Source organism: Artemia sp. Qi Xiang Cuo, chromosome 16 (assembly GCF_049724085.1).
Source record: "Artemia sp. Qi Xiang Cuo chromosome 16, ASM4972408v1, whole genome shotgun sequence".
Taxonomy (NCBI): domain Eukaryota; kingdom Metazoa; phylum Arthropoda; class Branchiopoda; order Anostraca; family Artemiidae; genus Artemia; species Artemia sp. Qi Xiang Cuo.
The window spans coordinates 28,291,407-28,363,495 of record NC_142809.1 but is presented as its reverse complement, the minus strand read 5'-3'; the positions used below and the strand labels follow the sequence as shown (position 1 = coordinate 28,363,495).

General features: G+C 35.4%; 1 protein-coding gene across 1 annotated transcript; it reads left to right on the top strand.

The window, feature by feature from the left end:
• Positions 1-11,894: 11,894 nt before the first annotated feature.
• Tctp (translationally controlled tumor protein) lies at positions 11,895-68,408 on the top strand. Its single transcript, XM_089102639.1, has 5 exons — positions 11,895-12,024; positions 45,973-46,043; positions 52,409-52,596; positions 58,303-58,418; positions 68,234-68,408. Exons 1-5 carry the CDS (start codon positions 11,997-11,999, stop codon positions 68,347-68,349), a joined length of 519 nt encoding a protein of 172 aa, XP_088958765.1. The 5' UTR covers positions 11,895-11,996; the 3' UTR covers positions 68,350-68,408.
• Positions 68,409-72,089: the final 3,681 nt, after the last annotated feature.

Genomic DNA, 72,089 nt, shown 5'->3' with positions numbered 1-72,089 from the left:
ATTAGATCAAGTACCGACTAATCAATACAACATTTACTGCGTTATATTTTCAGAAAGAAAAGCGATCATGAAATTCATTGATAGTAAATTATATGTTAATATGTAATATCATCAGAATTTGTGCTTTTTGGCACAGTTCTAATTTAAACAGGTAAAATAAAATGGTTACAAATATTGCGTAAAGTCTGTAAAGTTTAACACATAAATAGAGAACCTTCTTACTTTCCAAGATACATTCTCCGAAATTTTTTAAATATAAACCGTCTTTTTCCTATAGCTATATACGCAATATGCTACTCATATGCCATTTAACTAAAAATCACGTCATTAACTAAAAGTGAATGAGAAGGTTGCAAATATTGACACTTATCGTTCCTCAAACAACAACGACAGCAACCTTATAAGAAAATTAAAATATATTTTCTTGTGAATTATTATCGCTTCTAATCTGCAGTTGTACCAAACCAATCCTGCTCAACTCATCCTCAGGGCTGTACTGTGGTGTTTCTCCTCCCCTTAGTATGGTGCAGACGGTTTGATATCATTCTATTTTCCCTTCGTTTTTTTTTGTTTTTTTGTTTAAAGCTTTTTCCAATAGGCAAAGTCCTCCAAAAAAAAAGTCCCACCAGATCCCAAATCAAATTCCAGTGAAAGTGCCATAGTGAAAGATACCTATCTTGGCTGGTCAAGCACACTATCTCAAAGTTCAAATGATAGCTCCAATTTGGAGAATAGGACAATGATAAGTGTAGGGGCTAATGTAACCATAAATGATGATAATGGGTTTCAAGAGGTCCTCTCTAGAAGCTCTAAAAAAAAGGAAAAAAATCTCCCCAATCAAAAGCATTTCCCCTCTCCCTGCCCAAGATCCAAGGTTCCAATTAGATGCAATAATTGGGGTATTCAGAAGGGATTTTAGGTTAATTATTGTATCTGCTGATTTCTGATCCCTCCAAAAACTTAGGAATTTACCTTCAAATTACTCCTACTACCCCCTTTGAAATAAAAATGATCACTGCAATAAGAGTTGCAATTTTTAAATTGCTAAAATCAATGTTCTCTCTTAATATTAGCCGTGATGGATCTCTGCTAATAGCTGTAGAAAATCAGAAATCAGCAGATACAATAATTAACCTAAAATCCCTTCTGAATACCCCAATTATTGCATCTAATTGGAACCCAAAACAATCACCAACAAAAATAGTTGTTTATAATGTTCCCCCAGAGATATCCACTCAGGAGTTAAAAGAAGGCCTCTCAGATAGGGCTGGAAACCCAATCCCAGTTGAGGATGTTACCCAACTTGGCAAACCTAACTCTAATGGCCTAAAAACTAGTAGATCCTTCTTATTCACACTGAAGGAAAAAATTAATATCCCAGAAAAATTATTCCTATTCGGGCAAATCAAACCACACAAGGAATACGAACCTAAGCCTATCCAGCGTCAGAAGTGTCTCAAACTGGGACACACGACAAACAAATGCAATGAAATTTTCAGAGAGTGTAGTAATTGTAAAGCTTTCCATCCTAAAGAGCTGACAACTTGCAACAACACTCAGCCTACATGCATCAATTGCAAAGGCCCACATGAATCTACAAATAAATGATTATGCCCTGCATACAAGAAAAGAGCTCTAACACTCCAAATATCAACAGAGAAGGCCATCCCATACCCCTTTGCAGCAATGGAAGCAAATGCTGCCCAACAATACCAAATAAAGCCTGTAAAGAAACCAACCAAAACCCCCAAGTCAATCGCCCCCACTGCATCAAGCACCCCATATAAAACACCATCTTCTAAGCCCCCTAGCTCAAATCCCTATCAGAAGGAATTACCAAGCCAACAAACCTCCTTGTCCGGTGAGATGAGGTCAGCCTGTCCCCCCCTCCCAAGAAGAAACAAACCAGAAACACTACCAGGAATCAATCCCCTAACCGACAAACAGGATGCACAACCAAAAATGCAATCCCCAAATACATGCCTATTCATTCTAAACTGTAATGCAGTTCAGGCCATGAACATACATCAACTATAGAAAACCAAAATCATTGCAGAATTGGCAAAAATCTACATCCCAGACGATATGCTCATTCAAGCAAAAAAAGATCTTGCTTTACTTTTAACAAAGCTGAACATTGATACACAGTCATATGAAGAATAAATCAACAACATAACATATATCAATACTCCAATGGAATGTAAGATCACTCACAGAAAATAAGCTAAATGAACTAATATCTCTTATGAACAATAATTCCATTAATATTGCTTGCCTCCAGGAAACTCATTTAACCCAAAATCAACAAATTAAGTCTCTGGGACATACTATCCTCAGAAAGGATAGATTTTCAGAGAGAAAAGGAGGTGGGGTAGCTTTATTAGTTAAAAATAATATAAAATTTTGTGGCATCAATTTTCCAGATTTTGCAAATGATGTTGATGCTATTGGTATCAGTGTTTGGCTGAACAATTTAAAAACCTACATAATAAGCTTTTATAACCCTAATGGCCAACCTACAGATGCCAAGGATTTCTTTAATTATATAAATAATTCTAATATGTTAAAAAATATCATTATTTGTGGAGATTTCAATGCCCACAGCCTTTTGTGGGGGAATAAACCAGCAAATAAAGCTGGTAAATTCATTAAGCATATGACTTCAAATAATAATGAATTAGCTGTTGCTACCCCTCCAAACCTGAATACATATTTCAACCCCAAAAGTGGCAGATTCTCCACAATTGACCTACAAATTGTGTCATTAAATTTTTTGAACAAAATTTACATAAATAAAATTGATATTCTATGTACTGACCACTTTGCTATAGTTTGCTCCCTAAATGAGCCTGCTGAAACTTTATCTCATACCTCCAAACATATCAACACTAGAGCAAATTGGTCTATGTTCCAAAATAAGCTAAATGATGAAATTACAAGTTTCACCCAAAGTTCATGCATTTCTAACAGAACAGTTGACACGCATGCTGAAGCCTTGACATCTTTACTAATAAATACAGCTAATCATGCTATCCCCAGGACAACATCTAAGAAAGATTCCCTAAACAAATTCCTAAAGCATGGTGGACAAATGAGTGCCTAAATAAATGGAGGATAAAAAAGCCAGCTAGGACAGAATTCATAAAAAAAAACATCACCTACTACATATTTAAAAAAATTACAAGCAGAATCTAATCTAAAAAGGACTATAATAGATGCTAAATATAATTACTGGAATAATTTTGCAAATAAGCTCTCCAGAGAAACACATGAGCCAATTATACATAAAGTCATAAGCCAAAGCTGTGGGAAAAAGACTTCCCCCAACCCACTCCTGTATGAGCTTATACATAATAAAACCCATTATGACAATGATAATGAAAAAGCTAACCTATTTGCAACCCTTTTTGTTAATAAGCTAACATCAAATAGTCAAAGCAAACTATCCACAATTCCTATGAACCCAAGTTACCAACCACACCCAGGATCCTAGTGCATAACTAATCCATTTTCAATCCAGGAATTGAATAATGCAATACATCATATTAGGACCAAAACTAGCTGCAGCTATGACAATATACACCCTACATGGATAAAGAATCTCACACCTTAATGCAAACAAGAACTGCTAAATTGTTATAATCACGCTTGGGCATCTTCTAGGTTCCCCAATAGGCCTATATGGAAATGTTCGTCCCTCCTACCAATCCTAAAGAAAAATAAACCAAAAGATAACCCTGAGTCTTATAGGCCCATAATGATTACACCTGTGATGGGGAAAATAATGGAGAAAATAATCTATCACAGACTCCTCTGGTTTGTTGAAAAAATAATATGATCCCTCACACTCAAACTGGATTCAGGAAACACCACTCCTCAGCAGATGCTTTCATATTGCTAACAAATGCAATAAATGAATCATTCTCAAAAAATAATTTCCTAGTTGCAGCTTTCCTAGATTTTGAAGGGGCATATGACAATGTGAACCACCAAATCCTTTTAAACAAACTTGCAAACCTTGGAGTACCCCCTTAGCTAGTATCTTTTATTAAATCCTTCATAGAAGTGCGAAGTTTCATTGTTTGTGTTGGTTCAGCCTCTTCACCCCAAAAGACAATAACCAAAGGCCTACCTCAGGGAGCAGTCCTCAGTTGCCTCCTATTTGCCCTATATCTCTGGGACATGAACGTACCCCACACGAATCTACAATATGCTGATGATCTGGTGCTATGGTCATCTGGCAACACCTTTCAGATAGCACAGTCAAATCTGCAAAAGTCACTTTTCCAGTTTGAAAAATTCTCTCAACATTCAGATTTACCCATTGCACCCACCAAGTCAAAAATAATCCAATTTCACCGGAAGCGAAACCATGTTAATGCAAAACTGACTCTAAATAAAACAACTATTCCAGAAGATAATCATATTAATTACCTATGTCTCATGCTTGACCAATAACTTAATTTACACCTTCACATTTCAAACACAATAAAAAAATGCTACAGAAAAACAAATATACTAAAAAGAATTCTTCCCACACCCTGGGGCTGTAATAAGAAAACCTTACTCCAGTTTTATAAATCACATATAAGACCCCATATTGACTATGGGTTCATCGGCTATGGTGCATGTGCAAAGACCCAGATGCAAAAAATTGAAACAACACAAAATGATATAATATGTGTCATATTTGGTCTTAGGAAACCTACAAGCACCATGTTTCTGCTTATGGACAGTGGATTAACAACAATAAGGGAGAGACGTAGATTTCTCTTGACAAAACATCTTACAAAAATTGAATCAAATAGCTCACACACATTACATAATTGGTTAAGAAATCCAGCCATGTATAGAGGCATTGCAGATGAGTATGCCAATATTCAGAAGAAGTTCCCCATACCAGCAAAGTCTATTGCACCCCCTGTGCCCCCGGGCCCCCCCCCCACATGGAATTGGTCAAGTCCCATAATAAATGATGAATTCTCAAAGTGGAATAAAGATTTAACCCTCATTGCTTTTGTCCAGAAAATATTTGCAAAACTTGAAAGAATCACCTCTAAACATAACGTCCAAATATTTATTGATGTATCAAAATTGAATGAGAAGGTAGTTAGCGGTGCTTTCCATCCCCACCTGAACATTACAACGGGTAACATTCTATACAATAATTTATCCACAATGTCTGCTGATGTAAATGCTATAATCATGGCATTAGAAAACCTTAAAGAAAATCAACCTTTTATTGCAAATTCAAAAAATATTATCATATATTCCGACTCTCTATCAAGCCTTGAGATGCTGGCCTCAGCTCCTCAATATAAGTTGGACATTGACACTTATCATTGTTTCAGTATTATTGATAATCTTGCTTCAAGTGGCATGAAAACTTACTTTCAGTACATTCCTAGCCACTCTGGCATAAGTGGTAATCATCAGGTTGATGAAATAGGAAAAAATGCTATAAATATGGACCAGCCAAATGGGAGACCAATCCCAATTAGAGATATTTACCGATGGAGGCTATCAGATATTAATTTTAATAAGATTAATCCTATCCTTTCCCCCTTTCCCAATAAGTATCTTCCTAAAATTTATCATAGAATTCGCTCTTGAACAAATGGACTAAATTTCCTTGCATTCTCATATAAGCTTTCTAATTCAAGTGGTTCAATTCCCCTGTCTCCTCTTTGCAGGCATTGTAATATGAATAATGAAACAATTGACCATTACCTATTTGAATGTAATATGCTGACGTCTGCACAACATACCTTGCTTTGTAAACTGTTAAAATACTTCAAACGCCACAAAATCTCACAATCAGCCAAGAGCCTAGCCAACTATGCCTCCACACAGAGCACAGAAATCGATATCTATCATCGTATATTTGAACTCATTGAGTCAAAAGATCTACTGAAAGGCATCTGAGAATATCTAATAAATAAGAGACAACCAAGACAGTAGCTCTGTAGCCCACAGAGTGAAGCAAAAAGAAGAGGGCTAAATAGTATCAACTGAATAGCCCGCCTGCTGTGACTTAGAAGAAGAAACGAAATAAACCAAAGCTCTATTAAACAAGTCAGACACAATTGAGTACAGGAGTCTGATTTCTGACGCGTGTTTGGATTTATTCCCAGATACCTTTCATTGAATGAAAAAAATGTGGGAAGAAAGCCAAATGTTATGTTATACAATTTTCTCTTGGTTTGGGATTGTTTTTCAGAACTTCTTTTAGTTTTATAATTTTTACTTTGATTATTGAATATTTTATTTTCTCTAATCTGTATCGCAAAATTTTTAAAAAATTTCAGCGCCTTGACCAGTTGTGCCACGTAGACATGCCTAGATCTATAAACTAATAGGGTGTTAATATATAAGTTATTATAGGTTTGGCAAATAGTTTAATGAAATCATCAACTAATAAATGGAGAAACTTTTAAGCGGAATGAAAATAGAAAACAATTACAACCGAACTATTAAGAAAGAAAAATTGGATCTCGAAATTGAATGCTCAATAAAAGAAATGAAATGTATAAAAACTAAATATGGAAATAAGCTTGTTATTATTATTGTTTTTAAGAATGAAATGGCTGACCTATTTGCACCTAAACCTTTTGATTCTAAATCATCTGATCTTGAAAAAAAAAATTAAAAAAATAGATAAAGGTATGATTTTAAGGGTTATTGACAGAAAAAACAAAGATTATATAAATTATTTAGATATTAATATTGAACTATCCACTAAATATTAAATAATATTAAATCATAACATTTTCTCAGTAGTATAGGAAAAATATTAAATAGAAGTAAAATATGCTTTAATTTCTTATGTCACAAGACCAGTTTTGATGGTAAAAGTTATGATGGAAAATCCTTGAAAATGTAGATTTGTCATTTGAAAATCGTGTAAATTGGTTTCAAACAGGGACGCCAATTAGGGGGGCAGGGGGGGACTCCCCCCCCCCCCTAGAATTTGAAAATTACCTTCTTATCTATATTTCACAGCTATTTTCTATTTTAGCTATGTGCTATATTAAACCAGCAACTAGTCCAATAAATACGACAAACAAACTGGTGCCCAAATTCTATCATTAGGAGACAATCTTATTTTGAAATGTCAAATGTCTAAGAGCGCGTCTCCATTCACACGTCTACACTATTTTATACCTGAGTAGGGTTCATTCAAAACTAAGCTTCATCTGGTCAGTATTTCTTTATTGTTCTTGTGAAGAATTCGTTGTAAACTATGAGTATTGTATATTGCCTTTTTTTAGCAACTGGGAAAGGAAATTTGTTTTAGGGTTTCAATTAGGTTTTGGTCAGCAGATTCTTGACGATGTTGAATATTTTATGGGATGACTAGTCCCAGTGGAGTGTATGGGACTGTCGTGAACAGGAAATGTAAGTGATTGGTTTATGGGCTTTCTAAGCGGGGTAGTTTCACTATGGAGTATAGGAGTGATTTTCTGAGTGATTTTCTACGTGTTTCTTCAGTTCTTCTCTTGCCGTGTCTGAGTGAAGTCCTTTTTCTACTACTCGTTTAACTGCATGTATCTTAAACTACTGTACAAAAACTTTGTACAGTAAAACACATAGTTTATAGTGAAAGAGACTCTTCCGCCTCCTCCACGAGAACCCATAACTCTGAATGATTCGGCTACGCTTACCAAAACACTTATCAAAGTAAACCCTATATCAGCAGAAAGCAAGGTTTACATCGTAATCAAACTATGAGTAAAAAGCGACAACAAACTTTGGATTTTTTTGGGTGAAAATGCGGAAGAAAAATGAAGAAACTTTAGTGTAAGAAACTGGCAATAGTGTCAGCGCCCAAAGTGTTGGGTTAGTTGAGATAAATTCCCCCACCTGTAACAGAATTTCGGAAACCAGCGGAACAATAAATGGCTCAGGTCAACATGAAAGTTCGTTCTGCATCGCTGAACCCCTTGCAGGATCCAGTAGCAGTCAAGAAACTCACAGATATCTCTAGGACGCGTCACGACAAACAAGCTCAACCTATTCTTGAGAGATATCCGGCTTCCACTTCTAACGGAAGGAAATTTAGTGCACATAACTATAAGCCTTATGAATGGATTGAATACTCAAAAAACTTGAATTTCGTGGTTTGTTTTGCTTGCCGCCATTTTTCTATGGGGAATTTAAGGGCTGGAGAAACTGCTGGAAAAAGGGCTTTTATCGAGTCAGGATTTTGCAAGTGGAAAGACAGTTCTGCTCTATTAAAGCAACATGATGGTTCTGAAAGACATAGGCATTGTATGTCAGCATGGGCAGAATTTAAGATATTGAGTACTGATACTTTGAAATCTATAGTGAATGCCTTAATTCCATCCAAATCTCAAGAGGTTCAGGAAAATAGAGATCATGTGAAGTACATTTTTCGCGCTATTTGCTTTCTTGGCCGTCAGGGTCTTGCTTTGAGGGGTCAAGACGAATCAGAAACATCTGCAAACTTGGGTAATTTGGTTGAATTGATGGAGGAAATGTCTAAAGGCAACGAAAAGCTGAAGGCCCAGTTACAGCGCCGATATGGTCACTATTGCAGTCATCAGTACCAAAAATGACGCAGTTACACTGATAGGAAATGCTTTGCGCCAAGATATTATTTCAGAAGTAAAATCAGCTAATTACTTTGCTATTCTTGTTGACGAGACAAAAGATGTTTCTAGAAAAGAACAATTAGCAATCCTACTCAGGTACACATCAAATGGAAAAGCAGTGGAGCGACCAATCGGCTGCTATCACATGAACAAATTAGACGCCGAGAGCTTACCCACCTCGACTTTTGAAACTATAGAAAAGCTTGGTGTAGATTCGATGCTGTATATTGCCCAATGTTATGACGGCGTATTCATTATGAGCGGGGAATTTAACGCATTTCAAGCAAATTTTAGGGAGAAGGTGCCTCATGTAGTTTATTTACACTGTCACGCCCACAGATTAAACTTGGTTTTGACTGACTGCCAAAAAACATCAGTGAACCTTCTGAATTTTTCTCGGTGGTGCAAAGACTTTACGCATTTATATCATGCAGCAATACTCGTCATGAGCTATCTGTGGAATCCCAGCGTATTAGCGGGCAAAAAGTGTTGGAGCTTGAGAGGACCGTCCAGACTTGCTGATCTTACGCACTACGTTCTGTTTCCAAGGTGAAGGCTAGATTTGAATGTATTGTTGTTCTGCTAGCCGCATTCTCTGATAGTTACAACGGTGAGGCAGAGTGTTAAGCAAAAGGACTTCTGGACAAAATTAACTCTTCTTCTTTTGTCTCAACTTCGCACATAATGGAAAAAGTATCAGCCATTGTAAATTGTTTATCAGAGCAACTTCAATCCGGAAGTTTGTTGATTTATAAGGCACTTGCACTGATTTCTGGAACATATGAGACACTCCAAAAGCTGAGAAATGACAACGAATGGAACAACTTAAGCAAAAACATATCTGAATTCTTGGCTTTAAATGATATCCAGGAATCAAAATCTCCACAATCTAAAACCAGTGCTCGAAGCAAGAGAAGTCAAGCCATTTCCATTCGTCTCAAAGACTTTCTTTCAAACTCAACAACCGGTAAACGCAACACCAGTCAGCCAGTTGAATCAGACTGCGGTAAATTTTTGTACTTTGAGGTAATAGACCGTTTCACGAGTGAGATGGACCAACATTTCATGCAAAATATGCCTCTGCTCGACACTTTATCTGCCTTTGACCCCTCAAGTTCCGATTTTCTCGAATTTTCAAAAGTGGAAAGAGTTATATGTCATTATCAAGAGATTCTCGGTGTCGATGACCATGCCACAGAATCCCAGCTTTCTTTTGTAAAGCTGCATCTGTCAAAAGTGATATTCCAAAAATGGATCTTCTTAGAGCTATCGAAATCTTATCCGACCTCCCAGTTGCCTATTCTGCAGTGCTAAAACTGATGAAGCTAGTTGCTACTTTGCCTGTGACCACTGCCAGTAATAAACGGGTCTTCTCGGCATTAGGGCGTGTGAAAGACTATCTGCGATTGACGATGAGAAACGACAGACTCAGTGATCTTATGATAATGGCCGTTAAAAAGAGGAGGTAAAAAAACAGGATTGGGATAGATTAGTCGACGATTTTGCCAAGCATCGACCTCGCCGCTACCCCCTGTTTTAAGTACATTTGCTCAATGTTGTTCTTTTTTTTGTATCTTAATTAAAAAAAATTAAAAAAAATCCTTGCCCCCCCCCTCTACATTTTCGTGAATAGGCACCACTGGTTTGAAAAGGGGGTAAATTGATGGGGTGATCTAGGTGAGGCAGATTCTGTATATTACTATATTACTGTCGACAGTATGCAGCTCCGTTTTTATTACTGACGGGGACTTTAATCAAACAAATAAGCAGTGGATGGCAACTCAACAAAATTTTCACGGACATTTCCAGCCATTACCCACCACCACATTCGCTACATCCATTATATAACTTTTGCCATTTTGTAATTCTCTAGGAGGCTAAAGCGACTTTCAGGGTTGGCCGCCAAATAATTCCCCCCCCCCCCTAACTGGTGCACCGGCTAAAGCCAACTTCTTGAAAGCCAAGAAAACTAAAGTAACGACCCAGCCATTGATTAAGAAAAGGATCTGTTTCTTCGGAAGCTGGATCGAAGCTTTGGATTTTGATTAGATCTCCTCAACACTGGAACTTAATTTCAAGATTAAGGGTCTGAGATCTGTTCTTCTACAAATATATTACGAACACTTCCTGTCCAAAACCATTGTAGTTAGTGAAAGTGATATGCCTTGGATAAACCAAGAAATCAAAGTGCTAATAAAGACCCAATGTCAAGTCCACTCGAGCGGAGAAGTTGCATCAGCAAAAAAGTTGTGCAATAATATTGTGATAGTAAGCAGAGCCACTAAGAAAGAAAATATTCGTGATAAAGTGATGTTCATGATGCAAATGTTCGTGATTGACTGATATGAAATGATTGTCTGGAAAACTCATTAATACTGACTTGAAGATACAAAAAGACGGCGGGTCCTTAGTGTCCCGTCAACTGAAGTAAATTCATTGTTCGCAGCAGTATATTCTACTTACCCATTATTCACTGAAGAAGATATTGGATAACTCTTTTTCCTAATCTGGGTTGAGAAGTTTCGCAAACTATAGAGATTCTATCTGTGCTTTCTTTTTCTCTTGCTGGTTCTCTTTCCTGTTGTACACGTTTGACTTCACTTGACTCTTCACTTTCATTGGAGTCAAACAATCAGACCTTAATAAGCGTCTAGTCGCGTATTCCTGCTTTGACCATAAATTATTTCATGTTCACCTGTTTGGATATTCTTGTTCTAGCCTCAACTACTTAATAGTTAACTAGGTGGAAATGTTTCTTATGATATTAGCTATCAATTTTTTGGGGAAGTAGAATTAGCTTAATATTTAATGTCGTTAAATATTATTTTTACATTCAATTGAATGAGAACTTCTTGAGAATTCCCACTGGACACCTTGCCAACTAGTTATATGCTTTCACAGTTGGATGGGAGACATCCTATAAGAACCATTGTTCTCTCTACTAAGGAGGATAAAAATTTTGCTGTTGATTTCTTGATGTATTAAGAAATATATCTTTATCCCGATTCCAGATCGAATATAAGAGGGCTTTTGACAAGCTGCACATATATTTTAATATATATAATATGGATTTTAATAACGTTGTAAAAAGTGTTTCTTTTGGTTCCAAAAAATTACGAAAACACAAATTCCAAATGCGACAAAACTCTAGACATACCAATTATCTCTGAAAATCCCATATTGCTTTTCAAAAAAAAAGTCCCACAAAGTGCCCAAGAACCCCACAAAATAGAATAAATCCTTTATGTTGGAAACAGTGTAATTTTAAAATGCAATAGGTAGCGTTTGAGTATTACATCACTTTCATCACATTTTTTGTTTTGAGTTTCACTAAAAGGAAAGTGAACTGTACAATTTGGCTAATTTTCCACTTTAATCACCATGAAAATTTACAAGGATCTTATTACTGGTGTGTAATATGGTTCGTTTTGTTATTTATTGTATAGGTTGTATGATTCACTTTAAAATATCGAGACTAGACATGACCCAGTAGTGTACCATTAATGGCATTTCTACTACTAGTAACTAACTAGCTCCAAGCCACCTGAGGCCAACAAAGGCACGCGTGCTCCTCCTTCATCCCAATCCATCCAGAGTCTCCCTCTTAACACCTTCCTGGGAAGTTTCCATTTCCCTCAAAGCTTTCCTTAAGAACCCAACCAGGAACAATCTTCTTATCTTATGGCCCTAGATGGTTGGTTGATAAGAACGATTGGTAAATATCTACCAAATCTTAATATTGAGTTAGGAATAAAGTGAATACACCATTTGATGCCTTTTTTATGCTGATTACAAATATAATAAGCATTTCTATCAGAAATGAATTTCAGCCCCCCCGCCTAATACCTAACCCAGGTAAATATCTACCAAATCATATTATTGAGTTAGGACTAAAGTGAATACAACATTTGATGCCTTTTTTATGCTGATTACAAATTTAATAAGCATTTCTATCAGAAATGAATTTCAGCCCCCTCCCCTATATATGCCAATTCAGTGTTGGGTTAGGTTAGGTATATAAAGGGGGGGGGGCTGAAATTCATTCCCAATAGAAATGCTTATTATATCTGTAATCAGCATAAAAAAAGGCATCAAATGGTGTATTCACTTTATTCCTAACTCAAAAATATGATTTGGTAGATATTTACCCCTAACGTAGGGTAAGACACCCAGTAGTCAGCCACCTGCCTATTCTCAGACAGAATCTTTGATAGGAATGAATCATTGTCCTATTCCTGGCCAAAAGTCTCTAATTCCGGCCACCTGCGATGCATTAATCACTAAAAACTTTTTGACATTAAAACTACTCTAATTACAGTATTATACCACCTAGAAACTTAATTTTTGTACCAATAAATTTCTGAAGAATTTTTGAACAAGTAGGTTGTTAATTCAAATAGTTTTGCTTGTACAGTGCTTCCTATTTTTAAATTTACTTAGAAGTATCTAAGAAGAAATCTTCTTATAGATGGACATATAGGAATCACTCATGTATATAGTTATTATGCAATATTGCTTTGTTCAGTTCATTGATTTCCTGTTATCGGCTTTTGTCAACTATCATGAGACAGGTTTTCATCTGCTTGTTGCTAAGCCTATAGGCAGAACTTGCTAATTCATTATTTGGCAAACAAAACATTAAATTGTAAAAAGTTTATTACTATAAGAAATTTATTATTTAAATTTGATTTTCAGAGAAGATAATAATTCAGATTGGAATTATTGAAAAAAGTGATTATCCTTGTTATTCAATGTGGGCAGGTGTGGATCAAGTATTTTTTTGGGGGGGGGGGGGCAAAAGAGGTGGATTATATAAAAAAAATTACAGGGCGCAATGTGGGTTGATCTGATAAACTTGCATCAGGATTAAGTTTAATTAACGCAAACTTGAGTTAATTAAGTAAATTGTGCTCTTTAATGCTCTTTTTTATGCTCTTTATGAATATAATAACCATTTTTGTTGGAAATGAATTTTAGCCCCCACCCCTATATATACCAATTCAGGGTATATATTTGCACGTTAGGGGGGTGGGGTAATTTTTTTTTCTGATGTAAATGAGAGGTAAGTTTAAACTTTCCCCCCACCCCCCTAATGTGCCAATATATACCCTGAATTGGTATATATAGGGGCGGGGCTAAAATTCATTTCCAACAAAAATGGGTAAATATTTACCAAATCATATTATTGAGTTAGGAATAAAGTGAATACACCATTTGATGCCTTTTTTTATGCTGATTACAAATATAATAATCATTTCTATTGGAAATTAATTTCAGCCCCCCCCCCTATATATGCCAATTCAGGATATATATTTCTACATACGGGGGGGGGGGCAATTTTGTTTCTGATGTAAATCAGAGGTAAGTTTAAACGTAAGTTTAAGATAAATATTCAGATTGGAATTATTGAGAAAAGAGATTTTCCTTGTTATTCAATGAGGACAGGTGCGGATCAAGGATTTTGTTTTTTTGGGAGGGGGGCAAAATAGGTGGATCCAATAAAAAATTTAGGGGGCACAAAATAGGTTGATCTGATAAATTTGTGTCAGGAGTAAGTTTAATTAATGCAAACTTGAGTAAATTAAGTAAATCACACTTAATACAGAATCATTTCTGTTTGTTTTAAGTTTTAATGTTGCTCCTTACTTTCAGTTAAATTTTTTGACATTATTTCTGCCCATTTTTGAATTAAAAGAGATCTTTACTTTTCTTTAAAAACTTATTGTGTGTAAAGTTTTTTTTTAAATTAATACAAATATATGACACCGTCATTCAGCCAGGAGTGGGCAACCACCCCCTCGCCCCCCCGCCCCTTATGGGTGCCCATGTAACAAGATAATATTTAACAAGTACGAAAAATAATTTATTGTTATGTTATATTACAAAACAGAGATCAGGACCGCTGGATGGGCCCTAAGGGTCTAGTGCCGTCATACTTACATATACTTACTTATTTTCATTTTGGACTTGTTCTCATTATCGCTTCCACTTTTCCTCTAAAGGTGCAAACTTGGCTCTTCACTTTCATTTTGACATCTTCTGATGCTCAATTTTGCATGCTTGTTAACCAGACAATCATTTACTCTTCCCTTTCATTTTTAACACATTCTGATTCCGTTCACTTAATTATAAATTCATACTTCAAGGAATTGTCTGGGCAAGTGTAAACAGTTCTTATCATCTTTGTTTGAAGTTCTCAAACGATAAATGACGGCTGGTTAAACAAGCTATTTTAGTCAGATAACAACCAGAAACAATTTTTATAGCCTAATTTCATCATGAATGGACTAGGAATAAATTAAGGGGAAAAGGAGAGGTTTGCCTATAATAGGCAAATAGGGGGGGGGGATTACTGATACACCTGTATCAGTAATCTCTATGTTATTGTAAGTTACCAATTGTTTAAGGTTTTAAAAGTTTAAGGTTTAAAAGTTTAAGGTTTTTTCAAACAGTTTGCGGTAACAAGCTGTAAGTAAGGAGCGATCCAGCTCAATAGTAACCAAAACTCTAAAAACTGGAATTTTGATACCCATAGATACATCAATAGAAACAGATTTTTATGCTGAATTCAAATATATAACTTCATCAAGTTTAGTCCTACCCATCAAAAGTTACATGCCTGAGAAAATTTGCCTTATATTCAAAAAAGGGGGAAACACCCCCAAAAAGTCATAGAACTTAAATGAAAATCACACCGTCGGATTCAGCGTATCAGAAAAACCTGTTGCGGAAGTTTCAAGCTCCTAACTACAAAAATGTGAAATTTTGTATTTTTGATCAGAAGAAAGATCACAGATGTGTGTTTAATTTTTTTTTTTTTTTTTTTCAGGGGTGATTGTACCGATCCAATAGTCCTAGAATATTGTAAGAGGGCTCATTTGAACGGAAATTAAAAGTTTTAGTGATCTCAAAAATAGGAAGTCAACTTTACCACCTCCCATGCTAATTTATTCCCCAAAGTAGCTAAATCTAAATTTTGAGATAGGCGTTTTGTTCAGCAGATTCAAAAATCAAATATATATTTATTTGAGGATGACTTAATCCCCCACAGTTCTCGAGGGAAGGGCTGGAAGTTATGAGCTTTGCCCATTGTTTACATATAGTATTGGTATTGGTATATAGACGTTTCAGGAGGGATTCTTTTCTGATGGGGGGGGGTGGGAGGAAAGGGTTACGGGGGAGGATTCTTCCATAGAGGATGTTTCATTGGGGGAAGGGACATTTCTATGAAGGGAGTGCTGGATTTCCCAGCATTATTTAAAAAATGATCAGAAATTAAATAAAAAAAATTGTTTTTTCAACTTAAAGTAAGGAGCAACATTAAAACTTAAAACAAACAGAAATTATTACATATATGAGGGGGTTTGCCCTCTAGTCAATACCTGGCCCTTTTTCACTAGAGTCTTTTTTTTTAGTAGTTTCAAAAGTGCTATCTATTCTAATTAACCGGCTTTTGTGATTCAAACAAAACTTGAATTGTATCGTAAAGAGCAAGGTGTCGACTAGGGGGCAAACTCCCTAATATACGTAATAAAACATACGAATATAGAAGTTTGTTACGCAAGTTAATTCGTAAGTTACGTCAGAACAAAATTATCAAGAAAGCCATTTAGCAAAAAAAAAGTAAAATTAATATGCAAATTTCGTTTTAATTATTCACGTACGGTGATCCAAAATCTAAGCTGCATCAATTCAAAAACGTTCAGAAATTAAATAAAAAAAATATTAACTGAAAGTAAGGAGCGACATTAAAACTTAAAACGAACAGAAATGATTATGTATATGAAAGGGGCTGTCTCCTCCTCAATGCCTTGCTCTTTACGCTAAAGTTTGAATCTGTTTCACAACTTTATTTTTTAAAACAATAAAAAACTTAGGTTAAATACATAACCTAACCTTGGTACCTCCCCCCCCCCTGAATCCCCCAAAAACGCTCGTTTAAATTTTGTAAATCCATGAGAAACCACAGCTTTGCAATGTTTTATATACAGTGGTCTCTTGCAAATAGCCTATTTGACAGGTTTTTCGTTACTGGTTTCCTTGTACAATAGCAAATTTTTTTCCTTGGACAAGGCTGTACCCAGGGGGGGGGGGTTTGAACACCCCCCCCCACCCAAAAACGAAATGTTTGTCTGACTTGTAAAAATGTAGGTAAACAAATTTTGGTGTTTACGCATCATGCAGGTATACTATACAGGGCTTCCACTCTCGAAAATTTAAATTTGGGGACAAGTCTTAAAAATTGGGGGAGTTTTCGGGGACAAGTCTTCAAGATTCAGGGATTTTTCGGGAAAATACAAAATGGAATTTCGTTGCGAAAATTTGGGAGCCAAAATTGGTTTTAGCTTTGTTTTCAGGCTCAAGTAGGGCTTGTATCTGTGTAGTATATCAAGCCTTTTACAAAATAGGTTTTAGATCCAGAGCCACAGCCCGGGATTGGAACCCATAGCTGAAAACACTTATTGCTGATATTGCGGCAAAAACTTAAAATTATTTTCAAAAAAAAAAAAAATAGTGAACACATGTGAACTGTAAATACCAGTAGCAATTTTTTATTAAGTCATTAGTCTCAGAAATTCATTATAATATTTAAAAACAAAAACAAATATTGTTTGTGGTTTCTAGATAAGTAAATTAAATAGACAAATTCAACCTATAAGTATGGGGTAATATTAAAACCTAAAATAAATAAGAACTAAACTAAACAAGTAAATTTAAACTTAAATTAAAAAGGGATTTTTGAAAAAAATTGATAAATTACTGTTTTTTAATGCTGCTTCTAAGGACTTAGTTGTTTACCCCCCCCCCCCCCATAAAAAAATCCTCCCACAGAAAAAAATGGAAAATCCCCCCCCCCCACCCACACAAAAATTTACCCCACAGAAAATGTTCCTCTGCTGAAAATACTCCCCATGGAATACCCCTCCCCCTTGTATATGCAAAATACCCCTCCCCCCTCATATATGCAATAGTTTCTTTTCGTTTAAATTTTTAATGTCACTCTTTACTTTCATCTTGAAAAATAACTTGTTTTTATTTAATCGTTATCAAGCTCAAGGCCTGCAATGAACAAAAATAGATAAGCTGGAAATAAGAACTAATCAGTCTGTACTGAAATGACGTATCTTGTTCATCTTTTGGCATAGCTTGTTCAGTGTATTTCTTAATGAAATAATTCAAATTGAAATATTGAACTAGTGAAAAACACAAATGAAATATTCACAAAAAAAAAAAAAATCTGGAAAACATCAAATAAAACAACCTTATCTCTTTTCTTCCTTATACATGATGATGCATCTTTGCGATTTTTTGTTTTATAAGAATTCTGAAGATATAAAAGGACCAGAAAAATTTATACGTGTATATTCTATGTGCAGTGCCGTCAATTGGGGAGCAGGGGTATTTGCTTCTTTAAGTGTTTTTGCCCCCCTCCTATGTTTGGAAAAACATCCTTTTTGATACTTTCATTTAGAAATGGTTTTTTCTTGAGATTTTCATCAAGAAAACTAAAAAAAAAAACTTTTGTGCCCATATATTTTAAAAATATTTTTCCCCCAAGCATTCCCCCTTCTAATATTTTTTGCCGCCACTCTCCCCGCGCAGCCTTTGAAAAACTCTTAATTTGGCATTTTCAATGAGAATAGTATTTTCTTGGTATTTTTATTAAAAGTTTTCGTGACTTTGACCTACATTTTTGTGAGTTGATACCACTACTTTCTTTTGGAAAGGCGCGAAATAACTATACACCTTTCAACATCTTCATCAAAACACGGCTACGAACTAGAGCTACATACACAATTACTGTTTGTTTGATAATTAGTAAACTTCTTGAAAGGGTTCTCTTCCTGCAGCGACAATCAGTTTGGGTTCAGAAGTGGCATTGGAGTTCAAAATGGACATGCTGTTTTCCCTGATTAATTTAAAAAAAAAACGAAGTTTTTCCAAGGGAAGTAATGAGCAAAGTTGAAACTTAAACAAACAAAAATTAGTACTTCATAGATTATCTAACATATATCAATAAAACTAGTACAAATAAGCCAACTAATTATGTTTCCCTATACTTTTAGGATTATACAAAACTAGCAGTTTACTGAAAACACAAAACAATATAAGAGTTTTGGTACAGTAAAAGCAAACCAATTAAGGACACGTTTTACAGAATACAAATATTATCAATCCCTTTTAGGATCAATCCCTTTTAAGATAAAGTAACAATCCAGATTAGGATTTTGCTTTATTTTTTTTCATTAAATTTGGTATTACTTCTGCACAATGGCTCAGTTCAATGACTGGCTCTCGTTTTGGTTCTGAAAGTCGTATATCATAATTAGTCTGTAGACAAGTTGAAGTAAAGCAATCTTAATAGTATTAGCAATATTAACTAGCCTTAGAATTTGTATCGTAGATTTGAAATTCACTGTTGTATAGAGAGATATAATTAGATTTCCAGAGTTCATATTATGTCTTATTTGATCTTCATTTCAAATAATACTAAGCATATTTCTTACATTTTAAGATTATTTATTACACAGTCCTGGTATTATAGCTGGCGAGACCAGAATGATGATTGATAAATCAAACCAATATTTCTGTATGCTGTTCAATTACTTTGCGGTTATTAAAAAAATATTTAGTTTACGCTTACGTTTTTAAGATAATTTTAATTGTATACTGAAAGTTACTGATGCCACAACTGGTGTAAGACTATGAAATGCCTTATCGATTCGTTTAGTGTTGTTAGGCTACATGCTCACTTTTGATTCTTAAATCAATAATCCTGTTTTTTATACTTGACTTTTGTGTTTTCAGTAAAGTGCTAGTTTTGTATAATCCTAAAAGCATAGAGAAACATAATTAGTTGGTTTATTTGTACTAGTTTTATTGATATATGTTAGATAGGCTGTGAAGTAATAATTTTTGTTTGTTTTAAGTTTCAACTTTGCTATTTACTTCCTTCAGAAAAACTTTGTTTTTTTAAATTAATTTTTTAAGAATACACTTTACTTGACCTTCAAGTAGCACATCAAGAATATGATATGCTACTTTAGACTTTGCTAGGGGGCATGAGCCCCCCTCACCACTCCCTGTATCCGCCACCATTAGCTGTTATCCGTTAGCTTATGGGTTTTGCAAAAGGGAGTGACAAATCTAGAGGGCAAGTCCCCCACCCAAATTATATAGGACAAATGTAAAATAAAATAGGATGAATGTATAATAATTTAGAAACAAACTTGGGCTATATATTTGCACATTAGGGGGGGGGAATCAGACCATATATTAAATACGTAACCAACCCTAACCTAAGTACCTTTCCCCCCCCTTAAACCCCAAAAATCAATCGTGTAAATATTGACACTCATTGAGAAACCACGGCGTTGCAGTCATTTATCTATAGCGATCTCTTGCAAATAGCCTATTTGACAGGTTTCGTGACTGGTTTCCTTGTACAATAGCAAATATGTTGCCTTGGCCAAGGCAGTACCCAGGGGGGGGGGGGGGGTTAGGGGTTTTACCCCCCCTGGGGGGGTTTAATAATAAAAGTATTATTAAAGATCAAATCTTTAATAATACTTTCAAAGATGGCCATTTGTTGTCAAATCAATCAACTGTAGTGAATTGAGGCATGCGTCAGATCATTTACCCCTCTTCTCTCTGGGTTGGGTTGACAATGTATCCCAATCTTTGAATATTTCTTCTTCTATTTAACAGCAGGCGGGCTTTTCAGGTGAAACTATTTAGCCCTTTTCCTTTTGCTTCACTCTGTGGGCTACTTCTTCTTCTATTTAACAGCAAGCAGGCTTTTCAGTAAAAGTATTTAGCCCTTTTCCTTTTGCTTCACTCTGTGGGCTACAGAGCTACTGGCTTGATTGCCTCATATTTATTAGATATATTCAGATATCTTTCAGCAGATCTTTCGACTCTAGGAGGCTACAGTAAGGTACTGGCTTCATATGTCCTTCTTCTTCTTCTATTTAACAGCAGGCGGGCTTTTCAGTAAAACTATTTAGCCCTTTTCCTTTTGCTTCACTCTGTGGGCTACAGAGCTACTGGCTTGATTGCCTCATATTTATTAGATATATTCAGATATCTTTCAGCAGATCTTTCGACTCTAGGAGTTCAAATATAAGATGATAGATGTCGATTTCTATACTCTGTGTGCAGGTCTAGTTGGCTAGGCTCTTGGCTGATAGTGGGATTTTGTGGTGTTTGAAGTATTTTAACAGTTTAGAAAGCAAGGTATGTTGTGCAGACGTCAACATATTATATTCAAATAGGCAATGGTCAATTGTTTCATTATTCATATTGTAATGCCTGCAAAGAGGGGACAGGGGAATTGAACCACTTGAATTAGAAAGCTTATATGAGAATGCAAGGAAATTTAGTCCATTTGTTCCAGAACGAATTCTATGATAAATTTTAGAAACATACTTATTGGGAAAGGGGGAAAGGATAGGATTAATCTTATTAAAATTAATATCTGATAGCCTCCATCGGTAAATATCTCTAATTGGGATTGGTCTCCCACTTGGCTGGTCAATATTTATAGCATTTTTTGCTATTTCATCAACCTGATGATTACCACTTATGCCAGAGTGGCTAGGAATGTACTGAAAGTAAGTTTTTATGCCACTTGAAGCAAGATTATCAATAATACTGAGACAATGATAAGTGTCAATGTCCAACTTATATTGAGGAGCTGAGGCCAGCAACTCAAGGCTTGATAAAGAGTCGGAATAAATGATAATATTATTCGAATTTTCAATCAAAGATTGGTTTTGCTTAAGGTGTTCTAATGCCATGATTATGGCATTTAACTCAGCAGACATTATAGATAAATTATTAAATAATCTCTTGCCCATTGCAATTTTCAGGTGAGGAAGGAAAACACCACTTGCAACCTTCTCATTCATTTTTGACCCATCAACAAATATTTGGAAGTGATTTTTATAGGTAATTGTATTAAGTTCTGCAAATTTTTTCTGAACAAAAGCAATGGGGGTTAAATCTTTATTCCATTTTGAAAATTCAGTATTTATTATGGGAAATGACCAAGTCCATGGAGGGGATTGGGGGAAAGTAGGTGCAATAGACTTTGCTGGTACAGGGAACTTCTTTTGAATATTGGCATACTCATCTGCAATACCTCTATACATGGCTGGATTTCTTAACCAATTATGTAATGTGTGTGAGCTATTTGATTCAATTTTTGTAAGATGTTTTATCAAGAGAAAGCTACGTCTCTCCCTTATTGTTGTTAATCCACTCTCCATAAGCAGAAACTTGGTGCTTGTGGGTTTCCTAAGACCAAATATGAGACGTATTATATCAGTTTGTGTTGTTTCAATTTTTTGCATCTGGGTCTTTGCACATGCACCATAGACAATGAGCCCATAGTCAATATGGGGTCTTATATGTGATTTATAAAACTGGAGTAAGGTTTTCTCCTTACAACCCCAAGGTGTGGAAAGAAGTCTTTTTAGTATATTTGCTTTTCTATAACATTTTTTTATTTTGTTTGAAATGTGGAGGTGGAAATTAAGTTTTTGGTCAAGCATGAGACCTAGGTAATTAATATTATTATCTTCTGGAATAGTTGTTTTATTTAGAGTTAGTTTTGCATTAACATGGATTCGCTTCCTGTGAAATTGGATTATTTTTGACTTGGTGGGTGCAATGGGTAAATCTGAATGCTGAGAGAATTTTTCAAACTGGAAAAGTGACTTTTGCAGATTTGACTGTGCTATCTGAAAGGTGTTGCCAGATGACCATAGCACCAGATCATCAGCATATTGTAGATTCGTGTGGGGTAGGTTCATGTCCCAGAGATATAGGGCAAATAGGAGGCAACTGAGGACTGCTCCCTGAGGTAGGCCTTTGGATATTGTCTTTTGGGGTGAAGAGGCTGAACCAACACAAACAATGAAACTTCGCACTTCTATGAAGGATTTAATAAAGGATACTAGCTTGTGAGGTACTCCAAGGTTTGCAAGTTTATTTAAAAGGATTTGGTGGTTCACATTGTCATATGCTCCTTCAAAATCAATGAAAGCTGCCACTATGATATTATTTTTTTTAGAAAGATTCATTTATTGCACTTGTTATCAAAATGAAAGCCTCTGTTGAGGAGTGGTATTTACTGAATCCAGTTTGAGTATGTGGGATCATGTTATTTTCTCAACAAACCAGAGGAGTCTGTAATAAATCATTTTCTCCATTATTTTCCCCATCACAGGTGTAATCATTATGGGCCTATAAGACTCAGGGTTATCTTTTGGTTTATTTTTCTTTAGGATTGGTAGGAGGGACGAACATTTCCATATATTGGGGAACCTAGAGGATGCCCAAGCGTGATTATAACAATTTAGCAGTTCTTGTTTGTATGAAGGTGTGAGATTCTTTATCCATGTAGGGTGTATATTGTCATAGCTGCTGCTAGTTTTGGACCTAATATGATGTATTGCATTATTCAATTCCTGGATTGAAAATGGATTAGTTATGTACTCGGATCCTGGGCGTGGTTGGTAACTAGGGTTCATAGGAATTGTGGACAGATTGCTTTGATTGTTTGATGTTAGCTTATTAACAAAAAGAGTTGCAAATAGGTTAGCCTTTTCAATATCATTGTCATAATGGGTATTATTATGTAAAAGCTCATACAGGAGTGGGTTGGGAGAAGTCTTTTTCCCACATATGTGGCTTATGACTTTATGTATAATTGGCTCATGCGTTTCTCTGGAGAGATTATTTGCAAAATTATTCCAGTATTTATATTTAGCATCTATTATAGTCCTTTTTAGATTAGATTCTGCTTGTAATTTTTTTAAATATGTAGTAGGTGTTGGTTTTTTTATGAATTCTGTCCTAGCTGCCTTTTTTATCTTCCATTTATTTAGGCACTCATTTGTCCACCATGCTTTAGGAATTTGTTTAGGGAATGTTTTCTTAGGTGTTGTCCTGGGGATAGCATGATTAGCTGTATTTATTAGTAAAGATGTCAAGGCTTCAGCATGTGTGTCAACTGTTGTGTTAGAAATGCATGAACTTTGGGTGAAACTTGTAATTTCATCATTTAGCTTATTTTGGAAAATAGACCAATTTGCTTTAGTGTTGATATATTTGGAAGTATGAGAAGAAGTTTCAGCAGGTTCATTTAGGGAGCAAACTATAGCAAAGTGGTCTGTACACAGACTATCAATTTTATTTATGTAAATTTTGTTCAAAAAATTTAAAGACACAATTTGTAGGTCAATTGTGGAGAATTTGGCACTTTTGGGGTTAAAATATGTATTTAGGTTTGGAGGGGTAGCAACAGCTAATTCATTATTATTTGAAATCATATGCTCAATAAATTTACCAGCTTTATTTGCTGGTTTATTCCCCCACAAAAGGCTATGGGCATTGAAATCACCACAAATAATGATGTTTTTTAAATTATTAGAATTATTTATATAATTAAAGAAATCCTTGGCATCTGAAGTTTGGCCATTAGGGTTATAAAAGCTTATTATGTAGGTTTTTAAATTATTCAGCCAAACACTTATACCAATTACATCAATATCATTTTCAAAATCTGGAAAATTGATGCCACAAAATTTTATATTATTATTAACTAATAAAGCTACACCACCTCCTTTTCTCTCTGAAGATCTATCCTTTCTCAGGATAGTGTATCCCAGAGACTTAATTTGTTGATTTTGGGTTAAATGAGTTTCCTGGAGGCAAGCAATATTAATGGAATTATTATTCATAAATGATATTAGTTCATTTAGCTTATTTTCTGTGAGTGATCTTACATTCCATTGGAGTATTGATAAATGTTGTGTTGTTGATTTATTCTTCATATGACTGTGTATCAATGTTCAGCTTTGTTAAAAGTAAAGCAAGATCTTTTTTTGCTTGAATGAGCATATCATCTGGGATGTAGATTTTTTCCAATTCTGCAATAATTTTTGTTTTCTGTAGTTGATGTATGTTCATGGCCTGAACTGCATTACAGTTTAGAATGAATAAGCATATATTTGGGGATTGCATTTTTGGTAGTGCATCCTGTTTGTTGGTTAAGGGATTGATTCCAGGTAGTGTTTCTGGTTTGTTTCTTCTTGGGAGGGAGGGCCAGGCTGGCCTCATCTCACCGGAAAACAAGGCTTGCTGGCTTGGTGATTCCTTCTGATAGGGATTTGAGCTAGGGGGCTTAGAAGATATTGTTTTATATGGGGTGCTTGATGCATTTGGGGCATTTGACTTGGGGGTTTTGGTTGGTTTCATTACAGGCTTTATTTGGTATTGTTGGGCAGCATTTGCTTCCATTGCTGCAAAGGGGTATGGGATGGCCTTCTCTGTTGATATTTGGAGTGTTAGAGCTCTTTTCTTGTATGCAGGGCATAATGATTTATTTGTAGATTCATGTGGACCTTTGCAATTGATGCATGTAGGCTGGGTGTTTTTGCAAGTTGTCAGCTCTTTAGGATGGAAAGATTTACAATTACTACACTCTTGGAGAATTTCATTGCATTTGTTTGTCGTGTGTCCCAGTTTGAAACACTTCTGACACTGAATAGGCTTAGGTTTGTATTCCTTGTGTGGTTTGATTTGCCCAAATAGGAATAATTTTTCTGGGATATCAATTTTATCCTTTAGTGTGAATAAGAAGGATCTACTAGTTTTTAGGACAGTAGAGTTAGGTTTTCCAAGTTGGGTAACATCCTCAACTGGGATTGTGTTTCCAGCCCTATCTGAGAGGCCTTCTTTTAACTCCTGAGTAGATATCTCTGGGGGAACATTATAAACTACAATTTTTGTTGGTGATTGTTTTGGGTTCCAATTAGATGCAATAATTGGGATATTCAGAAGGGATTTAAGGTTAATTATTGTATCTGCTGATTTCTGATCTTCTACAGCTATAAGCAGAGATCCATCACGGTTAATGTTAAGAGAGAACATTGATTTTAGCAGTTTAAAAATTGCAACTCTTATTGCAGTGATCATTTTTATTTCAAAGGGGGTAGTGGGAGTAATGTTAAGGTAAATTCCTAAGTTTTTGGAGGGAGGATCTTGAGCAGGGAGAGGGGAAATGCTTTTAATTGGGGAGATTTTTTTCCTTTTTTTAGAGCTTCTAGAGAGGACCTCTTGAAACCCATTATCATCATTTATAGTTACATTAGGACCTACAGTTATCATTGTCCTATTCTCCGAATTGGAGCCATCATTAGAACTTTCAGATAATGTGCTTGACCAGCCAGGATGGGTATCTTTCACTATGGATTTTGATTTGGGATCTGGGGGGACGTTTTTTTTTTTGGATGCCGTCTGAACAATTCCAATTGGAAAAGGCATTAAAAACAAATATAAAACTAAAATAAGAAGGGCAAATAGATGATATCAAACCGTCTGCACTATACTATGGGAAGGATAAACACCACAGTATAGCTCTGAGGATGACTTGAGCAGGATAGGTTTGGTACAACTACTGATTAGAAGCGATAATAATCAAGAAAATATATTTCAATTTTCTTGTACGGTTGCTGTTGTTGTTGTGTGTTGTTCTTCTTTTCTCAGGATTCACTTGTGGCTATAATATTATACATATTATATATATATAATATTATACATATTATGTATAAGCTCATACAGCTCATAAGAATAAGCTCATTCTTCTTGGGACAATTCACTTGTGGCTGTACAGAATGTTGCCTTTTTATGTAAATTCACTAGTCGAAAAAATTACGTTACTATTAAAATAAACGGCGTAATTGTAAACACTGCTTATAAATATTCGAAATATGGATGAATATGTAAACATGTAGATTAGCTAATTAGGTAAAAATATGGTATAATCGTAGTAGGGTTTACCCAATTCAATAAGTCAGCATAAATTGATTGCTATATATAGTGTTGTAGGTTTAGATCCACTAACAGTTTGAAAGCATCTAAGAAAAGAATCTCTTTTTGAAGATTGTGTCAAAGTTTTTATATTTGTCGGAGGGTTTTAATTCAGTCCTAGTTAAACTTTCAAATTTAAGAAATTCACTTGTTTTCTTTCCAGAATTTTATATTTCAGTAATAAGTGATCAGGATGTTCTTCTTTGGTATTACAGTACCTACAAAATGGGCTGCTGGCATCTTCTCCATTTGGCTGCTTAATTTTTTGTGAGAAAGAATGGTGGTTGAAGTTAGCTGTATTTGTACTCAGGCAATGAAACCAGACTGATTGCATCCTGGTTGGAAAGGGGGATAGATTTGATGGCTTTAATTTGGGTAGTGTTTTCAGTCGCAATCTAGTTATGTCCCTTATAGTTAGAGGTTTCACTGGTTCCATTTGGCTTTTTGCTCCTTGCTTTGCTATATTGTCTGCTTTTTCATTTCCTTCTATACCCAGGTGACTAGGTATATATTGAAATTTAATAACACAGCCTAATCTTCCAAGGCTGCTAAGGTTTTCTTTAGTTTGATGTAAGTCTATGTCCAGTGTTTCAAAGTTAGGGTTTGTTAGGATATTGAGAGCAGATTTGGAGTCAGAGAATACTACTATATGTTTATTGCTCTGTTTCAGTTTAATTAGCATCTCTAAGCCCAAATTGATTGCAGCTCCTAGAAACTTCGGAAAGTGGGTTATGCAAATCCTTTGAAACGTGAAGGGATTTCTTAATTGCTTTTGACAGCTGTTTTTGTTTGAGAAATCGCATATTGATTCCTTTTTTTTCTTTATTTTTGCCATTTAGTAAATTGATTTGAGACTTGTCATGTATTGAAGTAACATGTTTGACCAATATTGATGGGGCATGTGCACTTAATTTCGATTGAATTCCGATAATAAAAATGAATTTAAGCTAAATTAAGACATCAGGACAAAGGATTACGGAGTATTCTTTTCTATAAGGGGCTATATTTCAGTCAAGTATATACAAGATTGAAAGTGAAGAAATAATAAAAGGCGCCTTTTCTTGGTAGAAAGCTCAATAGTTGTCTTGAAGAATGCCAAATCAAAAAAAAACAAAGCAAAACAAGCATATTTTGGGTGTAGCTGCTGACGAGGAGGGGGATTAACGAATTTTCTATTGTTTAACAAAAATAAGAGTTGCGAGAATGTCAAACTTTAGCGTAAAGGACGAGGTATTGAGGAGGGGACAGCCCCTTTCATTTACAGGATAATTTATGTTTAAGTTTTAACGTTGTTCCTTACTTTCAGTTAAAAAAACATGCTTGTTTATTTAATTTTTGAATGTTTTTGAATTGATGCAGGTTTTGATTTTGGGTCATTGTACATGAATAATTAAAACAAAATTTGCATATTAATTTTACTTTTATTTGGTTAAATGGCTTTCTTGAAACTTATTTAATTTTATTTACGAACGTTTTTATTAGTAATAAAGATACGTAACTTCCGAATTAACTTACTTAACGAACTTGTACATTCATATATTTTTAATATGTATATTAGGGGGCTCGTCTACTAGTCAATACCTTGCTCTTTAAGCTAAAGATTTTGAATTTTGTTCCAGTTCTTTAAAAATGACCCTTAAACACAAAGGCCATTATTTAGAATAAATAGCTCTTATGAAAGTGCTAAAAAAAATCTTTGGCTTAAGAAGGTGAGGTACTGACTAGGGGGTGAACCCCCTCCCCCCTCTGGATCCACCAATGTCATGGTTGCAGAGGTAGGTGTAACATAGTAAAGAACAAACAACAGCCCATAGTAACGAAAACTTTAAAACATTTTGAAAAAAAATTACTATTGAGAAAAAGTTGCCATGGGACATTGATTCAGGAATGGTAACTATTATTTTGTTTTGTTTTAAAATTAAAAGTTTATTCCAAGAAGAAGTTTATGGTGATTTCTAAAAGCCTAAAACACATCAAAAATAGTGTCAGATCAATATGAAAAGTGTACTGTTGGAATCTTGCATAGTTGAAAACATTGTACAGGGGAATACCAGTTCCCCTCATTCAGTGGCAGATCCAGCGGTGAGGGGGCAAAGGGGCGCACGCCCCCCTAGTATAGCCTAAAGTAGTTTAATTTACTTAATTAACTCAAGTTTGCGTTAATTAAACTTAATCCTAACGCCCTCTTCTCGGATCCCCAGCTTTTGCGCCCCCTAAATTTTTTTATTGGATCCACCTATTTTGCCCCCCCCCCCCAAAAAAAAAAACAAAAGCCATGATCCGCACCTGTCCTCATTGAATAACAAGGAAAATCACTTTTCTCAATAATTCCAATCTGAATATTTATCTTAAACTTACATTTAAACTTACCTCCGATTTACATCAGAAACAAAATTTGCCCCCCCCCCCCTTATGTAGAAATATATACCCATAATTGGCATATATAGGGGGGGGGGGCTGAAATTCATTTCCAACAGAAATGATTATTATATCTGTAATCAGCATTAAAAAAAAGGCATCCAATGGTGTATTCACTTTATTCCTAAGTCAATAATATGATTTGGTAAAAATTCACCCATTTTTGCTGGAAATGAGTTTCATCTCCTACTCATATATAGACCAATTCAGGGTATAGCCTATATTAGCATATTCGGAGGGTGGGGGGAGTTTAAACTTACCTCTCATTTACATCAGAAATAAAATTTCATCAGAAGTTGAAAATTACCTCTCAGTTACATCAGAAATAAAATTACCCCCACCCCCCTAATGTGAAAATATATACCCTGAATTGGTATATATAGGGGTGGGGGCTAAAATTCATTTCCAACAAAAATGATTACTATATTCTTAAAGAGCATAATTTACTTAATTAACTCAAGTTTGCGTTAATTAAACTTACTCCTGATGCAAATTTATCAGATCAACCTGTTTTGTGCCCCATAATTTTTCTTTATTGGATCCACCTATTTTACCCCCCGCCCCCCACCCCCCCAAAAAAAATCCTTGATTGAATAACAAGGATATTCACTTCTCTCAATAATTCCAATCTGAATTATTATCTTCTATGAAAATCAAATTTGTTATACAAATTTGTGATAAACCTTTAAAATTTAATTTTTCATTTGCGAAAGGGTGATTTACAAACTGCAGCTATTTTGAAATTAGCTTGGCCAAGATTAAAGCATATAGAAAACAAAACTGGGAAAACCAGTTTCATTGCTACTGGCCGAAAATAGGAAGATTGCTGGACCGAAATAAGCAATATTGCGTCATAACTATTTACAATGAGCAGTTTGTATGTCCGTCTTTAGGCAGAATTGTCACTTGTTAGTAAATTCAAAAATAGGAGGCGCTGTACAAGCGAAACTATTTGAATTAGTAACCTACTTGTTCACAAAAGGAAAAGAATATCAATGCTACAAAAATTAAGTTTCTAGGTGGTATAATAAGTAATTAGAGTAGTTTAAATGTCAAAAAGTTTTCAAAGTGATTAAAGTGTCCAACTACTGTGTGTCTTACCCTAACCCTGAATTGGCATATATAGGGGGGGGGGGGGCTGTAATTCATTTCCGATAGTAATTCTTATTTTATTTGTAATCAGCATAAAAAAGGCATGGAATGGTGTATTCACTTTAGTCCTAACTCAATAATATGATTCGGTAGATATTTACCAAACAAGTTTTGTCAATCTGTCATCCTTTGCATGTGGAACTATCTATGCTCTTTCAAAATATAATAGGCCTAATCATTTTTGTTGGAAATGAATTTTACCCCTATTACCTTAATTTGGACTTCAGAGAAATTAAGGTCCATACAGTATCTGTTGTGCTCTGGGTCAATGATGGCTAAATTTCATCACTGTGTTAGGGCCCAGTGACACACCATAAGAGAGGTCTGCAGGAGAGATGGAATTTAAGCCTAAAGCAGCATCAGCCTCCTAGCAAGACACTCATTATGATGAAGTTGGCATCAGTCAGTAGTTGAGTGGGACGGACAGTCCCACTCATATTTCCTTTCATGTTTGAAAGGAAAGTCCCACTCATGTTTGGATTTTATGAAGGTCACACTGCAGACTTTGTTGATTTACAGGCCCAAATAGCTTGGAGTCATTGGCATAGAGAGTGATGTTGTTTTCTGTTCTGTTCACCATATTGTTGATGTATATGAGGAATAGGGTAGGGCCCAAAACAATACCTTGGGGAACTCTGCTTACAACTTTTCATGCTTTGATGAAAACCTTGTTGCCATTAGCTGTGAAGAGTCAAACCTGCTGAGTCCAACCAGTCAGTAAGTGAATGACCCAATCAATCATGTCCCCATGGGTACCTGCTGCTGAAAGTTTCAATCTGAGATGGTTGTGTGGTACCTTGTCAAAAGCCTTGGCTAGGTCCAGTAAAATCAGGTCCACAGGGATTCCTTTCTTCAGATGATCTGTTATGATGCTGTATGTCTCAATGAGAATGGTCGCAACTGATTTTCCTGGCTGAAAGCCATGCTGGTTGGGGGAAAGTATATTATTAGTACAGAGATGTGTCAGAATCCCTTCACAATCCGCTCAAGGGTTTTTGCCACTGATGGGGTCTGTAGTTTTTGGCTTTGGTGCAATCACTTTTCTTGAGTATTGGTTTGACGTGGGTCATCTTCCAGTCTATGGGTACCTATTTGGAGTCAAGCAACAGTTGGAATATATTGCATAGTGGTTGTGCAATGTCTTTGGCAAGCTCCTTCAATAGTCTTGGGTGCAAGTTATCAGGACTGGCGGACTTGTTGACATCTAGCACTTCAAGTCACTTTTGGACAAGATGGGGGGGGGGAGAGTAGAAGAGGTGGCATTGGGTTAGGGATGTAGTATGATGGGCTATGAGGAAGAGGGCCATCTGGTTCATTGGTGAAAGCCAACACAAACTGCCTGTAGAGGAGTTTGGTAATGTCCTTCAAGTTGGTCACTTCCTTGCTATCATCTGTACTGAGTGCTTTTACTGACCATCTGCTATAGTCCTTACTAGATATGTACTTCCAGAACTTCTTTGGGTTATTCTTACTGTCATCAGCTACCTTGGACTTGTAACTTGCATAAAGTTGTTTAGTTAGGCTTCTTAGTTTGTTTTGACCTTTCACAAACTTTTGGTAGTGTTCATCTTTCCCTTCTTTATTGTACTTTCTCTAGTACTGTCCCTTCCTGTTTCTTTACTTGCATATCTTGGGGGTCATGAAAGGCAGTGTTTTGGGCTTTGGCATGAGTTTTACTGATGTGTGCTTTTTTTGAAGTGTAAGTAGCTTGTCCTTTAGGTTAGCCCATTGTTGGTCAACGTCCCCTTGAAGTAAAAGTGACCAAACTATGCCTTCGAGCTCTTTTCTGATTGCCCTCTAATCTACATACGTTTTCTTTATGTAATCATTCTTTATCTTACAAAATGACAGATTCACTTCTAGGATTAAATGATTGCTCTTTCCTAGAGGGGGTAAGTAATTTATGTTCTGAAGCTGGTCTTTATCCCATAAGAACACTAGGTCCAGTAGAGTTGGCCTCTAGTAGCTTATTTGACAATCTGGTAGAGATTAAGGTTGTGAAGGCACTCTGTGAATAGATTTGTGCTTCTGCTTCTGTTTGTAAGTACAGGTATATACTGGTATCCCTATTTCCATATAAGGTCAGGGAAGTTAAAATCTCCAGCTATAAGTAGGTTCCCCATGTAATTCATAGTTTCTTTATGCAGCATAGTTGCTATTGTCCACTCAGTTTCTTGGCAATCTGAGGCAGATTGGCTTCTATAAATACAGCCTACTCTGGTTATTACTCCACTGCCATCATCACACAGGTCAAACCATACAGATTCAACAAATTGTGAATTACCTGGGAGACATAATGACAGTATACTATAACATGTCTTGAATAGCACTAATGTACCATGCCTGCATTCTGGAGACTGTAGGTTAGACATGACACCATACCCTGGAATCTTAACATGGGAATCTTCAAGTCTGTTGCTACTAGACTTGGGACAAACCTCAGTCAATAGGACCAGATCATAATTTTTGGAATAAATCACAGATTTCAGCTCATTCAATTTGTTAGGAAGTTGGTCTACATTAGTAATTAGAGCAGAAAAATCTGGACTCGTTTTTGGTGTTGCTTACTCTGGTTGCTGGTCCTGTTGCTCAGCTGACCCAAGTCCTCATCCGTTCTGCTTAAAGTGGTCTCTGGCACTTTTGAGTTAGCAGTGTAGTAGCTTCCAGAGCTTGTTTCACTTTCCAATGAGCTGTCACTAGTCATGGATGAGAGTCTTTCCATAGAAATAGCACCAACATGTTTGGTAACACACATATTTACATTATTTACACAGTTCACAGCTAGGAATTCTACATTGGGGTCAGAGGAGAACATACCAATTCAGGGTATATATTTTGGTATAAATTTAGAATTGTGGCCCCTGATAAGGAGACATGTTAAGAAAACAATTCTTACTTTAAAATATGTACAATGATCCTAGCTTGCTTATTATCCAAGGGGATAACCTTTATCATCGTCTTTTCTCTTTTCCCCTTCTTTTTCCATCTTAAAAGAAAAAAATTACAATTTTTTCTAGGCTCTCAATACAATGTATAAATATTTTGAAATTGCTGCTATAAATTGTTCTTATAGATAGCGTTCATCCCAGTGGATGAATAATCCACCAGGATGCAGATAAAGCTGGGGCAAAAATACAAAATATTGGTATAAATATTAAAGAAATATTGTTAGGTTAGGTTTGAATATTTTTGGAATCCCAGTGGATTATTCATCCACCAGGATGAACGTTGTCTATAATAAACAATTTTTATAGCAGCAATTTCAAAAGATTTACGCATTGCAGCGAGAGCTTGGCAAAAATTTTAATTTTTTTCTTTTAAGTTGGAAAAAGAAGGGAAAAGGACTTGATGATAAGGGTTCTCCCCTTGGATAATATGAGAACTAGCATCATTATACATATTTTAAAGTAAGAATTGTTTTCTTAACATGTCTCCTTACCAGGGGCCACAATTCTAAATTTATACCTACATTTGCACATTAGGGGGGTGGGGGTAAATTTTATTTCTGATGTAAATAAGAAAAAAGTTTCAACTTTCCCCACACCCCCCTAACCTTTTTGTTCATAAGAACAAAATTGCTCTTTGATTTATAACATAGCTAGATACCAGAGATAGGCTACCAGTAGAGGCCATGGTGGCCTCATCATAATGCTGGGCTTTTTGGTTTCTAAAGGATTTTTCTTTTTGTATATTTTTTTAAGAAAATTTGGCTGTTTTTAATGATTTTTTTTAGAAAAAGAAAATACAAAATCAACAGATTAAATCTTTACAATATCGACAAGAAATTAATACTTTATATATAAAATAGTTTAAAGTAGAGTGTAGCACATTGAGGCCACATTATTAATTATGGTCTTGTCATAGAGCTATGCATTTTAGCTTTTTTACACATTTTTCTAAAATATTGTTGATTTTTGTCTGAAAAAAAAAGTCAATAGATTTAATGTTTGTATTATGGGAAACAAATTAACTCAGTGTTGCCAGGTTGAATTGGGAGAATAATAAGTAAAAATAATTATTTATATTTGACAATGCTGTTTTGTCTGTTAAAATTCAAACATTAATAATTCATAAATTCTCAAAGACAGCTACATCTTCAAAAAAAGCTGCAGTTTCCTGATCTGTTTGCTGATGCAATTTGCTGTATAAGTTCCCATGACACTAAGTTCAACAGTCATATTTCATTTCACTGTCCTTGGTACCAAGGCCATATCCAGGGGAGGGTTAGGGGTGTGTATATGTGTATGTGTACACATATTATATGTGTATGTGTGTGTATATGTGTATGTGTATTTCTTAAAAGATTATTTTATGTACAAACAATTAAGACTTGCATATACAGAAAACAAACATTAAAAAACTATCAAAAATCTGTTTATAATCATTTTTGTTGGCTTTTTACAAATCAGAAAAACTTGCCAGGGGGGGGGGTCTCAGAAATCAAGTTTAAACTATACAGCAGTATGGATCACAGAGTTAGAAACCTCCAATTTTCTGTGTGTGTGTGTGTGTGTGTGTGTGTGTCTGTGTCATGTGTGTGTGACACAGACACACATGACACCCACATGTGTGTATATATATATATATATATATATATATATATATATATATATATATATATATATATATATATATATATATATGTGTGTGTGTGTGTATATGTGTATGTGTGTGTATATGTGTATGTGTGTGTATATGTGTTTGTGTATATGTGTATGTGGTGTGTATGTGTGTGTATATGTGTATGTGTGTGTGTGTATATGTGTATGTGTATATGTGTATGTGAGTGTGTATGTGTATATGAGTATGTGTATATGTTTATGTGTATGTTTGTGTATTTGTGTATGCTTATGTGTATATGTGTATATGTGTATGTGTGTATATGTGTATTTGTGTGTATATGTGTATGTGTGTGTATATGTGTATGTGTGTATATATGTGTATGTGTGTGTATATATATGTGTGTGTGTGTGTGTATGTGTCAGCAGTGTTGATAGCAGAGTGAGAAACCCCTGATTATCTTTTCTCAAAAAGGTTATTTTATGTACAAACCATTAAGACTTGAATATACAGAAAACAAACATTAAAAAACCGATCAAAAATCTCTTTATAATCATTTTTGTTGGCTTTTTACAAATCAGAAAAACTTGCCAGCAGGGGGGGGGGGGTCTCAGAAATCAAAGTTTAAACTATACAGCTGTTGTGACGTTGTTGTGAAGTTGTATTATTATGTTATTTGGGGGTTGTAATCGTCGATGCCTTTATTCTCCCTTTAAAGGGGAGATAAACTCTGGCCCTAAGGTAATTAAACTTTGGTAGCGTGCCTTAGGCTATGACCAAACTAATGAGGCGGACCAACTGGGTATGTTCGAGGGGTTAAAGGTAGATTGTAGAGAGGTTGTCTAAAATACAATACTTTTATTCATTTAACATAAAATAATAATCAGATATATACTTTCTACTGGGACTGGCTGTCCCAAGTAGATCACAAATCTCAGAAACTAAAATAATATATAATAAAATACTTAGACACTTGCAATGATAAGACAAGATTCCAAGGTATTTCTAAAAACAATGGACCAGAGGTCAGTCCGGCATAAAGTTAGTATCAGATCTAAATCTTCCAATAAAACGTATCTTATACATTTTTGTCAACCACACCTTCCTTTAACCAACCCACATAAATGCTGGGAAGTGGTAATTTCTCAATTTCCCATTAAACAGAAACTTGGCGGGATATGTTCCTTATCTTAATAAAAAGTGGTATTTTTAAACTTTGTATTTGCGTCTTAATATATTTTTACTAAATTAATAATTAACTAAATTTAAATTAGAAAGCTTTACCACACAGCAGTATTGATCACAGAGTTAGAAACCTCCAATTTTCTTTCTAAAAAGGTAAATTTGTATTCAAACCATTAAGACTTTTGCATATATAAATGAAATGGGGCATTACTATTTACAAAAATAATTAAAAATTATTTTTATTATTATAAAAGATATTATTATAAAAGACTTGATTTATTGATTTGGAAAAGTTGTGTACACCTCCATCTATTTCATTAATTTGAGCTTCTGAGTTGCATGTAAAACAACCAGATTTATTTTGAAAGATATAAGTAAAATGTTTAAAATGTTTTACCAGTCATACTTACCACTTACCTGGTTAGAGAGCTGTGTTGATAATGATGCAGGTGCAACCAGGGTGAGGCCTTTTCAATGCACTTTGGATTAGCTGAACCATATGATTACCCCAAATGGGGGTAACTCAAATGGGACTGCGTTTGCACAGACTCCTGTTCATGCATCAAAAAGTATTATCCCTTTTTTGTATGACCCTCATTATGCAGTTAAAAGGAAAAGTATACAAATTGATGTTGTTAGGACTATAATGGGACATGTAAAACTGATCATTGGGTCTTTTTGAATTGATTAATTTTTTGATAAAATTACATATTTGAAATATTTTGTTGCAGTGTATTTTGCTTGGGTGATTAAAAATCTAGTTTTATTTCCATATTTGGAGCAAATTTAATAATGTCACAATATAACTTGTTATTATTACCATTCAAAAAATTCTTTTTGTGGTATTATCATTGACAAATGATATTATATTTGGTATTATACTATATTTTGGTGGTTTCTATATTATATTTTGGTGTACTATGCTAATCCTAACCTTTTTGCTGGGTAACTTTTCCACCAATGGGGGTTGGGGGGTTGGGATTACTGGCATGATTCTAAAGCAATCAGAAATTAAAGTGTTCTTCAAATGAAAGTGTGCTAAGAAAAAATTTTCACCCAAGTTAATCCAAAAGAAAATTTCTGGGTGGAATTTTCAGCTAGAATGGAATTGTCCACCTCCAGGGAAATTCTTCCCCTGGAGGTGGGGAGGGGGGGAGTATTTTTATGTGAAAACAACTTTCCATGATGGAATTTTTTCATGGAGGGGGGGGGAGATTTCCTGGTGTTATTTAAAAGCGATCAGAAATAAAATTAAGAAAAAGTTTCTTCAACTGAAAGTATGGAGCAACCTCAAAACTTAAACGACAGAAATTATTACATATATGAAAGAGGTTGCCCCTTCCTCAAGACCTTGCTCTTTATGCTAAATTTTTGACTTTTTGTCCCAATTCCTAAGTGCAACTCCTGAAACACAATGGGAGTTTAATAAGAATAATAAGCTTTTTTTAATTTACAATCACTTGTTATGAAAGAGTGTTGTTGGGTGCAGAGTGGGGAGAGGAGATGGTGACTGAAACCGCCTTGAGGGAACCAGATTTTCCAGCATAATCTGATTAACAATCAAAAATAAAATTTTTTAAAAATAAGTTTTTTCAACTTTAAATACAGAACAACATTGAAAAGACAAAAATTGATCCATATATGAGTGGCGATACACTCTCCTAAATCCCTTGCTCATTAAACTAACGTCTCTATTGCTTTGACAAAGCTTTTTATTCTAATAAATCGGCCCTAATCTTTATTAAATCTTTTAAGAATTGAGAAAGAAGTCAAACTTTAGTGTAAAGAGAGAGGAGTTCAAGAGGGGAAGCCTCCTCATATATTGAAAAATTTTGTTTATTTAATGTTCAAAGTGAAAAATTTGTTCATTTAAAGTCCTTGCTTTTAGTTGAAATTTTTTTTTTCTATTTAATTTCATAAAAGGGTTACTGTATTAAAATGTACAGCACATCATTAACACAGATCTCTGATTAATGGATAATCCTTCTGGGCTTGGTCTGTTTTGGTGGGCATTTTCAGACTGAAAAATCTCTTCCTAGTTAATTTATCTACTATGGGTTGCCTCCCTGTAATATTATAGCCTAATATTTGTAGGCATGGATATATAATGAGTGGGAGGTAATAGGCTCAATACTGTCTGTGCAGGATTTCAACTCTTGTTGATAGAAGAGCATTGCCAAGTGCTGAAAACCATGTTATGACAAAGAATAGGCTCAGGATTGTGCAAAGCCTCCCTTTGTACTGGGGGTTCCAAGGACTTCTTGCTGTCCAGGTCTAACCTGGCTTAAGCACTTCAGTGTAGGCTTGCGAAGATGTATTGGTCCCCATCCTGCATTTATATCCAGGACCATTGCTTTTCCTGAGGCCAAAATAATTTCAATGATTTAAAGAACTTTAAAATTGGAACTTGGGACTGTTTTGATGGTAAACAAAAACTATTGTATTGACATTTTGACTGACAAATGGAGACAATTCAAACTGGACTTATTAGGTGTTTCAGAAAACTCATCCCAGGGGCAGGAAGCATGACATTAGGTGATATGGAATTTGTTTGCTCAGTCAGGAAGGATGGGGTACATAGACAGGGAGTAGGGCTCACAATGAATAAGGAAGATGCTAAGTCTTGTTTAGGCTTGGAAGGTATTAATAATATGAATACTAAGCACTCATTTTAAGACTAAAAAGTTCAGGGTATCAGTTATAGTAGTATATGCCCCTGTAGAGCTGACTGACAGAGATACTAGTGATTCAGATGAATCACTCATCTGAATCATTAGGAGAATGCCCCTGTAGAGCTGACTGACAGAGATACTAGTGATTCAGATGAATCACTCATCCTAATCATTTATTAGGAGACAGTGCTGTTATTGATGTTAAAACTAAAGATCACCATCTGGTAGAGTCTAGGATTAATTTATTGTGAAAATTTTGGAAAGAGTAACTACCTCTTGGGAAGTTATGATGTTAGTATACTCCAGGATGAGAATTTGAGAGAAACATTTCAGGAATACTGAATACTAAACTGGAGAGTTTAAAATTTGACAATGTGGAAGATGGATGGAATTATACTTGGAAAAAAAAATTTGAAGTTGCTGATGGTGTGTTAGGGAAGAAAAATAGGACTGCAGTCTGCAGCTAGGAATATTAGTGAAAGAGCTCTGTTTAATAGTGAGGAGAAGGGGCTTGCACAAGAATTATCCCCAATCATTAATGATTGTGGGGAAGCTTGTTGCCCTCCAATCACTTTTGATTATTAAAAAAAGGCCCTTTCAATTTCCAATCAAATGAGCCTTTTTTTTTTTAAGTTTCTACAACAACAAATGACCATCTCAAGATATCTATCAGATGTATTTTGGGAAAATACAAGGTGTCGGGGGGGGGGGGTATTTGCCCTCCAATCACTTTGAATCTTAAGTACTAGAACTTCTGATTACCCATGCAGTGAGCCCCTCCAAAGTTTATACAACCACCCTTTCTATAAAAACCTTATATGCTCTCAGGGCATAGCTTAAAACCCTTGCCCCAAGGGCAGCAAGAGGGGTTGTCATCCTCAAAGACATAATTTCCAGACCTTTTAACTATGTTGAACAGAATGGCTATCTCAACATTTTGATTGGATGTGTTTGGGGAAATGGTGGGTGTATGAGGGGGGTTAGTTCCCCTCCAATCACTTTTGACTATTGAAAGGGTCACTAGACCCTTCAATTTGTAATTGAATGATCCTTTTTTGAAGTTTCTCCAGCAAAAAATGGCCATCTAAAAATTTCTATAAGTTGCATTTAGGGAAAATATGAGGTGTGTCCACCCAATTGCTCTGAATCTTAAAAAGGGCACTAGAACTTCTGATTACCAAACTAATGAGACCCCTCCAAAGATTATAGAGTCACCTATTCTATATAAATCTTATATGCCCCCAGGGCATAACTTACAACCTTTTGCCCTGAGGGCTGCATGGGGGGGAGGTTGTCATCCTCAAAGACATAATTTCCAAACCTATCAATTATGTTGAACAAAATGTCTATCTCAAATTTTTGATTGGATGTGCTTGGGGAAATGATGGGTATGGGATGGGGATTAGTTGCCCTCTAATCACTTTTGTCTATTAAAAAGGGCACTAGCTCTTTCAATTTCCAATCAAATGAGCTCTTTTCAAAGTTTTTACAACAACAGATGGCCATCTCAAAATTTCCATCAGATGCATTTCAGGAAAATACAAGGTGTGGGATGGGGAAATCCACCCTCCCATCAATCTGAATCTCATAAAGGGCACTAACACTTCTGATTAGCAATCTAATGAGTCCCCTCCAAAATTTATATGATCACCCTTTCAATATAAACCTTATATGCCCCCATGGCATAACTCACAATCCTTGCCTTGAGTGCTGTAGAGAGGTTTTCATCCTCAAAGACATAATTTCTGGACCTTTCAGCTATGTTGAACAACATGGCTATCTTGAAATTTTGATTGAATGTGTTCAGGGAAATGGTGGGCGTGGGAGGTGTGTTTGTTGCCCTCTAATCACTTTCAAATATTAAAAAGGGCACTAGCCCTTTCAATTTCCAATCAAATGAGCCCTTTTTGAAGTTTCTATGACAACTCCTTCAATACAAAGTGCCCTGGTCTAACCCCCCCCCCCCAAAAAAAATACATTGTGCCACTTAGGCAACACTATTGCACTGCCTATGATTTATCCTGCATGTAAATATTGGGCAAATTGTATAATTTCTAGTCCTTGCTGTAGGACTGTGAGGGGCATACCCTCCCCAGAGGCATAGTTATTAGACATTTTACTAGTTTGAACAAAATTGTTATTTTAAAATCTTGATCGTTGTTGAGGAGAGAGGACAAATAAAAATGGCTGGGGGGGGGGGGCTTGTTATCCTCCAATCACTCTTAAACATGCCCTAGAAGTTTCAACTTAATACCCTTAGCTGTTCCTTAGATATTGCTGATATTCCCTTTTGACAACCAGCTAGCACATGGAGTGTTTTGATTGTTTGACATCCCTCTCAATTTTTTGTTTAAGTTTCACCTTAATACCTTCAACCTTTTTTGGAGGCCCAACTCTCCCTAGTAAAAAACTTAAATGTTAACAATGGGTAGCTTGCATAGCTTAAAGTCCTTGCCTTTGGGGTGTTGGGGGTTGTGTTTACACTGAAGGCTTAGTTATTTGACCTTTAAACTATTTTGAGCAAGATATGCACTTAGGGGGGGGCATGGGAGGGGGCTGGTTGCCCTCCAATCAGTTTTGACTCTTAAAAAGGGCACTAGAACTTTGAATTTCCTATTAAATTAGTCCTCTCTGAAGTTCATACAACCACCCCTTCCTTATGAAGTGCCTCTGGGAAAAAAGATTAATTGAAACCTTATGGCCCTTTACTATAGACAACACTAGTGCATTGCCTCTGATTTGAATGTTTTAGCATGTAGTGTAATAGCCCAGTTTGATGCATCTTGAGGCAAAATTACCATGATTGATATGGAGTAGACTGGTCTTGATTATGCTGCATAGCATAAATTAAGGTTATAGGATATGCCAACAGACTTATTCTGGCATGGTGCAACCAATGTTTTGATCTGCAAAATTCATTTCTATTTAGGAACTTCCATGACAAAAGGCATGTAAAGTTTTGCTGAATTTGTTATTACCTTGTATTTCAAATGATTCACCTTCTAATAGATATTTCTATTTCAATATTTATGTCCTTTACAATTTTCTTTTTGCCAAGTCTTATGTAGCAGTTTTCCTAGAAGTTGTTCCTATAAATTTATTTTTGGGTTCTTCGGGCATTGTAATCTGTGTGATTGTCTAAGACAGGCTCAGGAACTGTTCTTAAAAGCGGGAATTGGTATCAATTAATTGGTCAGAGCTCATTACTTCTGATATCAACACGTCATGGTTGAATGTCAAGGAAACTCTCCTGTCAACAGAAAAGAAGCACTCTCATGTTATTTATTAAAGACAACCAAAAACGCTTCCTTTTATCACAAAGGATACAAAGAGGACTATCAATAGGAAGGCCAGAGCTTGAAAAAGGTACAAAAAGAAAAAAACACAGGAAAATTGGCTAAGGTATGTGAATGCTTGGAATCTCTTCTTGGACTCAGTTAGGAAATTGAAGTCTGAATTTGAGGAGAAGCTTGCCACAGATATCAAGGCAAACCCCAAATCCTTCTGGAGGCATGTTTTTGCTAAAAGTCCTAACTGTCACACCATTCCTGACCTCAAACATAGCAGGGTAACGCACTCGTCGCCAATAGATAAAGCTAATTTACTAAATGTCCAGTTTGCCTCCACTTTCACCACCCGGTCTTGTCCAACCATCCCTGCAGCTTTATCACATTCTGCATCTACCCCAATGCCTAGCCTGTTAGTTACTGAAGAAATGGTCTTATCTAGCCTTGATAAACTTGATGTTAACAAGTCCAAAGGACCTGACGGGTTACACCCAAGGCTTCTTCAAGAGTGTAGAAATGTCCTCACTTCTCCTCTGTGCAGACTCTTCCAGCTGTCCCTAAAAAACAGAGAGCTACCTACAGATTGGAAAACGTCATATGTCACGCCAATCCACAAAAAAGGCCCCAAGGATTGTGCTGAAAATTACCGTCCCATCAGCATCACTTCTGTGGTTGTAAAGGTGCTTGAGAGATTTGTAAATAGAGTTCTCATCCAGCACTTTGAAACTAACAACATACTTACTCCTTCTCAACATGGCTTCAGATCTGGTAGATCCATGGACACTAACCTTATACAGACATACGAGTATATAACATCACTGCTGGATTGAGGATTTCCTGTTGATATGGTGCTCCTGGACCTCTCAAAAGCTTTTGACAGGGTATGTCATGAATTCCTGATCGCCAAACTGAAGGCAGCAGCTGTTGATGGTGTTACTGCGCAGTGGATATACAGTTTCCTATCAGAAAGAACAAAAGCCGTCAGGGTCTATGATTCTCAAGGTGTTCCTCATTTATTGTCATCCATAACTGTGTTAAGTGGCGTCCCCCAGGGGACCATCCTTGGACCAAGTCTCTTCAATTTTTATATTAATGATGCTGGCAAAGCTGCTATACCATCTGATCTCCAATCTATACAAACGGACCTTGATATTCTTGGAAGCTGGGCTGATAAATGGCTCCTCTCCTTTAATGCTGAAAAATGTCATGTCATTCATTTTGGCAAACATAATCCACATCAGCAGTACCATCTCCAAGGTAACCCCCTCTCTGTAGTTACTGAAGAAAGAGATCTTGGAGTCATTGTTGATCATCGGCTGAGTTTCAGTACCCATGCAAAATCTTTATCTTCTTCTGCCTTCCAATCCCTTGGACTTATTAAAAGAACTATCTCTAGCCGGCGTCCTAAAGTATTTATGAAGCTCTACAAGGCACTGGTTCGTCCACGCCTTGAGATTGGAAATCCCTGGCGTCCCCCTATTTTAAGAAGGATAGGGAAATACTAGAAAAAGTACAGAGAAGAGCAACTAAGATGGTTGATGGCCTCAAACAAGTGCCATACAAAGAGCGTTTGCGTCATCTGAAGCTCCCTACTCTCAAATACCAGAGGAAGCCAGGCGACATGATTCTAACCCACAAAGTCATTTCAAAAAATACTCTTCCTGGTTTCCTTGCTCCCCCAGAATGCCTTGTGACAAGAAGAAATTCAATGAAAATCTTCAAGGAGCCCTCTTCTATCCGAGAGAGAAGCCATTTCTTCAGCCAATAAATAACCAACTTGTGGAATCAGCTCTCTGAAGATACGGTGTCTGCAGACTCGACAATTGCCTTCAAGCAAAGACTTGATGAAGATTGGCAACAGCAGGAGTTCTTCTACAACTGGGAAGCTGCTGAGTCTACAACCCGAATGTAGCAAGCAAATCACAACAAACAAACAAAAAAACATTAGATGTCATCACAGAGCATTACAAGGATGGAAAATCCTTAAATTTGCTCCAAGCTGTGATTCAAGGTAATTTTAAGGTAAAAGCTTCCAGGGACTTTCAGTTGTTCCTGAAACACCAAAAGTATTTTTATAGCACCACCTCTTGAAGACTTAATAAACTTTCAGATCTCCTGGATAGATTATCTAGATATGCTGTAAACTCAGTATATATGTAAATGCAATATGATCAGTATTTATTTTATTACTGTAGGCATGTTCAATCTCAACAGGCAACAATTTTCTCTAAAAACTTCAGTAATTATAGTAACAATGCTTTGTAGCATAGTTGTGGCCTTTACTTTGCTTATTCCAACCGCCATTGTAAACTATTTAGTCTAATAAGCTTTTTACATTGATCTTCAAGGGTTGCCAACTTCCATAATTCCCATCCAGATTCTTTTAAAATTGATCATATAGAATAATTGTAAAAAACCAAATATGCTAGATTTTCCTCTTTCATCATTACATTTCTTAAATCACACATATGTAGGGGAGCCTTCACAAATGTTTTCCAGGAAATCTTGTACAGTGTTCATTTGTGCATCATATATTTATTCTCTTTGGCACATTTCTAATCCCCCCCCCCCCTGTCTGTGCAAAAAGTCTTGTATGTGTTTGGCTGCAGCCTAAGCCTTCCAAGGTAGAAACACCTTATAACAGATTTTTTAGGAATATATTCATATATTCTTTCTTGATACTCATCTACTAAGCAAATCACAGGGTTTAAAATACATTTAGACCTTATAGAAGGATACCTGAAAGTATAGAAAATAGATTAAGGCAAAAGGCCCCTTTTCATGACCCCTTGCTTGTAATGCCTCTCTAATTTTTAAAATTTCCTTTAGATGGCTCTTAATGGAATACCCATTTTCAGTTCATTGACAGAATCAAATTGGATGATTGGTCCCTTTAAGCAGGCTCCATAGCTTACTAAGAAAATAAATGTCTGCAAAATCAAAAGGTAGTAGGGTTACTGTGCACTTGGGGCAGATAAGAGGAGGGAGGGTGGTTCTTGGACTGGACTTTCTGAACTCTCACAATCTGTACACCTGTTGCATAAATGTCAAAGATATATTACAGGTTGAATCTACTGAATCATTTCCATCCATGGGAGATTGGCTGTGACTGATACAATTGATTTCGAATTTCTAGCTCAAAATTTAGGGATGACAAATTTATGAACTATTCTACAAATTGTTAATTTTTTTTGGAGGGGGGTGCCACACTCCTTCTTGTATTTGAAATTACTCTTAAATCTACTTAGCCAGAAAGGTTCCAACATAGATAAAATTTTGGTTGTATCAATTTGTTATGCCACAATGTCTTAAAAAAAATGTTTCTCTCCAGTTGGCTAAAAACTGACAGGGCATGTTTTTCTGCCAACAAAGAACTTAATTATAACAAAATATTTGGAATGTTGCTGATCCCTGTCATATCTATTATTTTTAAATGTGACCTGACAATTCATTTTGATTTCTGTTTGTTCTAAGCTTGACTTTTATATGACTTTACTTCTGATTATTTTTTATTTTACTTTAAAAAGAATTTGTTTACTGTTTTTTTGAATCACTATCATGGAGGCTAAATCTCTGAATCAATGTTGGCTTGTTATATATTGCTGAACTCAATATCTTAAGAATATTTTGGTTAAGTATATTGTTAGGTTTTAGAATATGTGGGGAAACAGCGCCAACTTAAGCAAATGACTAATTTCTAATGATGTAGTTTATTGGGGAATTGCTTTTGAATGGTGTGAACATTATACCTTGTTAAAACTTGGACTGCCCAGAAATTTTATCTGGTACTATTTTATGATGTTTATTTTTTTGCAAATGGATAAATTATGCAAATGACATATTTTGTTTCAAGGGACTACCAATAAAATTTAGGAGAAAGGTTAGTATATAATAGCATTGTGAATTGAAAACTGAGAGCAGCTGTAATATTTAAGGACTAGCTTAAAGCTAGGAGGTTGGGCTAAAAAAAAATAGCAAATTGTAGATTCAAATAATTATGCATAAGAAAAGAGACACCCAGTGATCTGGTGGATATTGACAACCAAAAAAACAAAGAGAAAGGGGGGAATGATGAATTTGGTTAAAAACCAGTTTTTGTTGGGGATTTGTTTTGATTTTTAATTGTCAAGTTGAAATAACATGATCAGAGTTGTTCAGGAATGATATAATTGTTATCATGGGTGTTTTGTTTTGTTTTTCTAGATGATGAACTTTTCTCAGACACCTATCCCATGAAACTTGTTGATGGTGTAATCTATGAAGTAACAGGAAGGGTAAGTTATCTTTTATTATAAAGAATTTCAAAGCCAAAAAAATACTGAAGAATTTTGAAGCAAAAATGAAACTACTTAAAATGCTACTAGCATGTTTGAATATGAGACGGGTGGAGGGGATTTGGACTGTTTCACCCTATATATATATATATATATATGTATCAATATAATTCTATCCACTCCTCTCTAATCACTGCTTGTTCCATGTAATTTGTCCCTTTTATTGTGTTTTTTGAAGTTGTGAACCTTTCTAGTTGAACAAGTTTCTGAGGATATGCCTAAATGCTAGTACATTGCTCATTAGCTCTCTTTACAATATTCATAAAATTTGAAGATTGATTGTATCCCACATTATTAGTGAGGTTTTTAAGGTTTTTTGCATTGAGGATGTTTCATAACAAAATGTCACAATGGCCCAGGAAGAAATTCATTCCAGGGGACTTGTCTTGGCCCTCAAAGGCCCTGGCAACCCCAGTACAGCTGTCAATGTAAATTTATAAGTTAAAAACCAATTGCTTTAGCATTTTCCAACTTTAACTCTCTAATTTTCATCTCATACTTTGAAAAATTTCATTTGGAGGGAATTTTAGTTTCTAGAACTTTCAAGTGAAGATGCTTTGCATGTGGCAAATTGATCTGAGAAATATGTTTGGAATTTGAATAGAGCTATTCCCACCCCAAAAAAGACTAAAATATTTGGCAGTTGTCAGGAACTCTCATTTCTTCTCTGCCCAGGACAGTTAGATATATTATGTCTGGGCTTTTGCTGCAATTTTCAATCAACTGGATCAATAAAATCTAAATGGGACACCAATTTCTCTGTCAAAGCCTTGTACAAGCAATAATGAAATATGTTTTTGCTTTTGCCCAAAGTTAGGAGAACAGGCACCCCAACTATGGGCCAAGAAACTTTTGTTGATCAATTTGGAGTTTATATATGCATGTTCTTGAGCCAGGGGTTCTAATGCAATAGAAGAGAAATAATATTAGTTCCTCAGAAATTTTATTCTTGTTTGGAGTAATTTCTCTTCATTGAGATTTTGACCTTATTATACATTTTAATTTAATTGTCTCATATTTATTTCCAAATGAATTATGAATTTTTTTTCTTTACAAGTGAATTTTTTGGATGAGTTTTTCAGACTTTCCTTTTTAAGATACGTTTAAAGGTTAAAATAAGCATAAAAGCTACAAAAGCAAAACTAATGAAATTGAAGCACAGATTTTGCTGTGATTTTGTAGGATAGTGATCTGCGGGATGGTTAGTGATATATTGTTTCCTTTATTTGACTTCAATTGTCTGCATTTTTCAGTTTCAATATTGTGGAAACTTTAATAGCAATTTTTATTGTAGTCCTTGCTTTGTTTTCTGCTGTTTGATTTTCATTCTCTGAATGTATCATTGATTTTACATTGTTTTCCTTTGCTTTATTTTTCTATTTTTAAGTGTTTCTGTGGTACGTATTTCATTTGGAATCTACACTTCAACAAAATAGATATTGTATTTAAAACTAAACTAAAACTGCAGAAAAATGTAATAATATTGTCTTATTAAAATAAAATAATAAACTGTAATTGCTTTTGAATAAAAACATCAACACAAATTTGAAATGGGCAACTAAGATAAAAATCAAACTTTTTTTTCTGTTTTGGCAACAACTTAAGCAATTGGTAAATACCAGGACTGAAAATTTCAAAGAATGTTTTTTCAATATGGCCTTAAGGAGTAGCTTAAAGCTATTCTAACTTCACTCCTTGCCTAAGCTGTAGCTTCCTTTGTTTTATGATCAAGAATAATAGTAAATAAATATTATTCCTATGGGAATAATATTTTAATTCCTGCATATTGTTTGATTGCTGTCCTTATTAAAACCAGCTTTGTTTAAGGTTTTTAACATCTCATCGGCATAATTTGTCTTATATTTGATTGTTTGTTTGTTCACCTACTTAATTGAAATAGTCCGTGCATCTAGACCCGTGATTCCTTACATGGGACACAGGCTCTACCAGTGGGCCATGGCAATATTTTGGTGGGTCATGGGCAGAACGTGCATACTTTGGCAAAGCATATTCTAGAGCCTTAATAAAATAAAAAATATACATGTGAATGGTGTCACATTCATATGCTTTGAAAAACAAAAAATATACATGATAGTATTGCAATGACATCATGCATTGTATAAAAGTTGTTGCATGCAGACACAAATTTATCAAAATTAGTATATTATACTATAAAAAAAAAGGTAAAATATGCATAGAGGATGTCCTGAAAAAAGGTACATTTTTTTTTATCGTGATTTAGGCTTCCTTCATGTAAATACATGTAAAATCTTGAACAACAAAATCTAAATGCCATGAGGGGGCATAATTACTTTAATTATTCCTAGGTGGGTCATGACCCAAAATCAGCTGGGAACCACTGATCTAGACCCTAGTACTGATTGAATTTCAAACAGTGTGCAAACAGCATTTGAGCATTCAAGTCAAACCCTTCATTATTGTAGCTATTATTCATGCTCTTCTAGATTTTTGTTGCAGGTATTATACTTTGAAATCATCACAAAGTATTGAAGCTTTGAAATTGAAGTATTGAAACTTTTTTGTTGGTCTCAAGCAGCTTGATGCTGCAATGAACTGTTAGTAGTAATAGTGTTACACTTTGTTTAATTATGATAATTAATTAAAAAAACTTTCCACAAAACAAGTTTTTTAAAGAAAAGTAAAGAACTCCATTAAACAAAAAATGTGAAAAAATCAAATCAAATAATCTACCAAGCATAAAACTACCACAAATCACCATCGATAAATAAATAAAACCCAAAACGAATAAAAATTACAATAAATAACAGAGTCAAACTCAAAACGAGCAGAAATTAACATAAGTTGGGCGTAAAACCCCTATGCCTTCCCAAGGACAGAAGAAAATTTGCACTTTACTGAGAAAATTTGAATTTTTTTACTTTTATAACTTTAATAAATCAAATAATATTAACATTTTGATTACTAAATATCAGTATATGTATATTAAACTGATAATGCACATTCATTTGTATTTTTTCAGTATAGTGCAAATTTTGTTCTGGCCTTGGGAAGGCATAGGGGTTTTGAGCCTCTCAAAGTTTTTAAACATAATGGGCAAATGGGAGGGTGGGCGTGGGAAGGGGATTAGTTGCCCTCCAATCACTTTTGACTATTAGAAAGGGCATTAGCCCTTTCTATTTTCAATCGATTGAGCCTTGTTCGAAGTTCCCACGACCACTCCTTCGATACGAAGTGCCCTGGTCTAAACAACAACAACAAAAGATAATAATACATTATACCCACATTGATATTTATTATAAAAATGTCAAGCCTTCCAATCACTTTCGACTAATAAAAAGGGCATTAGGCCTTTCGATTTCTAATCGAATGAGCCCTTTTTGAAACGACAACGCTTTACATAGACACCTTATATGCCCCAGGGCATAAATTACAACTCTTACCCTAAGGGCTGTTAGGGTGGTTGTCATCCTCTAAGACCTAATTTCCAGAATTTTCAGAACGTTAAACAAAATGGTTATCTCAGAATTTTGATTGGATGTGTTTGGGGAAATGGTGGGCGTGAGAGGGGCGGTTGTCACTCTCCAATTAATTCCAACTATTAAAAAAGGCGCTAGCCCTCTCAATTTCCAATCAAATGAGCCCTTTTGAAGTTTCCACGACAACACTTTCAATAAAAAAAAACCTTATATGCCCCCATGGCATAACTTACAATCCTTGCAGGGCTGGGTGGGGTGTCATTCTCAAAGACCTAATTTCCAGAACTTTCAACTACGTTCAACAAAATGGCTATGTGACCATTTTGATTGGATGTGTTTGGGGGAATGGTGGGCTTGACAGTGGGGTTATTTACCCACCAATCACTTTCAACTATTAAAGAAGGTACTATACCTCGCAATTTCCAATTGATAGAGCCTCTTTTGAAGTCATACGACAACTCTGTCTATAAAAAACCTTATATGCCCCCAGGGCGTAACTTACAACCTTTGCCCTGGGGGTTCTGGGGGGTTTGTCATCCTTAAATACATAATTTCTAGAACTTTCAACTACGTTGAACGAAATGTCTACTTCTAAAAGTTGATTGAATGCTTTTGGGGAAATGGTGAGCTTGAGAAGGGGGTTAATTACTCTCCACTCACCTTCGACTATTAAAACGGGCAATTTCAATTTCCAATCGAATGAGCCCTTTTTGAAATTTCTATAACAACTTTCTGTATAAACCTTATATGCCCCCAGGGCATAACTTACAGCCCTGGCACTGAGGGCTCTGAGGAGGTTATCATCCTAAAAGACCTAATTTCCAGAACTTTCGACTACGTTAAACAAAATGGATATCTCAAAATTTGATTGGATGCGTTTGGGAAAACGATGGGCGTGAGAGGGCGTTACTCGCTCTCCAATCACTTTCAACTATTAAAAAAGGCACTAGCCCTTTCAAACTCCATTTGAATGAGCCCTTTCGAAGTTTCTATGACAACGCTTTCAATACAAACCTTATATGCTCCCAGGGCATAACTTACAACCCTTGCCCTGAGGGCTGTGGTGGGGAGGGGTTGTCGTCCTTAAAGACCTAATTTCCTAAACTTTTTAGCTACGTTGAATAAAATGGCTATCTAAAATTTTTATTGGATGTGTTTGGGGAAAAGATGGGCGTGAGAGGGGGGTTAGTTGCCCTCAAATTACGTTTGACTATTTAAAAGAGCAATAGCCCTTTGGATTTCCAATCGAATGAGCCCTTTTTCAAGTTTCTATGGCACAGATTTCAGTAAAAAAAAACGTATATGCCCCAAGGGCATAACTTATAACCCTTGCCCTGAAGACTGTGGGGGAAGTTTCCTGGTCAAAGGTATAATTTCCTGAACTTTGAACTGTGTGGAACAAAATGGCTATCTCAAAACTTTGATCGGATATGTCTGGAGAAATGGTGGGCGTGGAAGGGGTGTCTGTTGCCTTCCAATCACTTTCGTCTATTAAAAAAGGCACTAGCCTTTTGAATTTCCATTCGAATGGACCTTTTTTGAAGTTTCTATGACAACGCTTTCTATAAAAAACCTTATATGCCCCCATGGCATAACCTATAACCCTTGTTCTGAGGGCTGTGGGGGGGGGGGGGTTGTCATCCTCAAAGACCTAATTTCCAGAACTTAAAACTACGTTGAATAAAATGGCTATCTCAGAATTGTGATTGGATATGTTTGGGGGAAAGGTGCGCGTGAGAGGGAGGTTAGTTGCCCTCCAATCACTTTCGACTATTAAAAAGGGCACTAGCCCTTTGAATTTCCAATCGAATAAGCCTTTTTTGAAGTTTCTACAACAACGCTTTCTATAAAAAAAAACCTTATATGCCCCCAGGGTATAACTTACAACTCTTGCCCTTTGGGCTGTGGGGGAGTATCCTCCTCAAAAATATAATTTCTATCTGGAAATCAGCTACGATGAACAAAATGGTGAGCGTGGAAGGGGTGTTAGTCACCTTCCAATCACTTTCGACTATTAAAAATGGCACAAGCCACTCCAATTTCCAATTGAATGAGCCCTTTTCGAAGTTTCTACGACAACTTCTTCGATACGAAGTGCACTGCTCTAAAAGAAAAAAATAATACATTGTGCCAACATCGTTCTTATATGCCTCCAGGGCATAACTTAAAACCCTTGCCCTGAGGGCTGTGGGGGAGTGTCCTCCCCAAAAACATATTTTCTATCTCGAAATCAACTACGCTGAACAAATTATGGGTGTGGGGGGGGAGCTAGTTGCCCTCTAATCACTTTTGACTAGGAAAAAGGGCACTAGCCACTCCAATTTCCAATCGAATGAGCCCTTTTCGAAGTTTCTACGATAACTCCTTTGATACGAAGTGCCCTGGTCTAAGACCACGAAAAAAAAATAATACATTGTGCCCACATTGTTCTTTACTTTAACAGCGCTGCCTATGCTTGGTTTGGAATTATAATATTGTTCATAAGGAGAACGCAAGCTTTATGTAACATGTGTGATAGGACAAACAATTTACTAATGTTCTAAAATACTTTTAAAAAAATTTCTTGTGATGGTGAACATAGACGATAATTTATTTTATATTCAGACATTTCATTGATTTAGGGGCATTATCTAAAATGCTGGATGCTTTCACAATTGAAAGATATATCAGTAACAGACGTATATATATATATATATATATATATATATATATATATATATATATATATATATATATATATATATATATATATATGTGTGTGTGTGTGTGTGTGTGTGTGTATGTGTGTTTGTTTGTTTGTTTGTTTGTTTGGATTTGCTTGTTTTTTTTTTAACTTTTTTTTCTCAGCTTGTCACTCGTAAAGTTGGAGATGTCCAGTTAATTGGTTCCAACCCTTCTGCTGAAGATGTTGATGAAGGAACTGAAGAAGCGGTTGAATCTGGATGTGATATCGTTCTGAATCATAGGCTACAAGAAAGTTATGCTTTTGGTGATAAAAAGGGATACACCTTGTATTTGAAGGAATATATGAAGAGGTATATTGTTCTGGCCTTTTAGAATCATTGTCGCTGTGTTTATAATATGTATGTAGAGGAATTTCACCCTTTCAGAAAAAGGAAAGAACTAAATTTAGTACTGTTTTTACTGGTGCGCACAGGTCCAACTTCTCTGGGGGAGGACAGTATATTTGGGAGAAGGGTGTTGAAAAGTAGGAACCTGCATTTTTGTCATTATTTTTTATTTTTACTCCGAGGGGTCCTTCAGTGAAATTTCATTGAGGAAATTCTTCCCCTCTGTGTCCAGACACACAGGAGTTTGAAGTGGGATCAGATCCAAACATGCCTAACCTTTTGGCGGGGGGGGGGATGAGATGAGTGGTCGGGACAGGGTCAAATGGCTCAAGCAGAGCAACTTAGGTCCAAGTTTTCTACAAAGTCGGTTCCTTTAGACATACCGTATTATGTTAAGAATTATGACTTTAGCAGCAAAGCCTTCTGGGCGACAGACATTCAACAAAATATAGTATATACTCTTTTGTGAGTATCGAAAAAAAAAATTTTGTCACCTCTCCCCCCCCCCCCAGCACGGATCTGCCGATTCGCCACCTCGCTGGCCCCATCCCTCCTTATATAACTTTCATTTGATCCTTCAGCTGCAAGAAGCAATAGGGTAGACTTAGCAAAATTATAACTTTTGAAAACATTCATTTACGAAGAGAAAAGACCCTCTCCTGGCATTAATTGAATGGCTATTCATATTTACGTGCATTTTATTCTAATCCTGTTTTTGCTCTACGAATTCAAGTTTTACTCAAAAAAGGATTGATTCTTGGTTTTTGTATTTTTATCAATGGATAGACGTTGTGTGTGAGGCCCAAATCCTCAACTCTGTGATTAAGACGTTTGGGTACTTGTATGCTTGACGGAGCTTGTATGGCTTGGTTTGTTAGTTTTTCAATTTTGGTTCAAGTTCAACTTAAATCATTTTATTATTTACATATATATATTTGACATAGGCCCATAGGGAGACAAGCTCGAAAAATTAGGCCTAGGCAAAGATAAAATGACAAATAACACTAAAGTACAAAGATAAACACGACGGCAAAGATAAAATAACACGACAGTAATATAAAATTAGCAGCTAGCCCAGGATCCATGAAAAAAAATTCTATATTATTAAATATAAATTAATACTAGAAGATAACCGAGAGGCCCACATTCACTCAGAGCAACAAACTATGCAAATGACTTGATCTTATTAAATAGACGCTAGATTAAAGATAATCTTGAACTAAATGAAATTTAAGATTCCTTTTTGTTAAATGGATAGAAGAAAATTTATCAATAAGGTCCTAGTGAGAAGGACCTTAGTGAGAAGGACCTAGTGAGAAGCCACCGTTTGTGGCTACTGCCACAAACGGTGCGAATATAGATCTCTCATGTCAACGTAGATACTCTTTTTTGTCAAGTGTTATAATTGCGTAGATCTTGTGATTGGGAGAACAAACTTTGATTGAGGTAATATGGCGGTAATGTCTTAATGTTATAATCGAATTTTAAAAGATTTGCTCCAAAAGTAAATTGTCGAGAAACTGGAAGAAAAACTAGATAAGTCTATAAAGATGATGTAGAAGACTTATTTGGAAGTTCAATAGGTGATGAAATTACAGGTTTCAGGATTCTTAGGACTTCATTTTCTAAAAATCTGTATTGGTTTGATATGGCTTTTAAATGTAGATAAATATACTAGAGAACAATAGTTAATATTAGACTGAATCAGAGCAAAATAAATGCTTCGTAAAGCAGAATAGGGCAAATAATGCTTTAACCTTCGAATTAAACCAACATACCTTGAAATCTTTAAGCATAGATTTTGAATATGAGTATTAAAAGACAAGCTTTCATCAATCCCAAGTCCAAGGTACTTTATCGTTTCAATCCGAGATATTTATAATAGATACTTTGAAGAAGTAAGTCGGGTAGTACGAGGGCAGATATTTGACTTTCTGCCATAAATTATGAAACTAGATTTTGATAAATCCAAAGCAATAAAATTTGATGAACGCCAATCAAGAACATTAGAAAATGCAGCATCCAGTTTGGCCTCCAACGCCTTGTCATTTCTCTCAGAAAGTGAAACTCCGTATCATCAGCAAAATGTGTGTTTAGACACGGGATAAAGCGTGGTAAAGATAATTTCTATAAATTAGAAAAAGCAGAGGACCTAGGACAGAGCCTTGAGGTACCAACCTTCGAAGGCTGAGGAACAGGCAGAGAGGAAATTGCTTCTATCTATTTGTTACTTTCTCTTATCAAGATAAGATTTAACTAGATCCAACGCCGGTCCGCGCACACCACAATTATCCAATTTATAAAAAAATACAATGGGATATTGTATTGTATGCTTTTTTAAAATCTAAATATATTATTGCTGGAATTTCATGTCTAAGCAGTCATGAATATATTGGATGAGAGCAAGGATAGCGTTTTCAGTATTGTGTCCAGACCTAAAACCAAATTGGGAATTTGTGAAGAAATTAGACGATTTAAGAAAATCATAAAACCTTTTATAAATTGCCTTCTCGAATATTTTAGAAAAAGGTGACAAAATAGAAATAGGGCGGTAATTTGATGGATTTTCAGGAGAGTCGCCTTTGTGAAGTGGAATTATCCTCACTTCTTTAAAAGCAGACGGGAAAACTCCAGTTTTAAATGAAAGATTAACTATATGCTGTAATGGTAAAGTCACTGCAGACAATGTTTCTTTAACAATTATAGAACTAGACCCGTCCATTCCTGCTGAATTACCTGGATTTAGATCACACACTAGCCTATTTTTGTTATTTTAGACTGAGAAATAGGCCCAAGAAAAATTGAATTACTTTAAGGAGATGGAAGGTATGAGGAAAAATATTTATTACTGCATGAATCAGAGTGGTTCTTTACTGATGAAACAACTTTCGCTCCTATGCTAGCAAAATAAATGTTCATAATATCAGCCACTTTCTCCGATTCATTACCCTCCGAACTAATAACTTCAGGAAACTTAGAATTTCTTTCTTTTTTTTATAAAAGAATTAATTAAAGACCACCTTTTCTGAACAGAATTTTTAGCTTCTTCAAAAGATTTTATAATACCCATGTTTTCGACAATTGTATCAGTGTGGTTATGAAAATGTAAACATTTTAATATTATAATCAGTTTGATTCTTTAACTGCTTTTTAAACTAGAATCAAGGCACCATTTAAGTTTTCTTAGAAAAGTATCACTTACCATATCTGTATCCTCCATGGGTATAACATCCTGCCAATCCAACAGACCAAGGCTTTCAGTCAGGTGCTTTAATGTTATTTTATTTATTAACCGTACTTGGCGTTCCTTACTAACCTGCGGTATTTTATTAGTAAAAGCCAAATTTGAAATCAGCATAAAATGATCTGATATATCACTCAAAACAACAAAATTTGCTTGAAATGGTAAGGATGTAAAAATATTATCAATGAGAGAAGCGCAACTAGGTGAAATCCTTGTAGGTATCAGGCAAGTAGGAAGCAGAAAAGTAAGAAGACTGTAAATCGACAGAAGAAAGCTTCTAGAAGGTCAGTATTGAAATCTCCCGAAAGGATAACATCTTTATTTTGAAAATGAGATTGATGTAAAAAATCGTGGAGTTTAGAGAGAAAAGACTTGACTGGAGAAGAAGGTGGTTGGTATGCTATCTTTTTCTTTCAAGGCTAATTTCAGTCACAATTACTTCAGAAAGCATTTCCTCATGAGAACCTTCCAGTTTTGCAAGGCGTTGGAAAGAGATCCTTTTACTAATACTGATAAACCACCTTGGCGCTTTGTCAATCGGTTTTTAAAAGTAAACTGACAACCAGGAAAAAAACATGAGGAGTCGGGTCTGTAAGAAAAGTCAAACAGAATCCAACGACATGACATGATAGTTTATGAACTACATCCACAAGATCATCTTGAGAACTAAAAAAAAACTACAGTTTAAAAATCCTGTTCTCACAACACCGGTACTGGGAAGATCAAAAACTTCAGAAGGTAATTTATATTACATTTTGAAAAATTAATTAACCCACCATTATTTATGTCATTTCCAACAAATTTATCTTGTCTCTGGAATATGGGAAAATCGAAAGGGCTAGGCTCTAGGTCTCTCAGTCTGTCCCCAAGACAATTATCATCCAATGTAAAAAATCAGAATTATGATAAGAACCAGCAGAAACTTTCGCAAAATGCACACCGTCTGAGTCTTAAAGGCAGTAAAAACAACTGAACCAGCGAAAACGCGAAAATAATGATGAAAAAAAAAGAAAGTACTTGAAGATGAATAGAAACAAGAGAAAAAAAATGGAACATATTCATTGTAAGATGAAATGCGGATACAGAAAAAAATATTGTATTCAATTACTTCATGTGAATAGAAACACACAAAAAATCAACTGATAATAAAATACAGAGGGACAAAAAAGTCACAAGAAAAAATAGGATCCTGTTTGAATAGAGAAATATTACATAAACTAAAGTAATAAAAATAATCTCACCAAGGGTATATCATTATTAATCACCATAACTAGTCAATCTTAACCCACTGTGAAGACGGAGACTTTTTACCCTCAAGCCAAAATTTGCTCCCCTTTTGTTTAATACGCGTAAGATGAACCGAACCCGAATCACGCATGTTCTTTCCCTTAGACAATAGCTCATTCCGTAGGAAATTTAGCTTGGGTGGGAGATGAGTGCAAATGAGAATTCCACTCCTCTTCAACTTATTCACCTCACTGAGAATCGCCTCAACGCTATGATCTGTGTCTAGCGATACAAAAGCAGGGGCCGGTCGAACACTAGTTTCCCTACTAGTAATATTTGGGCTGCTATCTCTCGTAAGGCGATAACACTTTGTAAGAGGAATATCCTCGGTAACGCAATTTGTCAGAAAGAAGAGACTACGTTGCTAGTCAATGATTGATTCTGTTATTCAGCAGGCGGGCCATGAATAATCAAATTCAACTTCCTTTCTCTCACTTTGATGTCCAAAAGCTTACTCTCCAAATCGTTATTCCGCAATTTTTCTTGCTCTAGGTCATTTCGAAGATTTTTAGATTCATCTCGTAGATTCGTATTTTCTGCTGAAATTTGCCCAACTTCCTCTTGAAATGCACTTATTGAGACAGAAAAACTTCTGTTCTGCTAATATTTTATCCAGTGACGCCTGAAGCCGTTTCATTCCTTCATCAACTTTGCTTGAGCAACCGCCATGATGAATGTTATAATCCGACCGTAGAAGTCTACCCTTGCATCAAATTACGCAATGGCGAAGTCCAAAACAATATCAAATTTAATCCTTTGAACTTGAAAAAGTAAAAGGTGTATATATATAGTGATAAACAGTTTCGAGTTGGTGTATCTTATTGAGAGTAAAACTCTCTTATTTTCCTAAAGAAGTTCCTCGGATTTAGGAAGACTGCTGTGAATACCTCTCTTAAAAAAGGATTCGAATATCAAGTTTTTGTGACTGTAGAAATTGGAAAGGTGATTTAGTTCAATGCAGTTTTGTTGGATCAGTTCAGATGAACTGATATAAATCTTATGCAAATCAAATAGTTGCCCACAAAAAGACATTGTTTTCATTGGGTATTGTGCAGTTCGGCTCTCTGTCAAGACTGCTTTGCTGAAATTATCTATTGCGTATTCTAGTGCTTTTTATTATATTTTACCTCTTTTTATAGGATTGTTGACAAGCTTCAAGAAACGAATCCTTCAGAAGTAGACACATTTAAAACTAACATTAATAAATATATGAAGGATGTGCTTGGCAGGTTCAAGGATCTTCAATTCTTTACTGGTAAGTTCTTTTTCTGGTATATTACTCTCCTCCCCTTTTTGGAACTCGTACAATCCCCCCTTCGTTACGTCAACTATTTGTCTTGCAATGTTTGTGTATATACGAGTTTATATTACCCTAGTCTTTGCGCGGAATGCTGTCTTCCTTTTTTCCAAAACTTTTTCAGTGTCTTTTAATCGAGCTCTACAAATCATACCAGATATTTCAGCAACTTGTGGCCAAAGCTAAACTCATATAATGAAAAACTGCTTATTTGTTTAAAATAGTTTGGTCATATTCACAAATCCAATTAAGATTGTGAACACGCGCTTGAGAATGTAGAGGCTGTTCCATAACAAGGTCCACAAGAAATATACAGTTAGAACATTTGCGTCAACGTCAATTACGACGAGTCAAAAACAAAAGTGAAGAACAAAGAAATACCCGGCTTGGCCCTTCAATGTTATATGTGTTCCCTCTGGGGCCCTCCATTTTCCCGTGGAAAGAGGAGAAAACAAAGATGATCCATTTGGAGATTGCTACTTACAACGAGAATCAATATATACAAGCTTGTGTGCCGGGGTCGGGCCTCGAAATCGGCTACATACTTTTTTTCTTGAACTGGCATGTTGACATTTCTGGCCACAAAAACGATCCTTGGAAAAATGGCGTCCTGAGATTTACTGGCCTGAAAAAAAACGATTTAGATAGGTCACGAGTTTGAGAAAATTTGTTAAGTAGCCTTAATTTTGGATAAGAAATTCATATGAGTAACATCATATTTATAAGCATGTTTCAATAGCCTAATACGCCATTTCCGCCTCAGAAGTGGTTGTATCGTTTTTTGTATATATGACGCATGCAAATTTACACAAGAAACATAGCTAAGTATAAAATACCAAGTGTAATGAGTCAAACAAAAGTGAAGAAAAACCCATGAAATATTCCATCAGTTTCTCCATCTGGCACAATAGGTTTAAAAAAATGTCTTGCAAAATTTTTTCCTTATGACCCTTTAAATATTCGAACACTTTATTAGTCTAGCACGTTAATCTTAGAAAAATTAAACCAGATTAAATTTAACTACGATATTTGCATTTAGAAGAGTTGTTTTGCTCAAAACCCTTAAAATATTCGATCAGTTTCTTAATCTCGCTCGACAACTGAAAAAACAACGGCAATAGCAAAGCAAAGTTTCCTTATGACCCTTTAAATATTTGAACATATTATTAGTTTAGCACGTTAATAGAAAGATTAAACCAGATTAAATTTAGCTACCTGTTTCGCAGCAAGGAATCCCTATTGTGTATCCTTAATCTTATATAATCAGTAAAATAATGCCTATAGGACAACCCAAAATAAAAAAAAAAATATTCGTTTGAACAAGAATAAATTTTTGAACAATACATGATGAAGCAGACGGCCCGAAAAACGTAAATTCCCAATGGCTAAAATGAATAACCTGGACAACCAAGACCAATCCGAGCAGATAAGGCAAAGTGCATTGAAAAATTGTCTGAAATAATGAAAGTCCAAAATAAAAAAGAAAGAAAAATGCAGTTTGAAGAAATGTGACACCGAGAATCAGAACATGTCAAAAATGAAAGTGAAGAAGAAAGAAATATCAGGTTAGACGAACAACGCCATATTTTTACCACGTACTTTATAGACCTGGGGATGTAGCTTATAGCAATGCACATATGGTTAATCCCATATATGTATGCAATATTAAAATTTGATAAATCCCTTCGAAATTTATCAAATCTATTATTTTAAAAATGCTTGAACTAAACAGAAACACAAAGAATATAGAAAGCACAAAATAATTTCAAGCACCAAAAATGACACTAAGATGTAAATTCCAAATGGCATTTCGCCAAAAAAAAAACGTGGATTTATATGGGAACCAACTATTCTCAATTCTACATCATTTAACAATTCCGAACTTGGTATCAAAAGTACTTGATGAATCTGCTAAATTTTATGTTTTTAAACGTATAATTAAGATAAATAGAATTAATAAACTAAGTTGGTGTAACTAGCTTACCAAGGATGTTGTGGATATTTAATCATAGTTGGTCCTGATCTGTCGTGTTCTTATGTTATTTCTTAAATAAGCTATTTTTTCTTTACTGTCACGTTTACGGTTCTTATTTTAGAGTTAAACTTAATCCTTCTGTCACTGATGAGAAAACCAATACATTATAATGCTTGATCGATTTATATCTTCTGTGCATCATGATTGTTCAGTATTACCTCCTGTTCTTTGCTCATCTGTATAATAATCAATCAGGGGCCTTATTTTACTTTATTACTATCGTTTTTTTTTTTTTTTTTTTTTTTTTTTTTTTTTTTTTTAGAACTTTAGCTCTTAAGAATTGACGCTCGCTCATTTTTTGACATGAACATGACCATTTTTGGCTTCGTTTTTTCATTTTAGTTTCTGTTTTCCAGATTGTTATAACCCATGGACTTCCTCTTGTTTCTGAAAATACTTTATATGCGTTTCACGTTCATGTCCTAGTTTGATTACTTTATCTTATTTTTTGTGCAATGTACACACATATTTTATTTCGCATTTATACATAGATGATGTCAGGTGTTGACCACTTTTTTGGCCTTGAGTCGGAATCTACCAAAACGTGAATATTAAATTGATGCTTAGGTCAGTGATATTTTCTTTTGAATGCAGTCTTTTAGTGAATAATCGAAAATACATTATTCAGGAAATGACTAAAATACCTTTTTAAAGTTTAGACAGAATGTTAAAAATTTGTTCTAATTATATTATAAAAACAAACATATTTGAAGAAACCTCATTTGCAAACGTCCTATTTGATATCAATTGCTTCCCTGACGTTTGATCTGGTTTATTGTTAGTCGTTTTAAGAGGATTATTAATTTAAAAAAGAAAAGTTGTTTCTACTGAAAATAAGGAGCCACATTAAAACTTAAACTTAAAAATTAAAGCCACATTAAAAATTATTCTATATATGAAGGTGGCTGCCCCCCTCCTCAATACCCCTCTTCACGCTAAAGTTTTTTCATGGCTCCTTAAAAAGTTTCTAATTATACGGCCCTCGTATTTCAAGAATCGTTTTTAAAGAATTGAGACAAAAGGTGGAACTTTATCGTAAAAAGTGGGGTCTGGATGAGAGTAAAGCCCCCTCATATTCGGAATAATTTGTGTTCGTTTTAAGTTTTAATATTGCTCCTTACTTTTGGTTAAATAAACTTCTTTTTTTAATTTAATTTATAATCGTTTTTCAAATAATCCTAGGAAATCCCTTCCCTCCGTGGGAAATCTTTCCCAGAAAGTTCCTCCCATATAAAATTCTTCCGCCGGGAAATTACCCAAGGACAATTCCATCCTTGCTTCGAATTCTCCTCACAAAACTTCTTTTTTACGATTCCGCCTGAAAAATACTCCTTAGTATACTTTCATTTGAAGAAAGACTAGTTTTTTTTTTATTTCTGATCCTTTTTAAGGTCACTGGGGAATCCTCCCTGTGTGGAAAATGTTTCCCAGAACCCCTTCTCCCAATGGAAAGTTTCTCCCACAGAAAATTTCCTCATGGGGTTTATCTCCTGGTGGTAATTCCTTCATGGAGAATCTCTTGCTTGGGAGTTCCCCCTCCCAAGTGAAAATCCCCCAGAAAATTCAAACTCAGCTGAAAATTTTAACCGGACGAGTCCCCCAAAGTATCTCAACATGTATCGCCAACGAAAAAGTAAGACATCGTCAACAAGAAAGTAAGGCAAACAAAACGAATCTCGTATACAAATTCTGGCTATTTCCCCCCTTGTAAGAATTTTTCCTAGAAAGTTTACCCCCGGAAACTTCCATCTGAATGGGAAATTCTCCCCGTAGAAAATCTATTCCCAGAAAATCTCCCCCCCCCCTCCTGAAAAGTGTTGGTATGCTTCCCTATAACAAATGTTATATGTAAACAATGGCCAAATCTTATAAATTGCGGCTCTTCCTCTGGTGGATCTGGGGGGCCATGTCGACTCCAAAGACATAGTTATTGTACCTTTCAACTATACTGAACAAAATTGTTATCTCAAATTGCCAATCAGAAGTCTTCTGGGGGAGAAAGGCATGAGAGGGTGGCTAGTTCCTCTACAATTTTTCATGTCTTTTCAAAAGGGAACTAAAACTTAATTTCCCTTGAAATGAACCCTCCCGCGATATTCTAGGACCTTTAGTTCAATACGATCATCCTGGGAAAAAATAAAACAAATAAACATGCATCTGTGATTTTTCTTCTGGCAAAGTTACAAAATTTCATATTTTTGCAGATAGGAGCATGGAAACTCTACAGTAGGGTTTTCTGATACGTTGAATGTGATGGTGTGATTTTCATTAAGATTCTTTGACTTTTAGGGGTGTTTCCCCCTTTTTCCAAAATATGGCATATTTTGTCAGGCTCGTAGCCTTTGACGGGTAACACTGAACTTAATGAATATTATATATTTGGAATCAGCATAACAAGTCAATTCTTTTGATATATATATTGATATAAAAATTCCATTTTTTTTAGATTCGGTTACTATTTAGCCGCATTGCTCCTTACTTATGAATATTTGCATTCTGATGGTTCTAAAATGGTTCTTTAAAATTCTTATGTTGCTAGTTGGAACAGTTTAGCTACAGAGGATGAGGTTTTAAAACAGTTTCTTTTTTGTTCCTTTCTCTATCGTACATCAATCAGTTTAATAGAATAACCATTTTCAGAACAAGACGTTTTTAAATTATTAAGTTTAGTTACTACACAATCTTCGAAACATGCTTGTGGGACCTGGCCAACCAGAGATCATCACTCTTACAGCAAGACGTTATGTTGATGAAAAGTCCTGATATCTGTCGTTGTGGGTAGATTTTCGGTAAATAGAAAACTCAAGACCTAGGCTCTTTTGTATGATTGAGACGGAATGGAAATCCTCATCTAGTTTTAGAGTGAAATAAAGATTAGAAGATCCAAGAGTGTTCAGTTGTATTAATAATTTCTTCAGTTGTCTCTCCCCATGATCCCAAACAGGAATAATATCATCTACAAAACAACCTCTAGAGGCGATGCCTCAGAGGGGAAGACCTAAAGCTGAGCTCTTGATAAACTGTATATAAGAAGCAGTTAACTGTGGATGTCAAGACCTTTTTCATTGAGGGCTTGGCATCTCTCCCTCTTCAATTTAGCCTGATGACACCTTCCTCTGCTTGCTACAGTTGGCAGCTGAAACCTTTGCACCAAAGTTAATATCACCTTACTAATTCAACAATTTTAGCTGTAGAGAACGGTTTTTTTTTCTCTAATGTTAAGTGAATTTTTAGTTTATGTTAGTGATAAAATCTTTTTACAATTGGGAATTTATTTTATAGATTTGACATCGGGAATGCTATATCGCTTATTTTAATTTCTTAAATACTAATCAGGTTGGGTTATTCTGATTAGCGGCTTCACTGAAGTTCAATTCTTTGTTTTGACAAAGAATCCGGGTATTTGTGGATACCTTTTTTATGGAAGACGAGATACTTCAGATACCCGACTACTAAAGCCCATACTTGACTTAACAAGGAACGAAAAAACGATAATTTAAAAAAAAGAATCAGAGTTTCGATGCTAACGTCAGCTTTTGCTTTTTTTCTACATTTTTTACAGTTGTGTTTATGTATCGGAATTATTTCACTCTCTGTTGGGAAATACTCATTAAATTGTTTCTGAAAAATGCGATTTTTTTAAAGCTTCTTTTCACTGTGAAGTAAAATATTGTCCTGTTTTTCAAAGCTTATTTCTATATTTGTCTGTAACCAGATATCAAGTGTCACGTTCAAGCTTTCTACTCCCATGCCCTCTAGGGATGTGCTTAGGAATTCTGTATAAGCCAAGGCTCGGGCCCCGAAGGATCATTTCTACCATAATTTAAAAATGTGAGCTACTAGTTCACTTTGAAAGAGGTGGTAGCTCCCCGTCGTTACTATAAACCTTACCAGCTGTCGTAATGAAGACATTCGTGTAACTTACTTTAGGCTGACTATCATTCTATTGAATATTTCCTGTCCCAGTGACAGTGGGCATTTACTTATGAACTTCTTAGAAGAATCTAATTTTTTTTTTTTCGACCAGATGTCGGCCGCGCGCCGCCGGCGCGATCAATGTTGACCGCAAACATTAATGTTTTCATCAGTCTTTCTCAAATCACAGCTTAAATTTACAACAGATTAAAGTCTATCCATGAGTTCAAAAATTCACAAGTAGCTGGCTGGAAACGCTTTTTCAAAGCTTTGAAAAAAGTGTTATAATATTCCAAATGTTACATTTGTTATAATTGTGCATATTTTTGGTAATCATTTGTGGGGTGATCGAATTTTTTAAACCACTGTAGATACGTAAGAACGTTGCAACATCTAGTACCCTGAGGTCATAAGACTGTCAAAGACTCCTCCTTGAACCTCCCAAATTGAAAGCTTTTTATTAAGACCTGGCCTTTTAATGTAACTTGGGCACTGGACCAAGGGCGTCATTGTCACTCGAGCGCAACGTTAGGTGGGGATGTCGATATCGCTTTCGTCACATCAATTTATTTTAGTGTGAATCTGCCTGGTACTTTTGAATGAATGTTTTCAAAGTAAACCCGTTTCATCAAAAAGAAAAAAAAAACGGGTTGGACGCATATGTCTCTTTCCCTTTGGACGATAAAACTATACAAGTGCTGTATCAAGTATAACTCACGAAAATCTTGTTAATTTTTGTCAACTTTTCAACTTTTCGCATCCCTGCTTTAAAAAAAAATCAATCAAGGTACAATCACTTAAATATAATAACTCCCTATGCCCCCCCCCCCTTCTGGATACCATCTTGATAGGATACCGTCCCTGCTTTAAATAAAAAAAAAAATTAACTTATTGGCATCCCTGCTTAAAAAAAAAAAAAAATTCGAGTTATTATCATTTAAATATGATAGCTCACTACCCCCCCCCCCCCCTCTGAATACCACCTTGATAGGATGCCGTCTCTGCTTTAAATTTAAAAAAAATAACTTTTTGGCATCTCTGCTTTCAATAAAAAAAAAATTTGAGGGTATGAGTAAAGGGGTACAAAGACAACAACAAAAATTTTGAAATTATTCAGATATGCCTCAAATTATTGGAAAACTGAGTCATATATTCGCCGGGGCATTCAATAAGATCCAAAGAATCTAATTAAAAGGGAGCACACACAAAAGCCAAATTAGGCCAGTAGCCTATGAGAAATTGCAAAGTACCCAAGACAATGAACAAGTCCTAATGGTGGGTCCTGGGTCTATCGAAATATTTCAATGGTTTCCAAGGGACTTTGATATCATTTTCTTCTGTTTCCACTTTAAATGAAAGAACTAATTATGTTCTCGGCATCCCTGCTTTTAATGAAAAAAAATGAGGTATTATCATTTAAAAATGATAGCCCCCGATCCTCCCCCCCGATAGGCAAGAAAGTACAATTTATTTATGACTCATATTTTTGGGGTAACTTGCGTGTCAATCTTTAATTCCCCAACCGTGTACATAGCTTAGTCTATAGCTAAATTTTGTCTCAATAGAAGGGTTTTTTTAGGGGGGGGGGGGGGATAACAATGTTTCAGAAAGAAGATTATATTTTCTATCAGTCGTTCAACAATTGAGTATTAAACATTAAGACAATCTTATCTAAAAACAGCAAAAGAAAACAAAATTCTGCAAACTTACAATTCAGCTGTAGAACCAATTGTCGGCTGTCAATTTCAAAATCCAACTGAAGGCTGAAGCTGTATAGTAGTGAATTCTTTCTATAATTCTATTCTACTTGAAAATAGAATTCTTGACTACGAATGATGTAATAAATAGCGATTGGGAAACTGCATTCGAAACCATTTAAACTCATTTCATAAAGGCGATACTTTTTTGGTCAACATATGAAGAACTGTGTATATTGCAATATTTACAATTGCATATTGCATCTGTCTGGTTTGTATGCAAAGTAACAAGAGACGAAAATTAACAAACAAGAGAGTAGTGAAGAATTATGGTATGCAAAGTATTATTTAGCAGGGAAAGTCACTGGTGATAAATCGCTAGGGGTGGCACCGTGATTGGGTGATTTTCGGGGATTCGGGGAACCAAATTTTTTTTAGGGGTGACGCATAAATTTTCGGGGAGATACCCGAAAATTCGGGGATAGTGCTTGCCCTGCTTGATTTCTAATCAGGAAAATCGAAATACTAAACCACACGAGAAGGAAAAGCTCCGACTTTGCGGCTGATGCAATAAAGAATTACCACAAAATTAATTTAAAGTCGACCGAACGCCGCCTCTGCCGGTGGCGGCGCGCCTGTGGCACGCCGACGGCGTTGCGACACTTTGGCGGCGGTCGACCGGGCCTCTCGTTGGTGGCGTTCGGTTGATCCGCCGGCGCGGCGCCGGGGTCTATATGTATTCGCTTCTGTTTTGAATTGAAGTCGAATATGCTTTCGCGATCAACAAATTGTATTTGAAATAAACAAAAGCTTCTTTTTTGTGCACTTGTACAGATTGACTGTTGATATTCTTTTATAATTAGTCTTTGCTGAATCTTGGATTTAGTAGGATTTCATTGCGAATGAAGGTTTACAAAACTCCTTGGTTTTCTCTTAAGAAATTTTCATAAGATAATTTCAGGTGTACCCTGCATAATAATTGTATGTTATCAATTTGAAATTTACTAAATGTCCCTCAGATTTCTAAAGGTCACCTCTCCAATGTTGGAGTCTGTCAATCTGTTATATGAAATTAGCAGCTAGCCCAGGATCCATAAAAAAAATCTATATTATTAAATATAAATTAATACTAGAAGATAGCCGAGAGGCTCACATTCACCCAAAGCAACAAACCATACAAATAACTTTATCTTATTAAATAGATGCTAAATTAAAGATAATCTTTAACTAAACGAAATTTAAGATTCCTTTTTGTTAAATGGATAGAAGAAAATTTATCAATAAGGTCCTAGTGAGAATCCCAGCAGCGGGCTATTGCCACAAACGGAGCGAATTTAGATCTCTCATGTCAATGTAGATACTCTTGTTTGTCGAGCGTTAAAATTATGTAAATCTTGTGATTGGGAGAACAAACTTTGATTGAGGTAATATGGCGATAATGTCTTAATGTCATAATTGAATTTGAAAAGAATTGCTCCAAAAGTAAATTGTTGATAAACTGGAAGAATATCTAGACAAGTATATAAAGATGCTGTAGAAGACTTAGTTGGAGTCTGTCAATCAGATAGTCTAAAAATCACTTTTTTTAATACTTCAGTCCCCCTTTCCCCCCAAACAAAATATTCCTTGGATGCATTACTTTAAACATTGGTTGCATTCACCTATATCAATGAAATCTATATAAAGCTGTCTTTTGATACTTATCAATATTGGGACGTATCGAAAGGCCTTGTCTGACGAAACATTCTCTCCTTCTGATGGAAACTTTGGCTCTACGCCTTCTTGAATCTGGTCATGATACTTCCATAAGTGTTGTAGGACCATGGTGCTGTAGAACGTGTTATTGGTGTTTGACTGAAGTAAGTAAAACATTTGATGCTTCAAAAATAACCAAACCTAATAAAAAACAGTTTAGAATATAATTTTTTATTGCTAGATTTTTCCCGAAGTTTCCTTTCTATTTTCTCAGTTTATCAAACTGGTCCTTAAATTTCTCGATTTTAGTAATTTTATTTTTCTTCGGGCTGACAGAGTAGAACTTGATTAAAATTTGAAGAAAATCTCAAATTTTGAACTAAGTTTTTGCTGAAAATGAGTCAAATATAGAAGATTGTTTTTTGTTGCAGGTGAATCCACAGATATTGATGGTATGGTCGCACTTCAGGAATACAGAGATTTAAATGGTGAAAGCAGACCCGTGATGATGTTTTTCAAGCATGGTCTTATTGAAGAAAAATGCTAATGAATTCCAATTGTTAACACCTTTTGTTATTCTTGGAAACAAAAATCTTTGAAAGCCAATCTGACGAACCCAGTCTAAAGCCAACATTTTAGTGTATTGATTTTTAGTTAGCTTGTAAGTTTTTAAAAGCCAGTTCAACGGTACCCATGCTACAGTCTACTTTAACGCTGCTAATCTTAGCCATGAACTTTAAAGTCCATAAAGTACGGCTCATCCTTCGGGACAAAACGGTGGAAATTGCAAGAATTTGATCTAAAATCTTAAATATTGATTGGTAATTTACTGGGTGAATTGAAATATTGACACCTAGTATTTTGAGAGTATTTTTATAGTAGATACTTTTCGGAAATACTGCCCGTTGTTACTGACAAAACAATTGAATGTATTCTCAAACTAAAAAAATAAATTTCAAAAGATTGGTGGAATTGACTTCTAATTTTAGTTCTATTCCTACAGCATTACTGACTGTTGAATAGTTTTATTCCGACAGCATTACTGACTGTTGAATTTCAAACAGTTTGTGGTAACAAACTGTAAGTAAGGAGTGACCCGGCTCAATGGTAAACAAAACTCTAAAAAACGGAATTTTGTTACCAATAGATACATCAAAAGAATCAAATTTTAATTCTGACTTAAAAAAAATACGTTTCATCAAGTTTAATCTTACCTATCAAAAGTTACGCACCTGAGAAAATTTGGCTGATTTTCGAAAAAAGGGGGAAAGACCCCCTAAAAGTCATAGAACCTTAATGAAAATCACACCATCATATTTAGTGTATCAAAGAACCCTACTGTAGAGGTTTCAAGCTCCTATCTAAAAAAATGTGGAATTTTCCATTTTTTGCCAGAATAAATATCGCGGATTTTTTTTTTTTTTTTTTTTTTTTTTTTAGGGGTAAACGTATTGACCCAGTGGTCCGAGAATATCGTAGGAGGGCTCATTGGAACGGAAATTAACAGTTCTGGTGCCCTTTTTAAGTGACCAAAAAAAATGGAGGGCAACTAGGCCCCCTCCCAAGCTCATTTTTTTCTCAAAGTCACCTAATTAAAATTTTGAGATAGCCATTTTGTTCAACATAGTCGAAAATCTAATGAATATGTCTCTTAGGATGACTTAATCCCCCACAGTTCCCAGGGGAAGGGCTGCAAGTTATGAACTTTGCCCATTGCTTACATATTGTATTGGTTACTGGGAAGTATACAGACATTTTCAGGAAGGATTTTTTCTGGGGGGGGGCTGGAGGAGGGGGTTACTCAGGAGAATCTTTCCGTGGAGGATGTTTCTTTGGGGTAAGAGACATTTCTATGAAGGGGGCGCCGGATTTCCAAGCATTATTTAAAAAACGATCAGAAATTAAATTAAAAAAATATGTTTTTTCAACTGAAAGAAAGGAGCAACATTAAAACTTAGAACGAACAGAAATTATTACATATATGACGGGGTTCTCCCTCAAGTCAATACGTCGCTCTTTACTCTACTGTTTTTTTAGTGCTTTCAAAAGAGCTATCTATTCTAATTAAACGGCCTTTTTGATTCAAAGGTTTGTTAATTAAAAATTTGTTTAACTTTTAATGTAAAGAGCGTGGTATTGACTAAGGGGAGAACCCCCTCATATACGTAATAACATATACGTAATAAAAAAAAAAAAGCGATACGGCTCAATAGTAATCGAAACTTTTAAAACAGAGTTTTGATGTCAATATATTTATCAAAAGAATGCGTTTATAATACTTCTTATAAATATATACATTCTATTTAGTTTATGATTACTCATCAAAGGCTACGAGCCTGAGAAAATTTACCTGATTTTCTAAAGAGGTGGGAAAAATCCCCTACAAGTGAAAGAATTTTAATGAAAATCACACTGTCAGATTCAGCGCATCAAAAAACCCTATTACATAGGTTTGAAGCTCATATCTGCAAAAATCTGCAACTTTGTATTTTTTGCCAGAAGAAAAATATACGAATATAGAAGTTCGTTGCGTAAGTTAATTTGTAAATTATGTCAGAACCAAATTTAGAGACAGCCATTTAGCAATAGAAAAGTAAAAAAATTTATGCAAATTTTGTTTACTTATTCAATAACGGTGAGTCAAAATAAAAGCTGCATTAACTAAAAAACGATCAGAAATTAAATAAAAAAAACAAGTTTTTTTAACTGAAAGTAAAGGAGCGACATTAAAACTTAAAACGAACAGAAATTATTCCGTATATGAAAGGGGATGTCCCCTCCTCAACGCCTCGCTCTTTACGCTAAAGTTTGACTCCGTCTCACAACTTTATGTTTTAAAATAATAAAAAAAAAACTAGCGCAAAGAGCGAGGCGTTGAGGAGGGGACAGCCCCTTTCATATACGGAATAATTTCTGTTCGTTTTAAGTTTTAATGTCGCTCCTTACTTTCAATTAAAAACTTGTTTGTTTTTTATTTAATCTAATATATAAAGTGTAAGTTGTAATTTCTTAGTCCATGGAAGCCTAAACATAATTTTCAACCTCAAAACATAAATTCCTGCTCAAAAACATAATTTTTATCTGGAAATCAACTACGCTGAACAAAATGGCTATCAAAATTTTTATTGGATGTGTTTCGGGAAATGGTGGGCATGAAAGGGGTGTTAATTGCCCTCCAATCACTTTCGACTATTAAAAAGGGCACAAGCCACTCCAATTTCCAATTGAATGAGCCCTTTTCGAAGTTTCTACGACAACTTCTTCGATACGAAGTGCCCTGGTCTAAGTGAAAAAAATAATAAATAATACATTGTGCCAACATCGTCCTTATATGCCCCCATGGCGTAACTTAAAACCCTTACCCAGAAGTTTGTGGGGGAGTGACCTCCTCAAAAAACATTTTCTATCTGGAAATCAACTACGCTGAACAAAATGGCAGTCTCAAAATTTTGATTTGATGTGTTTGGGGAAATGGTGCGCATGGAAGGGGTGTTAGTTGCCTTCAAATCACTTTCGACTATTAAAAAGGGCAATAGCCACTCCAGTTTCCAATTGAATGAGCCCTTTTTGAAGTTTCTACGACAACTCCTTCGATACGAAGTGCCGTGGTCTAAAACCAAGAATAAAAAAATAAATAATACATTTTGCCAACATCGTTCTTTACTTATACAGCGCTATTGCGCTGCCTATGATACTAGCAAGGAATCAAGTTGGTCTTTTGGCTGTAAAAACTCTTTCGCAAAATTGTGAAATAACAATTTAATGTAGATTCTAGTATGGACTTGGTTGATTTGGATTTTAAAAACTCCATATTAGAAATCACTTCTAAATTTTTCTAGAATTCTCAGATTGTTCTTGATTGAAATCTTTCTCTAATTGAAATTTATTTCTGTCAGCTTATAATTAGCTTCTAAGTTTTAAAAAGTCTGGACCACTAATTGCCCTGTCAGTGTCTACGGGTCTAGGCGTTTACCCCCTCCCCCCGTCTCCCATGGAAAACCCCTCAAGGAAAATATGGTTTTCCAAATTGAAATATTTTATTTGGGTTGTGTTGTTTTTTAGTTTAGCTGATAAGTGCCAAGGAAAGTGGAAAAGAGGAATTTATGTGTAAGTCTTGCCCCCCCCCCTCCGTGCAAAAATGTTATTCTCGTGGAAAATCCTCCAGAAACTTCCCCCTTTCAGAAAACTCCCAGGCAAAAAATGTTCGTATGTTTCCCAATAATAAACAGTATCTGTAAGCAATGGACAAATTACAAAACTTCAAATGTACTTAAACTTCCGTAATGG

Coding starts and splice junctions, on each gene's coding strand:
- Tctp (XM_089102639.1), top strand. CDS start 11,997: ATGAAAATTTACAAGGATCTTATTACTG. Junction 46,044..52,408: donor TCTATGAAGTAACAGGAAGG/GTAAGTTATCTT, acceptor TTTTTTTCTCAG/CTTGTCACTCGTAAAGTTGG. Junction 58,419..68,233: donor GGATCTTCAATTCTTTACTG/GTAAGTTCTTTT, acceptor TTTTTGTTGCAG/GTGAATCCACAGATATTGAT.